Below are 64419 nucleotides of genomic sequence, written 5' to 3'. Positions count from 1 at the left end.
AACTTTATTTTCCGACCACTTTTGTTAATCTCTTTTATCGATTTTCACTAGAGGTACTTTAAGCAGCCTGTGGCCCAAGCAGGCCCCGGAGCCCGGATCTGTTTGAAACTGTTTGCAGGATACAACAAGGGGCTTGTCTAAATTCTAGATAACACATAGGTGTTTACATTTTAATGTTTAATACGCATGTGTATATATTTTTGTATTGGTGGCTGTTGTGCTGAAGATCTCCACAGGGAAGATTTAACTTACCTTGTAGGTCACCTATGTAGTTTCTGTGTACTGTATATGTTGCCTGTGATTTATAACATTAGTTTACATTATACAGCAGTTTGGTTTTGAAATATCCTGAGGTTCCTTGACAATGACTGAAGCCTTTCTGTTTTAGGGTTTCAATATAGCCACTGTTTTTCCTATGTTGGGCTATTGTCTGTGCTGTAATTTTATCTGAGTGAATTCATATTGTACTGAAGCGAAGTGTGATTGATTATGGGTCAGAAGATTGTCAACTTCTCGGGTTTGCTAATACTTTGTTTTTGACATTATGTGATTTGACCTCATCCACTTTCGTTTTCCCTTTTTTTCGCAGTTCCCCTGCTGGACAAATAGGGTAGTGCTAATGTTGTGATAACTTTGTGCACTTTTAATCCTGCTGCGTGTGTGTGGTTTTTGTTTTCAGGTGAAGAGGTGTTTTGTGGTGCCCGAGTATCGTGGTAGCCATCAGGTAACACTTACCTGTCAGGCTCAGATTAACTCTAAAGTATATCACGTGACCAACTTTGTGTCTAGCATTTGCAGAAAGCTGACTTTAAAATCCTTTTTGTTTTCAATGTGTTGCCCAAAGCTGTTTATGATAACAATTAATTTCCCATTTAAAGTCAGAAACCACTTCTCTGTATTTCATTACTAGTATTTACTCTTAATCCAAATAAATCTCAAAGGGGATCCAAACAACCCGACCTGTTGTGTTGTCCAACCTCAAGGTTAACCGTCATAATTTTTGCCTCAGTTTACATGGGTACGCTGTGATCGATACACAAACTTCACAACAAGACTGTTTTACCATTCCACACTAACACACAGTTTAAATATCCACGTTGGACAAGTTGGGCCTGGTTGGGAGCTGGTAACTCGTCTTAGTGGTCAGGAACACTCCTCATTTTAGGGAAGGTAGTGAGACACTGTAGCAGCGCTAGCAATCTTATTGCATAGGAAATAAATCAAACACTTTTCACTTCTACAAGAAATCATTCATTCCATCCACAATAACCATATCCTGAACAAAAACAGATATAGACGCAGCATGATAAACCAGTTTTTTATGTATATCTTTTATATTTGTTTAACTGTCATGTGTCAGTACTATGTGGTTTGTGTTTTTAAAAGTGAATTGTGTATGTTGAGCCCCGTCAAATAACTTCTGTCACTGATGGGACAGACAAAACCGATTTTTTTTTCTTCTATCTTTACTAAATATAAAACAAGGCATCATGACAAATTGATGGAAATGAAGGAGACTTCCTCTGGGGCTTAGACACTGGTGGTGGTGGTGATGACTTGTCAGGCTGTGATTCAATGAGAAAGAGCTGCTGGACCTAGATGCCGAGAAATGTGCATGTGAGTCAGGAGGCAAGAAGACGTCTTCCTGACTGAGCTTTGGACTTTGTGGGCTACATGCCAAGAGGAAAAATAAATGTAAGACCTCTGCTCTATATAACGAACAAGATATTGGCTAAAAGAAATTGTCTTGTTTTATTAATGGTTTACTTACTGTAGACAAATTATTGATCAATAATGGCACTTCCCAACTAGAATTTCAGTTTACATGTGCACTTCTGCTCAGTGGTGGAGCTCTGCAGGTGTGTGTGTGATCAGAAACTGACAAAGAGAAAATGCAGGCCACAGGAACAGAGGAGGCTTGTGTTGTGCGGGTCGATGACAAAGACTCAAAGATCATGGATTGCTTAATGCCCTTTTAATTATCATAGATTCCACATTAACATAGTCTTAACCAGCATTTACAGTAAATGAATGAATGCTTGTGATTTGCCTCAGTCTTTTGGTATCGGCTCTGAAATACTCCCACTCGAGTGAGAAGGTGTAACGTAAAGAAATCCTTTCATGGCTGAGCTTGCAGAGAAGCCCCTGCAGGTCTATGATACAAAACAATGTGTCTCATTGTAAGAGTGGAGGTGGTGGAAAATGGAGCTGACTAAGTGAGCATAATGACAGTCTCACAGTACGCCATCTTCTATTCAAGCCCTGGCACATACTGTACGCCAATCACTTGGAAAGCTTTGAAATCTGCTCAGGGCTGCTGAATGCCGGCGTGAATTGTCCACCCACACAGCAGCCAGAGCTCGGCTTCTGAAGACGCTCAGCAGACACCGACTGTCTACTGACTCACACACAGGTAGTAATGACAAAATACACGTGTGGGCGATCAAACTGATGGAAATAATGGAGAAATGATTCAGATAATTGCACTCAGTTAACATACATCTGCCGAGGCCTTTTAGTCCCCTTATATTAAAACACTTCCTTTCTTAGCTACACATTGCTGGTTATTAGAGGCTTCTAGTTCTATTTGTTATAATACAGCAGACGAAAAAAATTAAATTATGAAACCAGATTCTAAATCATTAAATCCAGATTTATTTATTTATTTCATTAACACCAACCCCCGAAATTCCTGGATACTTACCAAATGCAGGCAGTAGCAGAAAATACACATGAGTGAACGAATTCAACACGATAATAATTTTTCAATAGTTCTATCACGTTTCAGTAGTGTTGCATCATTTAAGAATCATTACCCTTTGTTTTAATAGAATAGTGTCTTTTTAAATGTACCTGTTTATTTCAGCCTATAATTCCCTTTATGTATCTGTTTGCTCTGCTTTAGTATGTTTTTGTGTTATGTGTCTCTACATATGTGTTCCTTATATTTAGGGCCCGAGCACCTACGGTGGGAGGCCCTATTGTATTTCGAAGGATTGTATTTCCCTTTTGGGCTTTTTCAGGTCCTAGACATGCTCAAATTCTAACCAAAGTTTGCAGGAAATTCAAAACCCTAAAAAGTCATTGTATTCTGGAGTAATTTGAAATGGGCATGGCAAAATGGCTCAACAGTGCCATCTAAGTAAAAGCACCTCAGTTAGCTTTCACCGATCTTCACAAAAATCGTAGCCCAGGTGTATCATGACTAGACAAAAAAAAAAGTTTTAGTGGCCATTTTGGCCGTTTTCTAAATTTTTTCTTTGACGTACTTGTCCCAGGGTTTTCATCAGATCAACTTCATATGGACATGAGTGTCATCACAACAAGATGGAGAGAAACTAAATGAAATAAGCCAAACCGCTTTTAAGTAAGGTCAGTTTGGGATATACAGTGTGAGTCTGAATTCAAGTCACTAATGGTTTGTATAAAACCACAAGAACCACTTTAAAACTGTTTCACAAAAACACCTTAGCTTATATTATCATTTTATTTGCATGTCAAATGTTTAGTTTTAGTCATTAGTGTTGGAGAGAAACTCATTTAGATTTTTGAAAATGTTTACAATTCTACAGTAAACCTATGTCTTCTAAAACTCATATAAAAAATGTATATATAATTTTTAAATCAAAAATGTTTTCGATTTAAACAGCAAGAAATGAAATGTAAATTAAGCTATTCAAGAAACTGATAGGATAAGAACATTTAAATGAGCTCTTCATATACAATAGGTTTTGTGGTGTTGATACATTTCTAATTGCATGAAAAGAAGCTTTTACCGCGTTGCTGTTTGGGAACTTTTCATTATTCGAGAATGAATGAGACAGCGATGATCAACAAACTTCCCATGTTGCCTCATTCCAGGCTCGGTGATCGTGTGTGGGAATTTGTGCTCCACTGGGAGAAATATAATGCATCACTTCATCTGACAACATTTGTCACATGGGTGACAATAGTTTTTTTTATCTCAAAGATAAGTGTGTTGCGAAATCACATCCGGCTTCAGCAGCGAGCTCTGAACTCTGCTGTCCCCTGTGGGACCAGAGCAGTGGCCATTAGCCACATGCCTCCTGAAACCGCTGTGGAGTTATTTAGACTTTACAATATGAATTTCAAATATGAATTTCCTATTTCTGTGTCATGCCAATGTTTTTGGCCTATCCGCTTCATGGGAATACAACACCCCTTATTTTCAAATCCCTAATTATTATTCTGGTATTACAAAATATATAGAAAAAAGGATAAGAAAGGACATACAAAGAAGAAAGAAAAATGAAAAGAAATTCTAAATGAACTTTACAGGATTATTACTTATTTATTTATAAATGGACTCGATGCAGACGTTTTTCTCTCTTGTCCCAGGCTTTCTCCAGGTAACTGCTAATGTACATTACTGCCAATTCAGACTTTTCACATCTTTTCTAGCTTACAAAATAGATCATTATGCTGTTTACAATAAAAAAATTCTCAATCATGAAGACAGCAAATTTTGCATCAACCTTCAGCCTTCTACCTCTAACATATAGTGTTTCCTCCAGTTTCCAAAGTCTAGAGTGGAAACAAAACAAACCTCAGTAATGCACCTGATGTAAAGCCTCAGTACTAATCACAAAGAAAACTGCCTCCTTCCCGCAGACTGAGATAAGGCAGGTTTGTGCGTTACTCTAAATGCCATCCAGTTAGATGTGTTCACACGTCAAAACATCAAAACAAATTAAAAAATGTCTTCTTCTTATCTGTTGGTCTGAAGCATCAAAGAACGACTGGGCTGTGAACTCTCTAGAATGTCTCCTCACATGACTCCAGAGCATAGAGGTTAGTAAAAGTATTTGTAAAAGACTATTCTGTCTTTCTGTCAATCAATCTCTCTCTCTCTCTCTCTCTCTCTCTCTCTCTCTCTCTCTCTCTCTCTCTCTCTCTCTCTCTCTCTCTCTCTCTCTCTCTCCCCCCCCCCCTCTCTCTCTCTCTTGCATTTACTTCAGTACTTCTGCGTTAGTCCAGCAGATGGAAGCACAGTCACATCTGTGTTGTGTCGCCTGTGATCAGTGTGTGTCAGTCGTGCAGCACCTGTTAAAGCTCCACTTCTCACTTGACATGAACATGACAACAGTCCTTTGGCTGAGTTCAGGACGGCAGAGAAACACTAACTCTGCAGAAGAAAAGAAAAGAAAACTCTGAGCCGACAGTGAAGAGTTCCGACGCAAATTGCATTCGGTCCTTACAGAAGGTTGCTTCGAGCAACACAAAGTAAAGAGACATCGGGCACCGAGCACAAATGAACCATTAAATGCAAGGCCTTAGACACACTTAGCGCTTTATGTCATATATAATAGGATTTTGTGAGTGTGCATGCCTGCGAGCTACTCAATGTGTCTTAATTTTAATACACAAACCCTTTCCTGCAGATATGAGAGATGAATAGAAACGAGCACGGGAATGCTGTTTTTGTTTCTTTCCGATCAATTCTTCCACCCTGCAGAAGCCCCTGGATGCTTTGTGTTGTGTTTGTCTTGCATCCCCCCCCCAAAGGACCACATTATCTTGTGTATTTCTACAGCAGACAACACAGGAAAATGTATATAACGCTTTCATGTGTTATCCACTGGGTGCAGCTGTGCATGTGTAAGCATATTTTATCATGTATGCCAGCATTTAGCTTTAAATAAATCCAATCATCCTCAACTGTGCCTGCGCCGCTTTCCTCTTCCCTCTGAATGTACTTGAACAAAAAGCCAAGGTGAACACTACAGCAGAATGGGCAATTCTCCGCTATGAATACATTTCAGTGCAGAAAGTTTAATACATCTTTACTATAAGGTTGCCTTCTTCTGGACCTATTTTGTCTTGCGGGATCACTGAGTGTGATTGAGACCTAATGGGAATGGATGATGGCCATAAGAGCACCTGTCTGAAGATGATAGCTCGTATCAGTATTCTCTCCGGCAATGAGAAGTGGAAATGGGGGCTGTAGTTAAGGCAATAGTGATGTCTGTCCCCTGGTCTGTGAAATGGCTCAATCTCCGAGGCCGATCCACTGTTTGATTGTTATAAATCTTTTGATATCGCATTATCTTGGCACACCCATTACCGATGATTGTGATTCTCGAGCTGGTGAGAAATGTAAAGAGACAGGAGGTATATTTTCCAAAACTTCGGTGGCCATACTTTAAATTTACAGGCTATATTGCAAAAAGAAGATCTTGTTAGTTATTTGTTTAGCCCTCGTGAACCTTTATACACTGATCAGCCACAATATAACAACAGGGAGCAGGTTTTAATGCTGCGGAGGATCACTGTAATTTCCGAAATGGAGACAAAAGCCATTGAAGTTTTGTATCTACCTTGCAAACGACTTGATTTGTCTTCTCAGTCAGAGGGAGCCATTTGGAAGGCGGCGCTCTTACACCATTAGCTGACATTTCTCAGCAGGCGACACTAAGACTTTCACTAATAATCGCCATTTTTATGCAGCAATAATTAATGAATTTATGCTGAGAGAGTGCAGCACTTAGACGACAGGAGCTTTATAGATCGCAGTGTTTTCTTGAAAGATATATCTGTTTGTTAAGAAATCCAACAATCCAACTAAAGAGGCTTTTAACTTTCACTGCTCTAATGAAAGAAATGCGAGCAAGCAGCCGCAGAGACGTCGGAGCAGGTACAATATTCACGACCACGCTGTTGTTCCGGGAGCTTTGTATATTTGCAGCATGCATAATGGAGCATTTTAATTAGAAACATTGAATATTCAAGAAACATGAAATACTGCTCTCAGTTTTAACATATTCTCATCCTGTCAGTCTGGAGCACTATAGGTTCAGGCCTCGGCAGAACACGTGACACCGGCGCTTTCGTAGCTGCCGTGATTTTGTCTCCGTGATGTATCTAAAATGTTTCCGAGCTCCTCACAGACAGAGGGCTGCTCAATTATTTGTCTCCTCGCACCCATTTTGCAGCAGGAGTTCTTAGAGTTTGATCATTATCAGATATTTTATCATCGTTAAGGGTCATTAACCATCTGCCATTGCGGTAATAAAACTTACATATAGTTCACCCCCTTAAGTCATTGCCAAGTCCTCAGTTGCCAAATTAGCATATGGTAACGGTCCTCGTGGAGGGCCGACCAAAAAGTGAGCCGCTTAATTGCGGCACAGCTTAAAGTGTCAGTTTTTTCTTTAAGCTGGAGTCAGATGAAAACTCTGGGAGGGCTCTAACGACCACACTGCTGATATAAATGTATGTTCCCTCAGCTCACTGGGGCGTCTCGCCCGCTAAGGACAGACCACTGAGGACGGACAAGGGCAGCGAGAATGAAGCAGAGCTTAAAGCTAATCGTAATCCCCCTCCACCCACTGCATGTTGGCTCTCAGAGAACTCATAGGCCAGGAGATATATATTAAAGCTTATGAAAACACAGTCAGCTCTTATCATGTTTAATTGGGAATAACATCTCACTAATAGAGGATAACATGTCTGAAGAGACCAGGGTTATACTGAAGGGGCCTCTCATGAAAATCACACACAGATGAGAGCTGTTACCTGATATGATGGGTAAAGGTGATACACAGGTCCATCATTGAAGCCACTCAATGTCTCGCATGCATTCGTACAATCATGTAATTCTTCTACAGCATTTAGTCCCAATAATCCATCTGTGAAGGATGTGCAGTTCCATAAAGATATAAAGAGCAAAAATGTCCCTTCGACTGTGTTTAGTCATTTTAGTAACTTTCTTTACACAGAAGGATGTTTTATAGTCACTAAATGTCCTTTTACAGATCCATATATTGAATTATGTGGTTACCATTGATATCTGCACTATATTTTCAATAAAAAAACAAAAAGCTTGGCTGACATGAAAGAGGAGGAGTTATTATTTGTCCTGATAGAAGAATTTGATATGACTTCCAGAGAGTCTCGGAGCTCTGCTGGAGGTCCAGAGGTTAATTTTTTTAACATGCTCAGACAAAAACAATTGATTTTGTTCCTCTGTTTAGGTTCAGGTGATTGTGATTAAATATATTATATTAAAGTTTGTACAAAAAAAGAACTAACTATTTGGTTGTTATTAGGGTTTAGATTAAAGGATTTTGGTTAAATCTGCTCTCATCAATATTTTAATGAAAAAAATTGATGTACAGTGCAAAGACTAGTGACAGACCAAAAGAGAATTATTTCATATTTCTCAACAAGGAGTTCTAGTTTTAGTGTCTTTCAGCTCATTGTTTTGATTGTATGACCCACAACTTAAAATTTAGTTTTAACCTAACAGCTCTCAGACCAAATGGCCAGCTGGTGAACATACTAAAGTATGAAGCTGCTAAAGCACTAGTTGGTGGAGAACAAAACAGAGCTATATTATTATTATTATATTATTAATAATATGAGAGTTACATTCATCAGCTGACCAGATCATTTCTAATTGTTCTGGGTGCATAAATGGGCTGTTGGTTTTAAGAGAAACTTCATAAATCTTGATGTATTGCTTCAGTGGACATAAATGGATGCAGCTTGAGGGTCATTGTGATGGTTGTTAGTTATGTGAAATGTAACAATCATTTTACAGTGATATCTTCTTCATATTTCCACACCTTCTGTGGCCCCCAAATCATTTTCTGTAGTTGAGATATTCTATGAGACTGGGATAGTGCCCAACAAATGAAATGGAAATCCTTTTTCATGATCAGGCCACTGTACAGCAGTCACCGCCAAGAAATGTGTGAGAAATGCTGCAAATGTGAGAGACATTTATTCTCAACATTCACTTAGTCCATCACTGGTTAAAACACACTATTCCTTTATCCCATCCAAACCTTCAAGTGAGACACCCAGGCCACAGAATTTAGGATATCGTTGCTCATTCACTCCATCATCTTCGGGAGCCTTTACGAGGATGACGTCTCCAGTCAGAACTGTCGCTGTCACCCTGCATGTCTTTGATGCTTTACGATCCATGAAATAGACCCAGTACATCTCTTCTCTTCTCTTCTCTTCTCTTCTCTTCTCTTCTCTTCTCTTCTCTTCTCTTCTCTTCTCTTCTCTTCTCTTCTCTTCTCTTCTCTTCTCTTCTCTTCTCTTCTCTTCTCTTCTCTTCTCTTCCCGCAGGAGATGAGTGGGCATCATAAGGAGGATGGCCATTGATGGATAGAGAGGAGACGAGGTTATCAACTCTGTCATTCCATCAGGATGACTAACGGAGTAACATCAGCAGGTACGACCATTAGAGACACTCTCATTCCTGAGCCTTGTTATCTTTCTTCACTGTCATTCTGTCACAATGGCAAAAACCTGTGCTACACACACAGTGAAGTGAATACTTCATGCTTTCATTTGATTCTTTTCAAAGATATTTCATCTTCTCTGCAGACTCGCCTTACTTCTTTTCAAGTCTACATTGTACATTCAATACAATTACAAAGTATAGGAGCTGTTTGCTCGGAGTCAGATTTATTCATACAGTCTCGCCCTTCATCATAAAAGTCGTCTGTGAGAAAGAAATCTACAGAGATGTGCCGACGTAGATCTGACGAGGAGTCAGTCGGGAAAATATATGATGGAAATCAATGTAAGAAAACAAAACACGAGGAGACAAAACAAAGGCTAATAGCACAACATGCAGCCTGACCCGCAAAACCTCCCCCCAATTTACCCAGCATGAGCGTCATGAAAAATAAAAACACAATGAAATGTTTGACAGTGGCTTCAAATAAACCTGCAGGTGTGAAATAAACCAAAAATGATGGCACTCAAACACATGTGACCTTCGGTTTATTAGGACGTGATAGTGTGGAAATGCATTTTGCCAAAGCATCCCCTCGTCTGTTAAATCCCTGCATGTTGAGAGTGAGATTTGCTACGAAATCGTTTAGTGCAGGACGACCCAATGCAGCAACCACTGAGAAACTCAGACGATTTGTCTCAATTTCCCCATCAAAGTCGTCTGAGCATCAATGCGATCCTATTAGTGGACGTGTCTGAGTGTAGATGACTTCATTGAGCCACGGAGAGAGGGGTCTGACATGTGAGTGGTGGTGGTGGTGGGGGTTTGTTGAGTAGCGAGCACGAGAGGGTGGATAGATGCGAGGTATGGTGGAGGAGACGAGCGTGTAAAAAAGACACCTGAATTGAGAATAATGAATCCAGAGAGCAGTGCAGACATCTCTTTCATCTTCAGGCAGATTTGAACTGCTCTTTCATCATCATGTGAGAAATGTGCATGCTCGGAGCGAAGATGCATTCACCTGCAGGGAAGAACACACACGTTTCACTTTCAAAGAACACTCACTTTTCCCCTCCTTCGTTATTGCTTTTCAGGTCCTGCAGTGTTTGGAAGCCGAGTGAGGAGTCATTAAAGACGTGGCACGCACCCGCTGCCAGGGACACGGGCAGGTGACAATTATTTACCCCGAAATTAGCCCTGTTATCGGGCCTGATGAATGTGTGCGGAAATTAAGGGTGAAAGCCCTGAATGGCAGTCTGGCAGCGCAGCATAACAAGGGCACAGGAGTGTTTGAAGAGTCGCTCGTGTGAGTGACAGAAAACAATGTGAGGAGCTGCAGTTTAGTTCAAAGCCGAATACATTTGAGGGAGAGGGAGTTTGGTATCTGTGATTTCTTTTGGTCTGTCGGCTGCTGGAGTCGAAGTCGAGACGCATCAACTCAGCTGTTTGTGTACGGGCAGTGCTAGCGGCATGACTTCAGGGATGGAATTGCTCGTCTGATGGTAGATCTGTGACTTTGGTCCCAGAATAAAACATCTCAACAACTAATGGGGGGAATGTAAAGACATTCATGGTTCCCAGAGCATGAATCCCATTGACTGTGGAAGTGAAATATCTCAACATCTACAAATATATTTGTACAGACCTTCATGGTTACCAGAGCATGAATCCTGGTGATTGCCTGTTTTTCATCCAGCGCCACCAGCAGGTCAACACATTTTTACTATTAAGGGAAATATCTCAACACCGACAAATCATTTTCTGACAAACATTCATGGCGCCCAGAGGATGAATCCCACTGACTATGGTTGGTGATACCCAGACCTTTCATCCGGCGCCACCAGCAGGTCAACATGTTTGCCTATCAAGTGAAATATCTCATCTATATACAGTATAATTTAGTACAGTTTTGAGACATTCTCCTGCGATAAAACACTGGGGTTGAAATTTCTACTTCTGATATCTCATGAAATTTGATTGATTTGAATGACTCTGCTCATCCCTTGACTTCTCCTCTAGCGCCCTCATCAAGTGAAATGTCTTATTTGTCCGTCTTTATGCTCATCAAATGAATGTAAACTGTACTTTGAGTTAGAATGTGGATACCTGACTTGAGCCTGTCCGGAACACTTTTGCTGTGTTCAGTAGGGTTGGGTACCGAGAACCGGTTCCAATATGGAACCAATATGGAACCAATACAATACAACCGGTACCTACCCGGACCGAAATGCAACGGAGATTCCGGTGCCTCATTTCGGTGCCTGAGCCAATCGAAGCCTGAGGTCTCCGCTCGTCCCGCCTCCTCACACTTCCGCTCCTTCCTTCACGGGAAGCGGCGGCTCCCGCCGGGCCCCCCCCCCCCCGCGGACCCCGCGGCCGCCGGTGGACAGACTCTTGTCTCCGCGCACCTCACCCCCCCCCGGGCGCATTTCCTCCGTGGCGGTGTGCCGCGACCGGCTCCGGGTCGGCTTGGAAAGGCTCGGGGCGGGAGGAACGAAGACCACGCCGAGAAATGTTTCATAACAGCGACCGCATTTTAGGGGGACGAAGGCGGGGGGCCGAAGCCTGCCTGCGAGCCCCAGCCGCGGAGGTACGGGGGTCTCTGAGTGACGGGAAAGCGACCCTCAGTCTTCATTTGGCTCAGGCACCGAAGTCAGAGTCACGAGTCAGAGTGTGTGTGTTTTGTCTTTATTTTTATTTATTTAAGTATAGTGTAAAAAAATTTTAACAGTTCGTATGTTATTCATAGTTTTAAGTTAAAAAGGGTTTTGTATTTATTTATATTTATAATCTGCTTTAAACAGTTAATATATTTGGCAATATAAAAAGCCTTTCTTAGTCAAGCATCGTTTTGTGCACTTTTTTGAAAAAAGTATCGGTTCAGGCACCGTTTAGGCACCGGTATCGTTTTAAAAGTATCGGTTAGGAACCGGTATCGGATAAAAACCAAACGATACCCATCCCTAGTGTTCAGACACAAAATTTGGAAATTATATTGTTGGCTGGGCTAAAAACTAGATTTTTTACAATGCATGTGCGTGTAATTTGGGAGAAAATCGGGCTCGAGGTGAGTTTTGGAAACATTAAAACGAATGCCTTTTGGATTTGGGTTGGATTCGGTAAACAACAGTGTGCAGGGACCATGCATTTGTGGTATTATGTGGACGTGCATCTGCATTCACCAGGAACTCCGTCTCCTGTTATTTTCCTTTCGTCTCTTTCCTGTCTCTCAAATCACCAGGAGAAGTAATCGTTTTTCACTCAAGCTGAAGCATCTTCAACTTGTGCAAATGCACCTTTGCACTAATTAACGCCCTGTGTCTATTCATGCCATTAACATATTCCCAGTGATTTTCTATGTAATGGTGTCACGTCTATAATTCACACTGCATTAAGTCTGAACACACGTTGAAATGGCGAACGTCCAAACTAACCAGAAGTTCATCTCGGCCGTACGTGGCTTTAGACTTGCTTTTTCTTTGTTTTTTTATTTTAGAAACAACAGAAAGATATTTATAAAAGGAAAAAAAAAGCCAATGATCTCATCTCTCTGCCCTTCAGGTGATCAGGACCTGGTTTGTCACTTTGTGTGTGCGTGCGTGTGTATTTGTGAGTCAGTGTGTGTAGCTTCACTAAAGCTCAGTGGCCTTAACCTGGTCCACAAGCAAAAGACGCGATGTGCCCCGACCATCTGACTGGATTTGCCGTGACCCAGTTAAGCTGAATCTTTGGCTGCAGCCGCTGTGCAGGCAACCTGGCTTTGCTTTGCAGAATCTGTCCTTAATTGAAGAGACAGCTCAGTGAGGGAAGACACAACAACTTTCAGAGGACATTTAGGTAGGTAGTTAATTTTCACTTGAGGTGGGGTTAGTCACCGGCTGAGTCATCAGGAACGTGACCTCCCTGTGCTCCAGGAACCCGGAGCCTGGGACTGGAATTACAACGACAGTCATTACAGCAACGGCAGGCATAAAAATCTAATAGGAACAATTGCTGGGTCTATTGATCCTCTTATTTATTCTGCAAGTGAGTGAGTATTCAGAGAGGTGGCTCTTGATTTCCAGACATATTCAGGCTACTTCATCCAGCTTAGGTTTTTTTAAGCTGTCCTTTGGATGTGCCAGGTTTACCTCAATAACAGGCTACAGAACTCCTGGCTGTGAGATTGCTGTTTGTCCGATTATGGCAGCTTCTGCTTTCCAACAGTCCCCACAGGCCAAAAGTGCTGATACCGAGTGCTGCTATCAGAGAACTTATTCTCTGTTAATCGCAAAACGGTCTCCAGATGCCTTTTTTTTTTCTTTTTTTGTGTGTGCGTCAGCCCCAGTTTGATTAATATGATCGGGGAGTGCTGGAAGTGCTGCCAGGCTCAGAGGTGTCACCCAACACTGCTGAATAAATGAACAGAACTAATTGTTTGTTTATGATTTGAAATATTAATAACGTTGAATATATGAGTCTGTCAGTTGAAATCACCATTTGGGCCAAATACGTGCCACGGCTGGTGCCGGCTTTAACAGTTACTGTGTCGACCACCTCGGCGTTAGGACACAAACGTTGAGGCTGCGTTAGTTAGAGTTTCGTGCAATAATGCGATTCCCTTAAGAAACAGAGAGTGTGTCCATTTATAATTAAAGCAGCTCGGGTAATGTTTGTGGGAAGTTTTGGGGGGGTAAACATTTGAGGGGGGAAACTGCAGCGGAGAGATGGCAAGATAGAGGCTTCTGCTAATGAGATGGTGAAATACTCTCCCACGGCTTACTGCACATTGCACATCGGCTGGCCTTTTAATGTATGCCATTCACACAGAAAACAAAAGAGCAATGGTATGGCACACTTACACGGCCGTGGGGGCTTTGGATACAATGCCGAGTGGCCCGGGCGATTATCACTAAGTATGATTGCACTTCAAAGATCCTCAAACTGCGAGCTTACAAGTATTCCCGAGCCACTGATTAATGGACTATTATACAGTATGTTCAGCTCTAGAGCCACTTTGAGAAAGCATCAGTTTCCATCCACAGTGGGATAATGAGTGCAGGGTCCACAAGGTTCCAGTCCACGAGCTCCCGTGTACCTGGAAATCTGAGGCGAGGGTATTTTGTTCAGATGTGGCAATGTGGAGCTCTGGTGGGTCTCATCAGGATTGCTTCTGTCTGCCTCTCTAATGCTGCCAGTTTAAGGAGGATGATGCAGAATAAGGAGACTAAATCCCAACTCCCTGGTGGTGTGAACCCCAGGCAAAGTTTTGTTTACGCTGTGAATTATCAGTGATCTGGGAGGCATTGTAAATCCTCAGCATCTCCTCTTTCATCTCCCTAAAACACCTTGATCCTTATACTGCGTCACTGCCGCTGCGGCAATAATGAGGGAGTGGAGAATTTGCAACCTTATGGTTGTATTGCGTTGTTTATTGCGTGTGTAGTTGTGTGTGGAGAGAGGGGGGAGGGGGCTTTGCCAGCAGTACTCATTATAGAAAGACTTTATGTAAATCCAAAAGGCTATCTTGTTGTTAATCTTGATGCGACCCTGAGCATTTTATTGTGCAGCACACAGCTCTCAAAATGAAATAGGATGATGCTGTTGATTATGGCTGATAGCGAGGAGCAATAGCCACGTCTGAATTATTCTGAATCATCTTATCAGTCACTTAATTTTGCTTTATCGCACGATGGACAATCCTCTGGAGTAGCAAAACAAACCGATCTATTTGTTTGCAGATGTATATGCTGAACACTTATATTCAATAGCAGTCACTGTTGGTTAGTTTTTTTGACTGCTTATGTGATTACGATTCCTCTCTGGCCACAACTGAAATTCTCTAAAAACTGAAATGATGTGTTATTTTCTAGCCTTTTCGTTTATTTTGGTAACGTCAGTCATGATTTCTCTCAAGTTATTCCCCGGTCAGATATTTGATATATCTCAAAGTTCCACTAAATGTCAGGGTCGTCACCCTGAGTCCCTGGCAGGATTTTGTCATTCAATCGGTTTCGGTTATTTTGTGCTATTATTAGTGTCAAAAGATGGTCTGCAGTTCATCCTGATTGAAAGGATTTTCCAGCCTGTCAAAAGTGAAAACCCGATGGAAAGACTTAATATTTGCTACTTCTGACATGAAAATAGGCACAAGTTACAGATGAATTACTGACACTCTGGCTTTCGTCTCAAAATGTCGGTATTGCATTAAAAAGCCATCAGTCAACCTCTGAGACAAAGCAGGGCAATCGTACGATTCGGGTTAGAGAGGCTGTTAAATATCTTCACATGCCGTGACAGCCAATTCAAACAGTGGTGTCGGATCTCATTTGGTTTGCAGGTGTCGTATTACATTGCTGGATTGGTATCACATCACTTGATGTCTACAACAGAACATAGCCACACTCTTGATTTTTCCAAATGAATGCTCCCCATGCTGATTGCACAGGGTTTCAAGGGCTCTCAGGAGACATCATTTAGAGTTAAAGAATTCTCCAGCTACCCACCCAGGTCTCTTTTAGGCAAGATACTTTTTATGACCGTGCCTGTGGACGTCCAGTTAGGCAACGCAGCAAACAAACAAATGCACATGTGGAAATGTAAAGCCAACAAAGTCCATGTGCTTTCATGATTCAACATTTAAATGTGAAACACAGGACTAAATTGAAACGCATTGATCGAAAACCGGTTTCCTGGTCCTTCGAGTGCTCCGTTGCTCTCCAGTTAGTATCCGAGCGGAGGCTCCCTCTTGTCTTGTAAATCAAGCTGTCTGGAATGTTATGACATATCGTCAGCTATTATTTCTGATGCCTCCCGTGGGGTCGTCCTCTCCATAAACTCTTCCCCTTCAATGAGCCCCTGCCTCCCATCACCAGCATGCTTGTTAAACAGACACACACATTAGTCTAACTCATGTTTCCTCCGAGGCTCGCAACACTTCCAAGCCAAAGCTCCCGCTTATCACTCAGCATCTGCCCTGTGTGTGTGTCTAGTACGTGTATGTGTCACTGAGTGTGTGTGGATATGAAGCTGCTTGACACACATTAACACTCCTTCCTGACCTCCAATACTACTACTAGTACTACCAATAATAATGTTTTGAGGTGTACTTCTTCTCTATCCTAGCATCCTGCCTTATCCACTCTGTGTGTTTGGCCCTGAACTTAATAAAAAAAAGAAAAATCATGATGAAGAAGGAATCTTGTAAAAACAAGTTGGATAACCACCTCTTTAAGGACTGTAGGGAGAGAGCAAGCTGTCCACTACCTGCACTCCTACTTCACCTCCTCTCACCAGATCAAGTCCCCCCCCCCTTACTAACCCAAAGCAGCTCCAAGCTCTGCCTCTTACCAGGAGATGATCCCATGCAGCTAGGTCGTAGCCGTTTTTCTCCACCTGAATGCCCCCATTGGATGAAAGTGGACGAGTGCCTATGCCGCTGGTTGGACTGGTCATTTCCATGTCACATGCTGTCTTTGTCTAAAAGAGGAGGCAGGGAGACTCCTCTTTCATTCCTCGACCCAGAATAAATTCATCAAGCCACCCTGTGTTGAACAGTCTTTGCCGAGCTTGACTTCAGTCGACTCAAGAGCAGATTAGCATATCTTGGATGAAAACCTTGCATCCCACCCCGGCATTTTTGTCAAGCCGCTTGATATCCCCCTAGATGTCAATCCATTACATGGAAGACCCCTGGCCCTCGTCACACACTGTACAGAACCTCTGCTTCTCTTACTCTCTGGTGTCCTTTGTTAGCAAATCCAAAACAACCTCATCTCATCCAATTCAGGCTCCTCCAGTTCTTGGTCGACTTTGGTTGAGATAACGTTCCCCAGATAGTGAGTACGAGTTCATTCGATCAATCTTTATGCCTGGAATCTGTCCTGCAGATGTCACTCCCTCCTCATCCTTTTCTGAATCCCTTGACTTGTCCATAGTTCCCTCTCAGTATGACGATCTGTTGGAGTTCTTCACATGATTGTGCAATAGACCTACTGTACCTCCTGGAGCTTCCTGACCTACCAGTTGGTAGAAACCTCTCCCATCCTAAGAAAGAAGCCATAGAGATGTAGATCAATTACGTTCTGGCTGCTCCAACTATAACGATTTTGAGTCTAAGTAAGTCCGCTCCTTGCGATTGTGGTTTAAACAGCAATACTATCAGAAGCAAATGTGCTTAGCCTCTGATCATCCTGTGTTTGAGCTTCGTCCTAGAACCACAGTTCTATGGCGAACTTGAGGAGCGTATATCATCTGGTCAGAATATGTTATGAAGTTGATTGGAAAACAGCCCTGTGTAACCAACACCCCTGCCATATCCCCTGGCTCTGGTCACATAAGATGTTCTCATCCATTTGGTTCCCCTTAATGACATCCTCATCCTCACTCCATTATATTTATCAAGTATGTCAAAGGCTGCTGAGGAATAACTTGTTTTTAAAAGCAGAGAAAAATTTTGCTCCGTTTCATTGGTTACACCGAGTGGGCAAGGGTGACTGATCCTGGACAGATCCAGGCGCCGACAGAGTGGCTAAAACCAGCTTCAGTGCCTTAATCTGTCAGCACCCGGGTTCTCCAGTGGGGGGGGGGGGGGGGCACACCTCTTGGGCACAGCCTGTCTCTCCTGAGGCAACATTACAAGTGGCCCTCTATGGATGCTGCCACTTGAGGATTTGTTTCCACTGGTACCATATGTGTGGCAGACCTCTGGTCCCACTTGTCACTGGTCACTCTCGGCTCCACATTGCACTCAAACCTTCAACTCATTCCTTGGGTAACAGTAATACATGCTATTGTAAGTTGAATTTCCGAAGCTGTGAACTTTGTGGCTCTGCACATTTATCCCAGACCAGGGACCTCGTTTCAAAACAATACAAGACAATTAAAAATGGATACCCTTGGTTTAATATTGAGCGACGACCCGCAGCTAGTTTGCACAAAATAAGTGGAAACATGCAGCAAATCTGCTCTGTCCAGTGGTATCAAAATCAGTCTGCAAGTGTAAAACTAAATATTTAATAAGATTTTTTATAATGTGTTAGCTGATAGCCACCAAAAAAACCTCAATAAAAATGTACACAATAGCTTAACTAAGCTTACCATCTACTGGACCATCTTTGTGTTTAGCATACACAGACAAACGTGGTATTGATGTTATTATCAAACTCTTGAAAGCAAATAAGCATATTTTAGTAATGTTCTTAAAATGTTGTTCAGTTGCTTTTGTGCAGTTTCCTTAATGTAGATGTGTTATATATTGAGTCCGTTGACCTCTGAAAGAAATGCAGCTGTGGACGATGCCCTCTGAATCAAAAATTCTATTTTATTTTATTTTAAATTGGGCTAAGGAAGAAGAAGGAGGTGAATTTACCCAATCAAAAACCTGCCAACTAACCAGAGCTGCTCACAACAGCCAACTCTTTCTTTCTGTCTCTCCACCAGACTTACCCCTGAGGTACACTGGACTGCTTCCAAAAACATGAGCTGCATTTTCACACCCGGATGCAAAATATTTGCTTGTTAAAAAGATTTTTTAAATCCCACCAGATGCTCACAGTTTAAACCACAGGAATTAACCCTTTACCGGGACACGGTCCAGATTCACTACCTTTCTCACACACAGTATTCTTCCTGCAGTCAATTAAAACACACAGCGCAAATTGGTAGATTGTGGCGTATCAAATGTTACAGCTGCAACATAAATTGCTTTAAAGTAAATTACTACTAAAACAAGACTAGATGAAAAAAAGAAAAGGATGTAAATATAATATAAAGGTTGATTGCATGATATGATTAAACGCGGCAATGCTGTGCTGCTGTGATGTCTGATAGCTCAGTAAAAGACATTTTACAGCCTGGAGACAACAGTGGTGCCTTAAAATTAGTCAGTATTATAATTCAATGTTTGATGCCAAAATTTGTATTGAAATCAATGCCTTCAGCTCAACTTCAAAATTTGCTGATTTGCCACGAAAAAACTCATTAAAGTAATTTTCACTGTAACACTTCACAGTGATGCCCCATACGGTAATTTGAGTGACAGTAGGGTAGTGGTAGTTGTACGCTCAGCACCTCATCCCACAATCAAACCCGCATCAACAAGCTCTTCACATTCGTTCTGAACGATAGCATCAGAGCAAATTGTGTCTGGCTTTAATCTCACGAGAAACATGTCTGATGAATCCTGATGAAGCTACGCCTTTGCTCCAGCCTCTTTAGATGCTAGTCTAATCAAAGCCGTGCCATGCCGCTACCCTTCGGCTCAACTGTTGACAGGCCTCGGGGGGATTAAAGCTGATTTCCCTTTTTAGTCAGAGTCACTCTTGTGAGGGTCCAACTCGCTCTGGCGTTGGGCAAGAGTACTATCCTTGTCCCCGGTACCTTGCGTACTGTTGTGTGATGCTGGGCATGTCTCTGCGGTTCCCCAGCTCATCTATCACGGTAACTGTGAATGGCGGATGGGGACGGCAAAGGAACAGAGGAAGGCTGCTCCCAACCCTCCCTTCTCTCTCACTATATACTTAGTAATCTCTGCCAAGGCTGTTCCCTCATCGGAGAATGGAGACCTTGTGTTCCGAGGCTCCAGATGGGCCAAAACAACACAGCACACACCACTGAGAATCTCCAGTGAGATCGACGGGGGAAAGTGGGAGATGAACTAGGAAGGCTATGGGGATATTTTCATGCATGTCAGACTTCTGTGTTTGGATTGTAAGATTAAAAAGTAGCATGTAGCAATATTAAAGGCCCAGACAATCCATTTTCTCAATTTTGTTCTTATTACAACCAAATTGTTTTAAACTCTTTATCAATAACAACTGAGAATGTTTTCTCCCGGACTTGATTATTGCTTGTACAGCAATGAATATTTAATGCAGCCTTAATCCATAAAACTACAATGAATTTATGAAAACATCAAATTTAATTGCACATTGTATCTGTACAACAACGCCTTGAACAACATACCACACACTTGACACATATGGATCCAGCTGACAAAGGATACAGGCCTGTCTGTGGCAAGGAAATGGTACAAAACATCAAATAGTGGCCATTAACTACACAGTTTGTTCGCCTCGTACTCGACGTAGTTTGGTTGTCTGGCACTGAAAGTTTGCAGGGCAGTGAGTATCCTGGCCACATCCGCGCTGGACAATTTGAGCCTGTGGCGGAGGAGACATGCGAACAGATCCACGTGCGGTGACCCCGGAGGCGAGAGCCGGTTAACCCTGTAGCGCAGCTCCACCAGCTGCAGCAGGGCCGAGTCCTGCGATCCCTGAGTGTATGGGTAGTCTATCTGCAGAATCAGGTCCTGGATTGCCTCCGGGTCAAAGTGCACGCTGAACCCGAACAGCTGCATGCTGTTCACCTTCATGTAGCCGATGTTGCTGGATGGCTCTGTCTCCTCCTGAGGCTCATAGTACGCCGTTGTGTTTTTGTTCCCTCCTGTCCCTCCCACAGAGTCCCTCATACGGCTCCTCAGGTAGAAATGAACCGTCTCAAAAAAGCTCTTCCATCTGTTTCCAAGAGTCAATGTCCAATTGTAGCAGTCCAAAGGGATATCCAGCTTGGTCCGCTCCCAGTCTGGGTATCCGTGCTGACCAATCGGCATCGTCCAACTCTCTGAATGGCTGCCCCCGAACGGATTCACAAACAGGGACAGGGCGGGCTCCAGAGTGCTGTTCCGAGTCAGGCAAAACTGGAGGGACACTCCGAGCAGAATATGAACACGGTTTGACTTCACGCGGTTGCTCTTGAGGGTGAGCAGCATTCTTTTCCTCCAGGACGGGTCGAACCAAGTGTTGATGCGCAGGTCGTTGCTCACAAACACAGCATGCAGAGAGAGGCGGGGGTCGCGCCGCTGCAGCAGGTAGCGCAGCTCCAGATCCTGCAGGTCACGGTCGCTCTCCATCCCGAGGTAGGGGTCCGTCGGGTCGGGCACGGCAGGCCGACAGGCTCCCTGGGTCATTGTGAAGCTGGGGTTGCAGCTGGAGCATCGCGTCCGGTTATCTGTGGAACAGGAGGCACAGCGGACGCCGTCGCCCACAGAGCAAGGGATGAGGCCCTGACATGGAGGATGGTTGTAGGGGCAGGAGCAGCTGCGGCTCTCGTCACTGTAAATGCCGACCTGGTTGTTCTCGCTGCAGTACAAAATGGAGAGGGCGTAGCGCACCCAGAAGTGCAGAGGCCTGACGGAGAGACAGAGGCTGTGTTAAACACTTTGAGTTTAGAGCAGACTGCTGTATCATTTTTCTGTGATTGTGCAGTGATGGAAATGTTTTAGCCAAAGGACATTAATTCTGTCTTTCACAAAAAAACAGTTTTGGATTGATTTGCAGCAAAAACAATCGGAGGCAAACTCTGATGCAGGTGGAATTAGAGCAGCAAAATCAGATCAAAATGAATATTGTAATCTATTGAACCCCCCCTTCTGTGGTGCAGATGGGAAGCTTTGACACACACTCACTCACTTCTACACTTCGTCTTAATGTCTTTCTCTTCCTGACAAATTCAGGATTGATTAAAAGATTTTATGGCTTGTCTTTTAAATGGGTTGGCGCTGAGGTCGACCAACCCGTTGCTTCTGGACGTCCTGAGAGCTAAAGCTTAAAAAAACAACGGTAACCGTTGCAGTGGCAAATTTTACTTGGAGCAGTGATAGAACCGCTCCGACCCTAGAAACATGAAAATCATTGCTAAAGACCAAATTCTTCTCACTGGCCTTCAATTCGAGTTGAGATTGAGACCTTGATTTCAACTCCTGTTGTGTACTATTTTAACTCTCAAATTTGTGTGATTTTTAATGTTCTATTGCTTTTGTATCTTGTGTCTAAATTCAGTTTTATATATTCTTTTCATATTCTTTTATTTTCATACAGCCTCTTCTACAGTTTCATGGTCAATATCACTCACTTCCTTTGTGGTTCTTTTTTCCTGTTGTGGCTTTTTGAATTTGTTTTTTTCCCGTTAATGTGTTTGAGTGAGTCGCTAGGGCCACGTTACATTTAAACATGCCATCTGAATAGAATTTTACAGATACAGCACGGTAAAACCTTATTAAAATGGGAATTTGGAAAATATATAATCAAATAATTCAAACATAACACAGATATTATATTTCCCACTGAAAATAATAAATCGACTTACCTAGAAACTGTAAACCACTACTCAATTTATTTTCTACAGGCAGAGAGGGTGCGATAAAGAAGTGTAATGGCGATGTAGACTGAGGAGGCAGCGTCTGCAGCCTGACTAGCTCACTGATGGATTGTGTCATTTAGTTAATTTCCCTGCCAGAAATAGCTATCAACACAGAGTGTTCATGAGAGAGGCATAAATCGGACTGGAGTTATGACCACGGCGCTCTCTGATACGCTGCAGAAATAACGCGTCCAGGTGGGAGTGCTGCTGAAACAGCGGCTATAACAGTTAAAAAAAACAAGAATAGATAGAGGCCGAGGGTATTACTGTCATGTCCACTGCAGCTGAAACTCCTGGATATGATATTTTGAGAAGCCGGATTGATTGCTGTGCAGTTTCAAGACGGTGAAACGTGTCGGTTTGGCCAAACATGATCCTGTTTGTCTTGGGAACAGAGAGGCAGGTTCGCTCCCGTCAGCACTTTTCCAACTACTTTTCCTCAAGAGCCTTCTAATAAGTACCGTCTCACACCGCTGCTTTCGCCCAGTGCCTGCCGCATAAATCATTTTCATAATTATAAGTTTTGGGCAGCACCTTGGGTTAACAGGCTGCGGTATAAATATTCCACCCGCTTGTTCTCGTCTCGTATCTTACCTCGGCCTCTGCAGGACTATTTTGGGCTGTTTTCGGCACCTCTTGCTCAGGCTGAAGAGCTTGTTAGCGGTGCGGTGAGCTTTGGTGAAAAGCTGGTTGCTCCTGGTCTCCAGCTGCCTGTAGCGCTGGAGCAGGCTGGCGTCTGTCCTCCACAAGTGTTCCACGGCAGATGTGTTTACAGCGTAATGGTTTGGCAGTTTCCCAACAAAGCTTTGGAACTCCTCTGGAAGGGAAAAAAACAAACAGAAAACGAATAAGCAAACTCTGCTAGCGGTTATGAGCCGCTGGGTAACAATATCCTAAATAAAATAAAAAGAAATGGATCGACTTTTCGTTGTTTGTCCCAGAAAAGCAAACCGCTCAAGAGAAGACAGCTGCAACCTGCCTGAAAACCTGTTGTTGTTATTTAGATTTCCTTCGCAGGGCAGATTGCTGATCTCATCATCATGTCAGAGAACAGACGTCTTTCGTTATTTTGTTTCCGAAAAAAAATGTACAGTATGTTAATCACCACCTGTTGTCAGCATACGGCACTGTAGGTCGTCAAAAAGCAACTAGTCTGTAATTACATGTGAGTGACACTGAAAGCTAAATTGCTATTCTTGCCTCCAGCAATGTGAAAGTAATATGGTTGCTATAGGAACAGTGATCACAAAAATGTTTTTCAGAAAAGTTCCAGGGCAAATTCAGATGGAGAAACTTGTGTTCATACCCGGGATACTTTGGCTTCATTTATGGAAAGTGGGTGGAAGTAGAGACTAGGGCAATTGCCAATTATGGCAACTCTGCCATGGTATATAGTATATACTATAGTATGTTTATGGTAATTACAGGCCCACCTCAAACTCACTGAAATTATTCACTGACTTACAGTGTGGTATAACACATTATTTATTTATTTTCAGATATTAGATAACTTCTTTTGCTTGAATAGAGTTCATGCAGACGTCGCCCTTTTCATCTAAGAGCTTTAAATATTCATGTAACTTTATTTTATTGACTTAATATAAAGTAATAGCTGCATTTTGACTGGTGCATCGTAAAAAAGGAAACCTTCATCTGTCGAGGGTTGTGGCTTATGTGCTGGACTATTTTTACACTTCCTCTCCAAACAAATGAGAAATCACATGTTTGACACACACAAGTGGTGCAACTCTTAGCTGGAAGGGAAATGAGCATATTTCCTCAGATGTTGAACTGTGACATTAAATACACTTTTTTATGAGTCCTTGTCTAACTTTGGTGGATGAGAACAGATGGATGTCTATAGAAGATCTGTGTACTGTCACACACGGCAGCCCTGAGCACCTTGAGAGGAACATCATTTGATTTGACACAATGACTGACGGGTCTCTTGATTCAGAGTCTGGCAGCTGCCTCTGTCTGACGGACGAGAATTAATTTAGAACGAAAACAGGTCCATGTAGTTTAGTTCCTCCAAGTTTAAGTTAATATTTGTTGTTAAATATACTAATACTACTACTACTCCTAAAACTAATATAAATAATTATAATATTCATAATAATAATGTTAATACAAATAATGTTAATCATAATAATATATAGTTGTAAACAGTCAATTAATGCAGAAATGAAAGCTTTGAATCTATGTATGTTTAAAGGAAGGCATTTAAAAGCAGTAACATATGGAATAAATATCAGGCCACTCAGAGAAAAATAATTTGAAAATGTTTGGGAGAAACTATAAAAGCAATGCTGCAGTTTTCAAGACAGATTTCTCAAATACAAAATAACATGAGAAAGATTTTTCTTATTGTTTTGCCAATCAAAACATTATGCAAGGCTCCAAAATTAGATTTAAATCATGCAATTTTAACTTTCAATGTCTTTTTCAGTATGGGTATATATAAAATAAACTACAGTTATTTATCATATATAACTAATGTAGCATGACTGATCTATAGTCACCAATCAGGCTCTGTGGGCAACTTGAAGATTATAATCTGATTTAAGATGGTGTGCATGTTTAGAAAGTTAGTTCATACAAATATCTGAATATCACCTGCATCCTGGATTTTGAGGAAGATCTAAAAAAATTTCAGACCATCACAGTAAATCAAAAAACCTTACTCACCAGATTCCTCAAACTCCCGGTTGGTCAGCCTCCAGGAGTCTCTGATGCGCAGCAGGTTGTTCTGCAGCGTGTCCAGGTCCGAGTGAGGACAGTTACACCGAGGGAAGTCCACGGTGCACTCGCACCAGCAGTCGCTGTTCTGGCAAACAAAGCGACCCTCGGATTTGCAGCCGATGTAGCTGAGAGCCGCCTGAATGAAGCGACTCTGTAAATAGCCGGGTAGGATGACCTGCAGCCCTGTGGACCGTGAAACACAGCGTCAGGTCAATGCTCGAGTAAAAATACCCAGTGGGCAACAGTTTGAGAAAATTACTTTGCTTTGTTCGATTGAAACTAAAGGTTTCTGACCCATTGCCAAAGATTTATGTTTTTCAAGAGTAAGAATTGGTCTGAAAGCCAAACGCCAGGCAAACGGGTTTTCAGAGGTGAACATATTATTGTAATATTGTTACTCTTGGTCTTTGTAAGAGAATTTGTAACAATAAGAAAAAAATTGCAGAAGATTAAAGGAATAATTATCAATCTTTATTTTCTTTGTGATGCTTAGATGAGTAAGCTTGATTCCACTCTCATAACATCTCATAGCAAATCATTGTAAATGAGCGTCTCCCTAAATAGACATGTTTCCATGGACACTAATATTCTGATATTAAGAAAATATTCTGAGTTAGACAGTGTGGAATGTCTCAAGAAATAATGCAGAAATCTTCATGAAAAAAATGTCAAGTGTGTGTATGTAGAATGCTAATATCTATGATATACAATTAATAATCTGTATTTTGTGGATCAAAATAAATATTTCAAGGGGGTGATCTGTATTCAGCTACTGTACAGTAATAAATAATCCTTTCAGCAGTATCACAGAAGTGGTATTTGGCCTGCACATGTTCTGCAGATCATTTCTGTGTACACTTTATGTATCTGATCTCCATTATGCAATATGGTGATAAAGTGGCCCATCAGCCAAGGTACGTGCTCTCCAAGTTGTTTTTGAGTTTAGAAAGTGTTTTTTAAAACAAACACATCAAACTCAGTAAGATGCCATCACTAGGATTTAATGAGCTTATTTTTCATACCTTGTAGATGAATCTTGTTTTCTGGACTGTGAACCAGCACAGAGCTGACTGTGTCCAAATTGTCATAGTTGCTGCATCCGAGCGGCCCGGTCCTGGTTTCTGTCACCTGCGAGGACGTGGAGAGAAAACAGTCGAGTGTAAAGCCATTGTCCGGTGTTTGTGCCTTTTTTTAAAAAGTATAATTTTTGTCAGGCGTAATTTTAACTTAGAAAAACTAAATGAAGGCTCAACAAAGGTGTTTTTATGCCTCAAATGATTTATGAATGCTGTGAAGTCACTGCGGAGTAATCTTGAAAAATTCCTTAATTAGAAGCTGTTTTTCCTCCGACTGAATAATTGGCTCTGATTTGACAGAACAAATCAACTTCGGTCCAACTCGGGAACTTTAGACTGATTCACGTCTGTGCTTATGTGATTTCTAAATGCAATTAATCTGCCCGTCAAAACTGGAAATATTAACTTGCTTGAGTATTTGCATAAATTTATGCTCCGGGTCCGTCCTGTTTCTCACCCAATCCCCAGCACCGTATGTGAGTTTAATGACTGACTGCGTATGGCAGGTGCTGCTTTACATCCAACATAAAATGCAGTATCCCCCCCCCCCCGACATTCCCACTCCCACCTCTGTCTCTGGCTTTGATCGTTACTCTGCCTGAACACTATGCACGCTGCAAAGTGGAAAACGTATTGAAGTCAGTGTGGACTGGAAATTAATGGAAATTCATATATTTAATCCATCAGGCTGATGCATAACCAGAGGAACACATTTTCAGTTTGGGGAGAACTTGTCTTCATCAGCGGCTACTGACTTTAGAATCCACATTTGCCCCTCGGGCTGATTAATGCTTACACTCTAAGAGCCACTTCATATGATAAAATGGATGATTGGTGCTTCAGACTATACAGGATGCAGGACTGCTGCTCTGGCCTCCCTCTTTCTCTCCTCTGCTCTTTAAAGATGAAAGTCTTTGAAACCTCCTTATGTTCTAATATTGTTTTTTCGGCTGCAGAAGCAGATAGTGGGTGGTTAGAAAGGACGTGTTTGAGCAACTTGATATAAAATAATTTATCAAACAGATTCTGATTCAAATCAAACGAGCCTGTACTTGCCAGTTTTTCTGTGATGTATGTTGAGGCGAGAGAAACAGCAGAGACACATTTGACAGTGCTGTTTCTCCCCTGCAGCTACAACAGGTGAATTTCTTGGTGTCGGGCCAATTCTGTAAACAAGCATTTGTTCCTAATCCTACCTGGTGAAATAACTTATGGAAATAAATTCCCTGAGCTCCATCTGTTCGTTCATGTTATCTTCAAGTTGAGCTACCAGAGTGCCAAGAATTAAAAGTTTGCTCGACTTGAAGTGGAAAGAAAAATTTAGATTATTTTGAACTTTAAGTATTTTCTTTTTATGCTACATGTACTTTAATTCTGCAACATCTCGGAGAGAAATGTTGGACATTTGGTTAATTGAGGACTGTAAATTGGCCGTAGGTGTGAATGTTGGCGTGAACAGTTATTTCTGCGATACGCCTGGGATCTATCTAGGATCTATCCTCTCGCCAAGTCAGCTTGGATTGGCTCTCAAAGGATAAACAATATTGATGATGGACGGATATTTGGCATTTTACAGCTACATTTTCAGGTTATGTGAAAGATTTCTAAGATTTGATATGGAATCTTAACTAGGTGAACTCTCTTTTTAATATATGATGTGTTTTTATAGGGTATAAAGTTACAATCACCACAACAAAATGAATGTACTGGGTCAATACCATAGATCCAATAACACTGATTAAGGTCACTCTGCAAAATTTTCTGATACATAAAAAATTGTGTTTTGTCCTCCATTTGTAAAACAGGGTTTAACCTTATGTTAAGTTGTTACATTTTGTTGCCCACATTTATCTAACATTTAAGTAACATTTTGAATGTAGAACTTTTACATGTAACTGAGTTTTGTTTTGCTATTAAACATATGTATTGGAATATCTCTTCCACCACTCATCTCAGTCTATAGTTAAAACTAGTTACACATTTTTTCATATTGTCAAATTTATTAAGGCTTGTTATTACAAACTTTAAATGAGTAAGTAAGGGTGGGACAAAATATCAATACAGGAATGTATCATCATGACATAAAATTATCGATTAGCTGCCGCCAAAGATTAATTAGTTATATATATTTATATATATATAACATTAGAATGATGGCACATACGCACATTGACAAGTTACAGTGTGTTTGTTCAAGACTAAAGAGCCACTTAGATACAAACTTTAAGCATATAAACATTGTGTCATGCAGTGACTAAATCCACAAATCCTGCACTTTGCCTCTTTAAGGGGATTTTGTTTTATGTTCAGTTCGACAGATATTATAATGTATCATATGATTGTCTTACAATTTATCAATTATTGCAGAATCGCAGTATGGTGATGTTATTGTTGCCCTATGGTGTGCATAGTATCGAATCACAAGTTACCCTGCAATTTCTTCTCCTAGTCATAAGCATCACTTCAATAGTGGGTTAATTTAGATATAATATAAACACTATAAAATGATAAAGAAAAGAAAAGAAACACTAAAAACATCAGCTGTGGGTAGAGTTAGTCCCGTGATGTACCGTGGTAATGTGAGTGATTTATATGTGCATCTATTTACTGATCAAGACTGAAATTATGTTCTGTCCCTGACAACTGAACAAGTCATTCATCAATGTTCAGCGACCTTAGCTAAACCCACAACCAAACCAGGCCATGTGAATGCTTAGTATCCCACCATTCCCATGTGTGAATGTCGAGGGTTAACACACCACAACACTGCAGGGGAACATCTCTAATGCTTTCAGACAGTGAGTTAATCTCCCATCAGACTGCTGCCGTATTAACTTCCACGTACCCGGATGGCGGTGGATGCGATCTGGAGGTGGTGCAGCCTTCGCAGGGTGCTCTCTCTGTCGGTGAAGTAGGAAGCAGCCAGTTGGTGAAGGGCCTCCAGGGTCACAGTCCCCGTAGTGCTGGAGCTCGTGTTGCCGCTACTACCGGCCTCGCCCGCCGAGGGCGAGGACTCCTGGCTGAGCTTCCTTTTGTCCACGAACATCGTCAAAGACTCCTCCCCTGGTGGCAGAGGGAATGAGAGTTGTATTAGGTCTGACAGAGCAGCTCTAATCACCTTGCATTAGTATCTTCTCAGATCAGATATAAAAGCACAGTAGTGATTAAGTGCTGTGGAAGAAACTGATGCTTTGCATGATTGGAGGAAAAGGCACAGACAAGGTCTCTGCGTATCAAACTCTTCAGGAGCTTGATCAAGATCATTGATCAAGTTCCCTGAATTACTTTCATCATCTGGATTACAATTGCAAAACATTAAAAGAAAGTAGACTTCTAGTTGTAGACCTTCTAACAATTACAAATATTAGATTAATAATATAAAAGCAGCCAAACAAAGCACATCAACACGGTCATCAAGTTTTTTCACATGCTTAAAATTAAGTTTTCAGTTGAAGTGAAAACCCTTGAAAACCCATTTGTGTACTTCAGGTGTTTTACGTGATTAGGGGTTTGATCTGTAGTACCATGGTTCCAGTAGATATCAATAGGCATGACTGTTAAAAGACAGCTAAATTGATTGATATTATAACTTTAGTCTTTTGGAATTACAGTAGTAGGTCTAGTTCTCATAGCTGCTAAAGGTCCAGGTTAGGTAAACCTTTCAGAACTGAAAGTCAGAACCAGGCTCCATGTCGTTGTTTACATTTGATCTGTTTTGTTTTGGTTTCACATTGTAATTCAGGGAGGGCACTTAGGACTTGTGCATGACATACGGCATGACATACGATATACAGCCCACCTCCGTGGGCTGTATATATACTTAATATCAATTTGGCTATTCATCATGTTGTATATGTGGTCATTGTATTTGCCATCATTCTGAATGAAGGGCATGAAAAAAAAAAAGGACTGTTGGAGGTAAAGACTAAGCAAGCATTTCTGTAGGCATCTTATTTTTCGTCTGCTATTGTTAAAGATTTTGTTTCAATGTTCTGAGACCGAACCATCCAGAAAAGAGAGTTCTGTGGCTTGAAATTGTCTGAGGCACCTCTGACACCTATTACTAAACAGACCGAGTCTGAAGAACAAGTCCGAACATCCACACTTAACAAGGTAGGTGTGGAAGTGCCCTTAGGGTGTTTCATACCGACCTTGTTTAGTCTGAACCAAAGGAACAGGAGTGAAAACACCACTATCCGGACAAACTTACCAATATTCAGTCCGACAAATAGAAGAGGTCTCACTCTGGATCAAACTGAATAACAGTTTGGTTCTTTCTTTTTTTTTTAAACCAATTGCAGGAAGTTAGGCACAGCATTACCCAAGGAGAAAAAGAGGTGCAAGTGACTCAGTCCTCCCCTTCAATTTATAGCTTTACTGACGAGGACGTTCATTTGGTAAATTTGAACTAGTGCTAAGTGCTTGTGCCTGAAGTTGGTGATGTCGGTAGTGATACTATGTTTATATAACAGTGGCAACAAAATTAACAAAATTAACTGATTCATTATTTTACACTATTCAAACACATGCCCCGATTACAAAACCAATCAATGTCAGGTATTTAGATGACGCCCACGTAGTTGATGACGACATGACATATGTCATATAAACGTCTTTAGTCTGTTCCCTAAATGTGACACACAAGCCTTGGTTCTGACTTTCAGGAGAGATCACGTCCTTCCAGAGAGGTTGGATATAATCAGAACAGGGACATCCACTCTATGTCCGACATCAGCTACCGCACTCAAAGTCAGAACATCTTGTACCACTTAGAGATCAAGACTTGCTCCGGCATTATTAAAACTCTCTTTCTTGCGCTGAGTTTATTTGTGTCTGCTGTCTGAGAAAATGGTAGTATTTGTTATTTTCCATGATATATCTCTGCCTGAGAGATTTTAGAAAATGGTGCAACATAAAATACATTTTTGGTCCTTAGTTCTGAGGTGCCAAGAACCAAACTCTATGTTTAATCTTTGTCCAGTGGTGGGAATGAGATAAAAAAGCATTCTACTCATCAGAATAATGCTGGATTGAACGTCGTTGATAACTGTTTGCAGTGAAAAAGCAAACCCACGCTTCTGTTCTTCTCATACAGTATACTTTGACTTAGTGGTTTACTAAAGACACAAAAGATGAGCCAATTGTGTATGAATGATAGTGTTGTACAACACCAGCAACGTTTGTAAGGAAACTTGCCTTTTTGAGATCCAAGCAAAACATTAAATCCGTCTTTTGTTGCATTTTCCAATTAATTTTTTGACCACTTAACCAGAGTGATTTTTATGAGCCAAAATCACTGATCCAGAAAAAATGATTACATGCTTTGTTGTTTAGAAAGCACCAGACGGTAAAAAGGGTTAACCACATGCTGGAAAAAAAAATCACATTCGAAGCTGTGTGAATCGGCTTCACTTTGAAGCTCGGAGTACTCCACTGTACCTCCCAGAGTGGCGGAGAGGAGGAGGTGGGTACCATACTTCTTGATTAGACTCTCTGTAATGGCCTGGAGGGTTGGCCGCCTCCCCAGCTGGCGGATGGTGTGCATGAAGTCAGGGTCGAGGGGCAGAGCCAAACCTCTGCTGCCACCAAAACTGTCCCGCCTCTCCACTGCCAGGCTGTTGACCTTCCATCGACCAAACTCCCTGGCAACACACACACACACACATACATGCACACACACAATCAAACACGAATCATACACAAAGACAAAAGCACACAAAAAGTGAGGGAGAGAAACATTTTGCTCAATTGAGGCCTGTGTATAAGGCCCCTGGCTGCTATTTAACAAGCAGTGGTGGAAACAGAGGAGTAGGTGAATGTGTTTTACTTACTGTGAGGCACACACTGACCACACTCTCTCACACACACACACACACACACACACACACACACACACACACACACACACACACACACACACACACACTCTCTCACACACACACACTCGCACACAAGTGATCATACAGTGTTAATAAATTATGACGCTGTGAAGTTGAATCCCCTGACAATCTCTAATAATATGCATCATATATATATATATACAGTATGAGATCCCTCTTTTTTTAAATACCCAGGGAGTACATGATTAGTGTGGGCTTTAAGTCAATCAGGTTGCGGTTGGTTATTTATGTATAATTATGTAGATTTGAATGTGGGCTCCTCTAACAGAGCATTAAGTATATTTTATAGGATAATTGGTGCCCAACCTTTTTTGCCTTTAAATACCCTCACAACTCTGGGTTTAACACAATTAACATAATGTATAGTTCTATAAATGTGGATATTTTGAATAACATAGCAATCATATTTTATTGTAAAGGTTACGGTTGGATCTCTCTCTCTCTCTGTGTTTGCAGTCCCGTAACCTTAACTTCAAAACTGAGGTCATGGCCCTGATATTCTCCTCTGGGAATTTGATGGTTTCATAGCAGCCTGATAGAAATTTGATTCATGCTGGATCCAGTATTTTTCGAGCGGAAAGCAATTTTCCACCATTTCTTTTGTTTCCCCTGCCAGAATAGAGAGGCTTTGTAACTGCATTACAGCGTGTTGGAAAATTAGTATCACTATTAGTGTTGTGTCGTTTTCAATCAAGTTTGTTGGAAAGATAAACAAAGAAAAGTTTCTGGATGAGTCTATAAGATATCTTTGAGCTTTTTGCATGAATTGACAGAACAGTAAGAAAGAGTAGAGAGAATGTGGGAAGACACGCAGCAAAGCAAATAGTTTATGTCGGGAGGTTTGCTATCTTGCAGAAAGTTACATGAATAGAATGACATTGCTCTTGTGTCAGTTAAATAAGAAGATAAAGTTAGAAGCCGGTGAGCCAAGCATTCACTTCATCCATCCATTCATTAGTCCATTAGTGTGTGAGCTCGAGAGGTACTCATTGTTAACATTAATTACATTTACATGAACAGTCTCAATAAGACACTGCCATGTAGAAAGCAATTTCTGATTAACTTAACCTGAATGAGGTCGTAGTCTTCATAAGAAATAATTATATGAAGACATGTGGAGTATTCTGACCTTATTGACATTAAGTAGAAATGTATACGTCTGAATCTCTATATAAATTCCTACTGGACTCTTCACTGCATTTTGCCTCATTGAGATATTGGAGTTAGCAACAGCTACATAAGACCTAGCGGCTGTAATGTTGACATTAAATCAGACTACGTTCTGGAACATGTTAACATAATTATTAATGTTTCTCTCAGTTTTAACATTAATATCTTAAGAAAGACAGCCAATTAGTGCATTTCCCAAAATTGCAAGAGCAGTTTTTCTTTCACGGGCCCATATTGTGTAAAATACATTTTCTGGGGTTTTACTATCCCTAATGACTTGAAGGGGTCAGTAGGTCCCCTCAAAGTATGAAAATGGTCATTCCTTGACTTTTTCACCCAGTCCATTCTAAGAAATATGTTATCGAAAGGTCTCGTTTCCTACTTCCTCTCCTGAGTCATACGGGATCGCACTCGTCTCTCAGCCCCGCCCATCTGGTACCAGTCCAGCCTCCGAACCCACCACACCGACCGCGACACCAAGCAAACATGTTGCTGAGCTAGCCGCTTGTTAACCACAACAAACAACACTGAAGAAACACTGCAGCGTGGAGGGATGCAAGGAAGAGAATGTGTCTGTGCACATTCCTCCTAAGAACGTTAATGTTCGAGACCAGCGGTTATGCTTTATGTCTTCTGACGTGCCGTGTCGGTGTGCTCACTACGGAGTAAAGTCTATGCTACTCCCTATTGAAACTCTATACTGTAACTCGGGACGATACTCCGACTGTCCTGCTCAAACTTGAACAAGTCTGAGGACGGTGTAACTTACCATTCAGAAACATCTTGTTGTAAACGACTGTAAATATGTGGCTGGTCTTCTATATCGGTATCAAAATAGAGAGTGACTTTCAGCTGTATTTACCAGAGAGCGTGAACGCGCCAGAATGAGAACGGTGATATGCCTGGTCGTGTGTCACTCAATGTGCAGTCAGCCAATCAGAGGAGGGGCTCAAGAGGCAGGGGAAAACAGCCATTTCTGAGGACATGGAAATACATATTGCAGCAGCTGTTTTTTGTTACTTTAAACCACTGATATATCATGTGAGGGCTACAATACATCAAATTAAATCCCAGGAAGGTGTAAAATATGGGGCATTTAAAGAAATAAGCTGTCTTTAAATTTGATTGTTATTTTATCTGTGTTAAAACTCACTTGTGGTTGAAATGGTCTCGTGCTGGAAGTAATTTAGTATTGGGATAATACTAAAGATTTGCATCATCAAGCATGGTCAGTCATGATTTCACACCTAAAGACAGATATATGTGGACTAGAAAATATGAAATTTTCAATCGAATTATAATCCTACTGTTTCAAGTTATCTTTCCATGTGACCTTTGGAAATCACAGAAGCGCCCTGAACCCATTACTGAGATTCAAACGTTATGCCCACTGTTTATACAAGTTTATTACAGCTTTAAATTCTTTAAACCAAAGCATATTGCGATGCCACGCTGTGACTACCACAGCTACAGGAAGGCACTTAGCCAAAATAGTCCCAAATCATCAGCTGCTATTATTTAATATCTGGTGCCCTTTGGACACAAGCTAGCTCAACTCGAGATACTCACAAAAGTAGCTTGCCCTGTTCTTCCCTCTCTCCATAGCATGAGCTAATATCTACCTCTCCCACAGGGCTGCCTGCTGCTCTGTGTACTTCCCTCGACTTCTGGGAGGCAATCAAATCACTGCCATGAGAAAAACGATCGACAGAGAAATAATTGGGGAACCGGAACAGTGTGGAGTGTGTCATTACAGCCAATCATCATAACGAGGGGACAGCCTGAGTGTCCGTCCCCTGGTGGACAGATGGGCACTGTCGATCCAGCCTGGGGTTTAGCTTACAGCTATTCGGCCACTGATGGCAAATGGAGGAACGTACGCGGGTATCGTAAAAACATGAAGGTTTACTGTGTGTACTGTCTGCAAGCAATCAATATTGATCCAAATAACCCTTGGAGGCGGAAGAAAAGTAAAATCAGCAGCTATGAAGAGCAAATGAACAGTTTAATCACACACTGTTGCATGACAGATAGCTGTGTGGCGTCTGTGGTGGTGTTATAGCTATATTACAGAGGTCAGAGGGGTAGAATAGCAATGTAGGCCCCTGGGCTATTTAAGAGCACAAAGAAAAATATGGAGCGTCTGACACTCTGAGGACTGTAGAATATATTTATGACATATTCCTGGGTATTAATGCCTTCAGTGTGTCTACAGCTTATTATTTTCCTGGTTATCTATACAAGACAGATGGAGTAACTAAAAACTCATCCTTAAAAACTCTTGATCAATATTTCCTGAAAACAGCCTTCAGGATAGAAATGTGAGCAGGCAGTTTACAGGTTCCAAGAGATCGACTGCTGGAGGGTAAGACGCCCTCGAGAGATGAGACGTCAGCCAATGCAGATGGCAGCTGCCTCCGACCGTCCAGGCTCTTTGTCACATCCGGGGATTTTTACTAATTACTGAGCAGGTTTTTGGAAAAGAAGAGGCTTGACTCAGAGGGGACTGTAGAGACATTGATGCAGCAGGTCCACTGAAAAAAAATTATGCAGGTGTCAGTAGGAGATAAACACTGCAGCCTAAAAGATCCCTCAGAGGAGATAATGGACCAACTGATTTATAGATGCCAAGCATGAAGTATTTTTTCACTTCTGTAAACTCTTGGCAATGTCCAGCAGAGAAAGAAACATAATCCCAGGCCTGGGGCATTGATAAACCTCACAGGACTTCAGGAGCAGCAACAAACAAACACCACACATTGACTTCTGAGAAAATCCCACGTGTAGCATGTGTTTCACATGTACGACTGCACAGAGCGCCGTGCTGTGCGCCTCCCAGTTGCAAGAAAGCAGGAAAATTGCATTTCGACCCTCACGACGGATGTTTAGACAAAGACGGCGAAAGATAAGTGCAGCTCAGGGACACTGCAGAGCATCAGTGAAAGGATGTCAACTGTCCACACACATTCATGGGATGAACTCCAGCTGCAGGGGTCACAGTGAGACACCAGCTGTAACCCTGTTATCAAATGAGGAAGGAAAAGAAAGGAAAGGAGGAAATGCAGTTCCGGTGATACAGATCAGTGAAGATAGTGGCGGACGGCCCAGTCTGGCTTTGCCACAATGGTTATTTCAGATTTGCTCATCAGCTTGTGACGGGTTCTGTGCAGGTGCTCAACCTGTGAGGGCACTTTTTTTCAACCCTGCTCATCAGTGAAATTATCCAGTGGCATGTTTGGATGAAACCTGAAACTCCAGAGAAGCATACTACGCCTACGGAATAATGATGGGGAAAAAAAAAACATCACACACGCACCTCTAACATCCGTCTCACCTGTAGATCTTGTATCTGGTGCTGAAGCCTTGCTGGTACCTCTCCGCAGCCTCCGTGAACTCCAGGGACTGGTGGAAAGGCCCTTTATCGGACAGCAGCCAGCCCAGGGAGCGTGACGCGCCGTCGCTTTGTCCGGCGGCGGCGGCGCCTCGGGCTGCGGCCCCGGCTCCAGGGGCGGCGGCGGCGCTGGCCCCGGCCCCGGGGGTCCAGCAGCAGCAGCAGCAGAGCCACAGGCTGAGAGCCGCCCCCTCCCATAGCAGAGACAGCCGCTTATGACTGATCCTCTGACAGCTCATGCTTCACCCAGCGACACCTCATTCTCTCCGGACTGGGAGGAGGACACCTGCACCAGTGAGACACGAACCAACAAAGATGTAAAAAAGTACATTTTTTGCAAGGTGCAGTGTGGATAGTTCTTTTTAAATGAATCAATTCATAAACAGATTGATTGCATGATGTGATGCTTTCTATGCTGAAGAGACACTTACCCGATTTGGCTGTGAGGACCGAGCGCTGCGCTCTCAAGGATGCGCGAACTCTTCCGCTGGTGCGCGCCCTGCGAGTAGAACCTCTCCCGTGCAGCGATCCGACTGGATTCATGAACTCGTGATGATCCCTTTCTCCGGAGCGCTGCTCCAACTTCACGTCCGCCCCTTTGCTCAACTTTGTTCCGGGAGACAATCCTTGCTCCTGCGTCCGCGCATCCATGCGCTCCCCCCCGGCCGTGGAAAAGTAAGTTGCAGCTGCCGCGGAGGAGGCGATCGGACAAAGAGCAGTTCACACTGACTGTGTCCGGGCGCGCAATGATATTTCCAGAGGTTGGAGGCACAAGGTTGATCCCCCCATCCCCATGTGTGGAATTCCCTTAGTGCGCGCTCCTTAAAGTGGCTGCCTAAAATAACAATAAGGATAAATGTTGCATGGGAGCTGTCGTGTCCCCCCCTCTCCTCTCCTCTCCTCTCTGCTGAGCTAGAGGATGAATGAGCGCCTGCTGCAACACAGAGAGCTTTTCTCCCCCCTAGTTTTTTTTTTCCAAGTGGGAAAGCAAGAGGGCGAGCAAGTGCATGATGATGAGGAGGAGTGATGTATACCCCACATGCAGCCGGGGCGCAGGATTCTAGCACTGTGCATCAGGGATGTTGATCATTAACCATTACCTACACGCGATTCATCCTCATTATCCCTGCGTCCCCCTCTCTCTGTGAAAGTGGCACATTGAAAGTGTTAAAAGGAGCTTGATAATAGTCTAATTATCTCTCCGTGTATCTCCCCAGTGTTTTTTCCTCCTCTTTTTTTTATCGTCTTGTGCAGCAGCATCTTTAAAGCTCTGCAGCTTGCACTGCTAAATGGCCTCCATCGACCCCTCCTATATGACATTCACGTAGCTGGATTTACCAGTGTGAATAATTACAGGCCATTATGTGAGAACAGGTTTCTTGGGTGATGTGATTCAAGTTCAGCAGCGCACTTAGTTTGCCACCTCAAAGCCATTTGCACATGCCAAAGAATAACAGTTGGGTTTTTTGCACTTAAAAAAGGATGCTTGCAAAAGTAATGTCGGAAGCTGTAAATGAAGGTAATGATAAACTTTGAACGCTCAACATTTTAGTGTGAACTCTGTGATGGGCGAGGAGCAGGTGTAGGAACAGATGCTGATTTGATTCCCCCCCTCCCCTCTTTTTTGAAGCAACCTCACAACCACTTGACGCACAGTCGACAAATCTTTCAGACGTATGAAAGCTGGATGATGTTATAGAGGAACGTTGGCTGCCATGAGCCTTCAAATTATGGTGGAGAAGATGGCAGGGATATAGATCAGTGTGTGTGTGTGTGTGTGTGTGTGTGTGTGTGTGTGTGTGTGTGTGTGTGTGTGTTTGGAGACGCGGGTCGACAGGCACAGCAACAAATCTGTAATTAAACTCGTTTCGGCTCTTCAGGGACAACTACAAGAATAACCTACCATAGCACAGACCTCTGCCAAGGCCCAACAGTCCCCTTTAGTTGAAATCAAGTTGTATCAAATTGCGCCCACTCATAAATATATCGTCGACATTCATAGCTATGTCCTCTAAACATGCAGGATTTTTTAACACCAAGATAAATGAATTCCTCTCAGAACTCAGTGAAAGATTTTGAAAAACACTTAACACTCTCGAAATGTTAAACAAAGTGATCCGTACCCAAACTTTATGGGTGCCTCCCTGACCCATACCGCCTCCTTCTACCAAGTTTCGTGGAAATCTGTTCTGTTCTTTTTGTTCAATTTTGCTTGTAAAGAAACAAATCATTGAAAAAGTTGATATCTGCATCCGCACCGAAATTGAATGGGTTCTTCCCTGATGCCATATCTTTCCACCAGATTTTCGTGGTAATCCATCCAGTAGTTTCTGCGAAAATCTTGCTCACAAACAATGGGCAGGGGTGGAAACATAACCTCCTCGGTGCAGGTGATAAGTTGAATTCTCAAGAAAAAACGTTGTGTGAAGTTGGAGCTATAACACTTTACATTTGCTGGGGGAATCTTTTCTCCTGCTCCTTCAAGGTATCTTTTCATTATGCTTGAAACCCTGATTGAGAAACGCCTCTCTGTGTTAAATGGTGTGTGAGGAGCGTGTCTGTTATCCATGATGGAGCTGAATCAATAGTCTGCTTCTTCGGATTCCCTTTTTTGCTTTAACGATATTTGGCAAGCGTCCCTCAGGAAGCCAGTGGATGTTTTTTTACCTCTTCAAGCACAAATTAATGGAGTCAATTCAATAAGGGGAGGTCACATCTTCAAAGCCTGAATAGCTGTAGTCACCATTAGTGCTGTGGACTGTCTCGATCCGCTTGAAAAACACTTTCACATTCAAAACAACTGAGCCAGTGTTTCTGGTATCCTTCCAACAGGAGGATTTGCTTCCCCAGGTATCTGATCATGTCATTCGGGACATCTGTAAGGATGGGAAGCCTGTGTTTGCTTGTGCAACAAAAGGAACACATTAAATATTCCAACTTGTAATTTGCGCGGAGAAAGGATAGAAGGAATGAAGGAGGCTAAATGAGCTTTTCCCTCCGGGCTGCAGACTGTTATAGTCTCTTGAAATCTGGGTCTTTGTTGTCTCTGCGCTGTAATTGAAAAGTTCCAGCCCCTCGTTTCTCTCCCTTCCTTCCACATTCCTTTGGCTTCCACTCACTCTCTCCATCCTAGTTTCTCCATCTGACATCCCCAACTTCCCTTCCACCACCCCAACCAGCAGTCTCTTTTTCTTTTTCTTTCTCTTCTTTGCAGCCTCTCTTCTCTGCCTCTCCATTTAAATTCTCTGTCACCTCTTGTTTGACTCACTCTTCCCCCCCTCCCTCTCCCCTCCTCGGCTGCCTGCTGAGCTTCAGGAGGAAACCAGACGATTTTGATAATTTTCACCCCCCACCATCTGCTGAATCAACCTGCTGGATCCTGCAGCCGAGGAGAGGGCGGAAAAACTCTCAGGATTGTCCAGGAGATGATGTGAAGGGGCTTGACGTGGCGCTGGTGTTAATGCGCCTGAACACAAATTCTTCCATCCTGGTAACATGCGATGTGCCAAAGTAATCACAAGTCAGGAATGACACTGCGATTCCCTCGCGCATTTGGAGGTGAGGCGGGGGGGAAAAGGGTCAACATCACCGAGCTTGACATGAAGGCTTTGGCATAAAGCAGGGCTGTGTGTGTGTGGGGGACTGTGAAGGTTGGCACCATTGCTGTTGAAATGACATAAAAAATAATTCATTTTGCTCAAGAGCTCTGGCATCTCCCAAGGAGTTCTGCTCTGTTCTCTCTCTTTCAGACTCAGATTTACTGAGTAATTGCTTCCTCTGCACCTTTTATTGTGAACGAGTGAATTGTGGCTGATGAGCAGAGTGTAAAGCAGATCATGGCCATGACGCGCTGCCTTCACATTGTTCTTTGTAAGTCGAATGTGGCGAATGTGAAAGAGCGAAAGAAAATGGAACAGAAAGCGATGAGGTCTCGGCTTTGCTAATTCCATTTAACCCCGGAGTGAAGACAGCAATTGGAGCGAAACCTCTCCACTGTGTGTAATTGGAAAGGCATTGCAGAAAAGATCCTTGGAAATGAAAGAGCAACCCCACTTTCGTACAAGTTTGAGCAAGCTGAGGCAAGTTAGCAATATTTTCAGCACATAACATGATCTCGGTGCAGAGATTTATTAAAATTAGTGCAGTGCCTGTTTGGAACGTTCTGTGCTCTTGGCCTGTGTTCAGAATTATTCCTTGTCATTAATTAGCGAGACCTCCTCCAACAGTTCTACAACATACTGTCACTTTTTATTGTTTGTGTGCTGGACATCGTGTGCAGAGCTTTTCATTTTATAAACATATTCATCCTACCTGGTTAATCTGCAAGTCTGAGATTTTATGTTTGTCCTGCAATGAAATCCAATTTGTTTTATAACAGTTCACATGTGTAGCTGATATATGAGTTTAAATTTATGAAAATACTGTTAGTTTTCATTGATTATTTCAGAGGTCTGTTAATAAATTGACACAAGAAACAAGCTCAAATTTTTTCAAAATAAAGGATCTGCAATTCAGCTCGATAGAAACCAATACAGCCGCAATTTCTTTCACACCTGTGAATGTGTGTGAATGTCTGTGACAGACAGATAGTGTGAAATAAAAATGAGGAAAATGTCTAGCTGATGAATGATTTAGGTTTGATTGCCCCCTCCCCCCCCCCCCCCCGTACGACCTTTTGCTCTGTTGGTGCATCAGCTCAGTTGTTCCTCTCACTGTAAGTAAGTGAAATAAAAAATGAAAAGTGTTGATGGATACGACAGAAAAATAGTGCTATTTTCGAACACGTCCTGGGGTCTACCTGTTTGAGAGCTCTGCTGCTCTTTTGATTATTCAGGTCAGGGAACACACATGTCCGAGGTTTTGTCAAAGCTTTGGCTTCTGTGGCCCAGCTGCTATTTTTGCTCTTTCCCTGTACATGCCCTTTCAGTCTTGAGTCACACTGGAGCATTGGAGAGCTGACCTAGAATATTGAAAGCCTGTCACACAACAGGACACAAACATCTGTGTGCGGGGAGAAGGTAACCAAACACCGGCAGCACCACTCAGGAAATGAAACAGCTTTTCTCTCCGTTAAAGAGCCTCGTGATAGAGATGCTGATGAATGCACTCTAAGACGATTGTAGCCGCTGAATTACATTACACATAGATGTGAATTAACGCACTGCATGGCCTTCCTGGTTAATTAGACCTTAAAAAAAAGGAGCTGCAGTTCAATCTATTTCCTACGAGGACTCTAATTAAGTGTTGGCACTTTTCATAAACCTTTAATGTTATTTCTAATTATATATTTCCTCTGTAACGTAGTTAAAACCAACCAAAGACACCGCGACCTGCATATGTAAATAAATCCACTTCAAAGACAACATGTTTATTTACATATTTCACTGAATACCATTTAGCATTGAATAAATTATGATCTTGTATACTTACCTTTTTCCCCTTTTACCACCCTTATTATTTTATTACTTAGCATGTTGTTTATTCAAAGAGCACTTCACACTAGGCAACAATTTCAAAACATGCAGATCATAATGTTATTATTGCACTGAAGCTGGCATCAGTCATTACCACCCTGCTATGAACCTGTGTGATGTGTGTCCTAATCCTCAGCATGCTCTCCCTCTCTCTTTGGTCGGGAGCCGTGTGGTTGCACCTCATCTTAAATTGAATTACTATAATCTGTACTAAGTGTAGCATTGTCCGTAGCAATTACTGTTCAAAATTACATGTACAGGTTAGAAGTACTATAGAAGAGCGAATACCTTGTATATGCTTTGTCGGTTCGGCTGTTCCAACCAAATCAAGTCTGACCGTCAGACGGAATCATTAACTTTCTTCTCTCATTCAAAGACAAGTGAATACCTCAGTGTAGCCTGTTTAATCTTCATGGACGTGATACTGACAGTGTCTTAACTCAATGATTCAAATGGTGAGGCCCAGGAAGTCCACTGGAGTGGGCTGTATATCGATTTGTATGTAAAATATATACCAGAATAAAAACACATCATAGGTTTTCTTGCACATATTTTCTGGCCTTATCACCCCATATTTCACAGGACGTGTTAATAGTGTTATACTTGATCATCAGGCTGTCCAGTGCTCTGTGAACTGGAGCTGTTGGGTATAGCTCTTTATGGAAAAGCACTTAACCTCCCGCAGCTCTTCTCTCTCTGTTGTAGGGAAGTCAACGTTTGATTCTTTTATATGCTGCCTCTATGTTAGCCAGCTAGCGAGCCAGCAAAAAAAGTGGTTCCTGTAATATGTCATTATATAATGTAAGTATAACAAAAGGCAATATCGTGTGATGTGATACAAACGTGAAAAGGTGTACATTATTCAGAAGCATGTGTGGGGTATCAGTGGGAAATCCCGTTTATTATATTGATTGTCGTAAATTATTTCCACAACTTCAAAAGAGTCACCTGAAGCCCTCACACAATGTCAACAATATCAAGTATGGATGTTACATTGTCGCACGACCAGGGTCACAGGGCTTTTCTTTCCACATGCAGGACTAACCCTTCTTTGTTACGGACTACACAGACTGTATATGTCGACACATTGATACAAAATGTAATTATTACAATATTTTCCACTATAGCTGCTCAGACACAGAAAACAATCAGGCTGTTGCTCTGGTAACTTGAGCCTGGTGCATGTCCTTGCAGATATCCTTTTCTGTTGTGAGAGTTTTAATTTACAATGTTATAAAGAAATACTTTCGCATTTTCCAGTACATATTCAATTTTCTCTCTTTTGCAAGAAGTAAGTAATAAAACTGATTCCAATCTTGTTACCACACACTTTATATAACGATGCACGACATGACAGCTCCCCAAAAGTGAAGCCAGAGGTCATAAACCCGTCTCCTCTATGTCAATGGATGGGACATGTAACAACTAAAAGGTCAAAGTATATGTCAAATTTTTATTTCTGAAAGACGTTTTCTGTCATTTCAGGTCATTCTTATCACACTGAAGTTCTTTTTACACAGATATATGTTGACGTCCTTTTTACAATAGGCCGGGTTTGAATTCCCTTTTTTTGCTATAGAAATCGTGTCTCTCTGGTTCCAAATGACGTCTTTGGCACAACATGGCAGCATTTTTTAACAGGATATTTTGGCTTCATTTCTGGATAGTGGGAGGAAGAGGAGAGACGTCATCCATCTTTATGGTCTGTACAGTAAACATGAAGCTCCGGCTAGCGGCTGTTAGCTTAGCATAGCACAGAGACTGGAAATGGGGAAAAAGCCAACCTGGCTCTCTTCAAACCTTTGGATTGAGCCATGCTTCCCGTGTGATTAAGCAAAGTAAAGATAACCTAAAGATCTACTGGCTGTAGCTTTATATTTACAATACAGACAATTATGTCTATCACTTGGTGAGAAAATTAAGTTTGTAGATATCAAATCATGTCTTTATTATCTTTCTAATGTCTCTGTTTCTGAACGTTGGTTTAACTTTTAAATAATGAATGCAGCAGTCGCCTTTTTCTAATGCCGAAGCTTGAATTGACAGAAAAACCTGAAAGTTTAAATTAACTTTTGGCCAAGTTACATTTACTGACCCCTGCAATAAAGAATTAAATACTGTAAGAGCATGAGGTTGGGGAGGAAACACAAAGTAACAATATCTCTTACATTTAATTTATGTAAATTAAGGTCTCTCAGTAAGATCTCCATTTCCATGCAGTCAGCAGAGTTCAAAAAGGATATTATGGTCACCTTTGTGTTCACAGGAGGGCTTTCACCTCTTTTTTATAAACTTCTTAATGTGATCATTGCTGGGAAGTTGATTGATAATTTCACTGTATTTAAAGATGAATCGAAAAAAAAATATGAGCCGTTTACCCTTGTCTATCCCATTTCATAACTGAAACTTACTCCAGGATTTGCATGTGATCTATGTGTAAAAACATCTGCATGTTTCCTTGCATTAGGCAATAAAATATGTTTCATGGTGAAAGAGTTTAGAAAAAGTAAAAAGAACACACAAAACACAAAATAGCCCGATCCATGTGACCCATCATGTTTTATTATATTCTTGTATGATGATGTATGTATTCTTGTGCTTTGAAAAGGCAGCAGATCGATTAAAACTCCTTACAAAAAAATAAAATGAAAACTCCTTTCCCATTAGTATTCGACGAGTAACCATGAACCTAGACTCGAATAAAGGTTCATTGTTTTATTGTTTCCTGTGTAAAAAGAAATACAACATTCTTGAACATCTTGAATCACAAAGAGAAAAAATAACCATTTATGAATTCCTCTCACGCAGAGATCCTTCCTATTGGACCAATACATTGAAAGAGAGCACTAGTTGATAATTTCACTAATTCTGCTTTCAATCTCTAATTTTTCTCTATGACAGTCGAGACAAAAGAAAAGAAAAAAATGGATAATAGAAACTATGTTTCATAATAACTCCTCTTTCATGATCAGGGACATGTCGCCATGTCATCGCTCACTGCAGACATATTCACCCTAAAGGCTTTTGATAGTTTTAGCATTGTGTGCATTATACATGAAAACCTTTCACCCAGATTTTCTTTCTTACATATTATTACTATCATGGAATATTGAACTGAACAGTTTGCTGAATGCAGTATAGTGATTTCGTAATATTTTTGTTCATACAATTATCTAATTCAATAACATTGTTTGTTTTTTTTGATTGAGAAAAACAAAATAATAAAGGTGCAAGGTGGAAAACCAAAACACAAGCTGAAAGGTGCCACAAAGCTACAATTACCTACTCAGGTCCTAGTTATTTGTGAGTTTATCACTTCACCCAACAGCTTTCTCCTACAAGTGGCCATGTGATATATATATAAAATAAATTTTACAGCTGCTTCAATTTTTGTTGCCCTTTTTTACTCACATATCACAAGGTGACTTTATGAAGTTGACTGCTGTGTGTTTTTATTATTGTGCAGTGTTTCCTGGGTAACTTTGACTGTATAGTAGTAGGAGAAATTTAATCTAAAGTTTTCTCACGTATACATGTTATTATGTGTATATAAGAATACATCTTAGTTACTCTCTACTGATTGTTTTGTCTATTATTGGATTATGTACTTCAGACAGCACATTTCTTACTGTCGATTTGGCAAATTGTCACGTGTTCTTTTTATGTAACTATATTGCAATGTGTGAAGACTTGACCTTACTTGAGATAGGTAATCTATCACAGTAAACATGATGAGAGCTTTTTATAATTCAGTGATGCGAGTGTAAGCTGGATTCAAAAATGTGTATTGCATTACGACTTAACCTTGACAAAAACAAAAAGCACACACTGTCCGCTGTTCTATGTGATGGGTTATCGATCTCGTGCAAGTTTCAAGTCTCTGCAACTTGACTTCTCCATCAAAGTGAAAAGAATCAAGTGGCTGGGCAGGAAAGAAACCCTAACACTCTGAGGAATGGGGACTTGTAATGAAGCTAAACATGCAAAAACACTGGTGCAATGCCAGCCAGCTCCATTGTGGATTTTTTTTCCTTCTTTCACTCAAATTTGTTTTGAAATTATATTGAAAGGACAACTTATTCCTCAACTGCGGCTCTGAAACAACTAATGAAGTTGCTGTGCTCGTGCTGGGCCGCTCCATTGATCGACACAGTTGGCCTCAGAAACAAGGCTTATCTCCCCGGTGGTTCAGTCAGACAGGCGGCTGCTCACATACACAAGGAGACGCCGAACTATTTGATGGGCTGTTCAAGTCACCTTGGTCATATGGGAAAAAAGCAAAGTCATCATTGTTATATGGAATGAATGGAATGAGTGTTCGATCTGACAAGACTTGTGACGCTTCCCTTGCATCTTAATTGCTCATGCTGTCGTTTTTGCGAGCCTTTGCACGGGAAACGCTTTGCAGAGCTTTTGGTGAATATGTAATTATTCCTCGGTCAGTGGCGCATAAACACGTGTAAAGAAAACATCATGAGCGTTTTGTCAGGGTGTTTCCATTTGAATCACATCACATCACATCTAATCCAAACACCTGATAACAGCCTTTATTCTTCCTCTCTGTAGGCAAAGCTGTGCACACACCCGGAAACCTGTTGCCCTGTTGCTTCCAAATAAAACAATTTGCTGGCTCTCCAGAGCACCTCGGAACTTTTTCAGACTGTAGAGGTGGCAGTTTTTCTGAAACAAAGCATGACCTTCAGCTTTCATTAGATTAGGCTGTGTTACTAATTTGCTTGAGATGGGAGATTCAGTTGCCAAAAAATCCTGTGCCGAAAAAAAACAGAGGCTCATTATACCAGTAGAATATATAACAATGTATTCTAGCTGCAAGGTCAGAGACAGAAATATCCTTTTTTTCCCCTATAGTGATCTCGTAACTCTGTTAACTATACAATGATGCTTATTTTTTATTTTTGGAGGCATGAGATTCTGAGATTATTCCCTAGTTTTCAACAGCAAAAGGGACAGACCTGTTTTTACAACTTCGAACTTCCCTGTGTCTTACTAACACTTTACTTAACATTCACTGTGTATTGATGAAGACTAAGTGACACCATTTCAAAGACAGCTTGTGGCTGCGCTTTGTCAAAACAGATGATCAAAGAGTTGATCAACTTTGCAAACTGCAACTTGCACGTCACGGCTCAAAAATCCAATATGGCATATCATCTGTGAACAGAAACTCATCTGTGTTAGGACGCTCCGTCAACTTTGAGTTTAACTCTTGAGGCTTTGAGTGTCAACACATCTCAATATTTTTTATATCATAATGATTTAATTACACTGCAACTACAAGTGAGTATGAGATGCACACACTGAGATATTTACCTCCTCCGCCAAGGAGGATTCTGCAAAAACTACCAATATGGATCACCATGAAACATGGCGGAGGGATGACGTATGGGTCAGGGAAGAAGTCATTACATTTTGGTGTAGATCTACATCGGGAGTTTTGTCGCTTTCTTCTTTAACAATTCAATAGGTAGATGCGTTTGTTTCCCAGGGAATAATTCATGGATCTTGATTAGAAAAAGACATATTTATCAAACTGATATCTATGTGATGGAAATGAATGAGACTGTTGGTCCTTGGCTGAGGCATGTGCTAAGTGTCATTCTATTTGTGTTTGTATTGATTACGTTCATTTAATTTTACAATCATTGTAGATATGACATGAGGATTTGGGCCATTCTCCTAAACTGGCTTTTTATTATAGATATCGAACAGTACTGTTAATCATTAGCATAATAATATGGTCACAATGGATGTGTTTTCACGCTGAAGTTAGCTTTTAGCTCCATGCACTGCTGCATGTATCCAATTAGTCCCTCTACTGTGGCTGTAGACCCTCTGTCATGTTTCTATTTCCCTCCAACAAAGCCTCTCTATTGTATGACGCACAGCTCGTCTCAGAACAAAAAGTAAGACACATTTTCACAAGGATCAATACGTCATGTAACATTTAATATTTGGCAGTGAGCTACGCCACAGTGAACCTCAATACTGATGTGTGGAATTGTGGGGTTTTGTGCTCACAGACTGACATGACATTCACTCTGACCCTCTTGATGTCAGGATAATCTGCCCTGTCAGCTTTCATAAAGAACCAAAGGACACTAAAAAGAGTCTTTGGACTAACACTAAGCCTCTTACTTGAATTCTAAGTGTTTGCCCTTTTCATGTGCTCCTCTTCTCCCATTCCCCAACTCTGTGTATATCTAGCTGTCTACTTATCAGTTAATCTGTGCCCCAGCCTCTCACAACCTGTCGGAAACTTGTTAAAGGAGGAAGCAATTCTGCTGCAAACACTCCTGCTTCCCTTTTCAGGGCTTAGTTAAAAATCTGCAGGCATCTATTCACAGATGCAATGTTGTCATTTCACTCAATGCTCCACTTGTCTGCAGCACACTACTCATTATATGGAAATGTTCCCCTCACTGTCACTGGCGCCCGGTCTTCCTCATTAACCTCTTCCACCACCACTGATTGTTTGTCGTGCTCCACACACACAGCACACACAGCACCCGCGTCTTCATGTACTGAGGTTTTTAGGAGGTTGGTGACAGCGGGTGTGAGATTATGTCCAGTGGATGAAGTGTGTCCAATCTGGGAGAGAGAGAGAGAGAGAGAGAGAGAGAGAGAGAGAGAGAGAGAGAGAGAGAGAGAGAGAGAGAGAGAGAGAGAGAGAGAGAGAGAAAGAGAGAGAGAGAACATACTATGTCATTTTGAGCCTCTGATTTGGATTTTTAGGAAGTTGGGTCATTCCGGCCGCTTGAACCGGCTCACATGATAGTTGAGGATTAGGATTTTGGATTAGGGGTTTAATTTTAAAATTAGGTTTTTCTTTGGATGGGAGTTCAGGCCAAGAGTCGACCCAAAGAGAAGTCGCTCTTAACTTCACCTACTGATACAAGGTTCACATACATCTGTAGTTATTCCCAGCTCCACTTCTACTTTGTCAAATTATACAATTTTACATGGTGTAATGACTCTTATATAAAATAGACGATTTATTTTTGCAAATCCCGGGGATTACTCCACATTTGATATGCAGCTCTGAGAGAGAAAAATCAATGTCTTCCGTTGTAGGTTGGTGTAAATATGAATTACTCCAACTACAGTACCAAACCATATATTTAAACGAACTGAAACTCTGAGAAACAAATGAAGTTTGGACACTGACTTCACATCCTGAGTAACAGTATCCCTACCCAGTAAAATAGGATCTATTCAAACAGATTTGGTACAGACATTCATTTTTCATTTTGGTCCTGAAATTTTCATCTAGCAGCATGCAGGTCAAACTTGTCCAATGTAATCAAACTCACATTGACCGCTGCTGTACTTTGTGTGTATTAAAAGATCACATGATGGTGAACCAGGTCACAACACCTGCCGCAAAAGCTTTTAAGCATTGTCATTGTGAACATGTTAGCCTATGGGGGTCAACGTTTTACTGCTTTAAACATGAAAAATGTTTGTTGGTTTATTCCTGTTTTTGATAGGAATAAATGGGGAACAGAAAAGTTGGGGAATGACATTTACACCTCTATGGTACGTGCAATACTATTTGATCATTGGTGTCAACCTTAGAACTATGGACTCAGCTGTTTATTTTGGTTTTTGTTAAGTTTTGGGCAATAACCCATAACAACATGATCCCAGCAGCAGATCATGCTCCCCCCCACCCTAAATTGTTTGTGTGAAATTAAATGAGTATTTAGTGTATTTTGCCGTTGACAGAGTGGCTTTGTGTGAGACCCAGGCTGATGTGGCCCAGAGGCATCTGAGCTGCACGCTCTGTCTGGGTTAATGAGTCATTAGAATATAAGCACCCGAGTCTACATGAGCTGAGCTGTTTCCTCATAGCAGTGGACAGGTTCACCGAAGGACAAGGTCGATCCACATCAACACACAAAAATAATCAAGAGTTCAGATACCTGTGTGAAGTGTGTTGCATGGTGATGAGTGAGTTTCAGCATCAAATGCTGTACAGTGGCTATTCAGGCTATTTGTCACTTGTTATCAGGAAGAAGAAAGATATTTTTCTGCCTCCATATTGTTGATAACTGACCTGAGAACACAAATTTCCCACGGGCAAATGCCACAACATCTTTATGCTTCTTAAAGGGTGAAATTTATTTACGCCTTGATATTAAAGCATCAAAGCGTGATGTCGGCCTCTGCAAAGGTCTCTCTGACTGCAAGTTGACAGTTATTACTGCTAATGCGTGAATAAGAATGACCAGCATACAGATCAGAGGTGCGGAGGCAGTGATGCGGCAGGTGTGAGACTGCCGATGTGGCACTTGTGGAAATGGAATGAGAAGCCGTGGGTGCATTAGAGATACGTCTCTAGTTACGTTAAACACTGGAGTCTCAATGAAATTGCCACAAAGCACTTAATGTTTTTAGAGCAGCTTTCACATAAAAGCAGACTGAACATTAGAATTACACACAATAGCCTGTTTACAGTAGCTCCCTGATCAAAAGGATTCTCATTTCTTATAGCTTTAATCATTCTCATGACAAAACTTTAAGGACATGAATAGAAAAGAAATCAAAGTCTTTTTTTTTCTGCTTCTTTTTGTTGTTTTAAAGTGGAATGCTTTTACGAGTCTCTGGGGTTTTAAATATCACCTGCGCAATTTCCATTTTTTTCTCCCCTTGTGTTTTTCTACCAAAGTTTTCTAAGTGTGCTTTTCTTCAAGATGTACTCCTGTGCAATGCATTTTTGTTTTTTGCCTCTCGGCTTGTCGGAGGCTGGAGGAGAGGTGGCAGATGCTCGTTGCGAAGGTCAAGAGGTGAGGACGCCATCATCGATCCCTCTCAACAGGATCCCCAGGAGCTCTGGAGAAAGGACACCTGAGAGAAGTGTGCACGTGTGGGTGTATGTGTACTGTAAGTGTGTGTGAGTATCACGAGGAATGGATGGATGCCGTTTCACTTACAGAGCCTTAAGTCAGAGTGAAATTCCTGCTGGAGCTAAGAACAGATATAAGTTCAGAGGAATGTAACCCTCTGCAGCTCAGCTCAGCACAGAGTTTTACATACGAGTTCTACGAGGCAGCAGTTTAAAGTCAGAACAACTGTGACATGGGTCCACTTACTGCACGACTTTTCAGGTTATCACAACTAATGACAAGGTTTTTATCTACATATCTACATTGGGAAATCTCCAGTCTGAGCTCATTATAGTTATCTTCCCTGTCTCTCTGTGTCTTGCCTCTAAGCGCCAGATCTGGTATAATAGAAACCCATTTTACTGATACCTCATTAGGACATAGCCAAACAGCCAGTTCTAAAATACCAGCAGCGAAGCTCATCTGCATTCCAAACATTCAATACAAATGGGAGGCTGAAATGAGCACCGGTGCAAGGCGTGAGTCCCCATGCTTCACTAAGCTAAATTAAAGAAATGTTTTGTGTATACCCACACACACACACAATTACAATCTCTGCACACACACACACACATATATAAGCTCAAACTCACATTTTGTCTGCAGATTAAAAGGAAAAACATCAGAAACATTTCCTATCGGCATGGAAGACTCACAGTATCAGTATCAAATGGGGTGTAAAGCAATGAGAAAGTAAAAAGAGTGGATACAGCAGAGGAGTGGGATCATTTGAGCTTCATATCTTGTGAGATCTCATCTCATTAATTATTTAGACCACTGACCGAAACATATGTGGAAACAGCAGCTTATGACAGCTGTGACAGCCTGGGAGGTGTTAAGAACGTAAATCTCCGAGACAGTTGCTCCAGCTATTTTCCAGAACTTTTGTTCCCCAGTGAAGTGTATGAGTGAGTCCATGTTAGAATTCATCAGGAACATGTCCTGAAAATTCAGGGGGCGTACTGATGCCTTGAAAGAATAAAAACAACACAAACATCTCAGGAGGAAAAAGAGGAGCCACACATGTTAAAGATGCTGACAAAAATGTCAACTTGGAAAGACAACGTTATGTCATGGTCATGTCCTTCCTTCTGCATTCTCTATTCAGACAGCACCCATTGTACGAGGAGTAGAAAATATCCTGTATTCCTCTGGAAAATACCTAGACCCATGTTGTAGTGCTTTACCTGTCTTGTAAAAATGTGAACCAATATCTAACCATAATAATCTCTGAGTGTGTGATGATATTGTATTTATTATACTGTCGATGTAGATGTGATCTCCCCCTCCCTCCCTTTAGAAGATGAATGACAAGCTCCAGGCAGCCGTGACTCAGCCTCTGACCTTCTCAGCTGCTGGAGGTGTCACAGTGACTGACCTGAATCTGCATGCAAAACAGGCTTTGTTTCCTATGGTCTCTTAAAGTCATGTTCGAATCACAGTGTCACACACTTTAGGTTTGACATTTACATTGTGTGCAGCCAGCATCAGTGTTCCAGTGTCACAAGAGCGGCAGGCAGACAAACCCCTCCATCAGTCCCCATCACTTGAAGCAAATGCTGCTGCACTCAGGTCAGTTCCTTGACATTCACTGATTATCACAAAGAGTTGAATCAGAAGACCTTGTCACTGGTCCTGTTAGGTGCTGATCCGTTTGCCATCCCGTATACAAACAAATTCCATTTATAAGAATTCTGATACACAAATAAAGCCTTGAGGACAACAGCTTTGCAATTTTAAATGCCATACAAATAGCTTCCATCGTCTCAAAACCTCTTTAACCCTTTCAAAGGAATATATTTGAGCCTCAGCCGCATTTTTACAAATTAAACAGAAAGAAATGTTACTCACACATTAATTACGACTTTTGAAAGGTGAATACAGTGGTTTACATGAAAACCCATTGTACAAATTGTGTTCATGGCTCGGTAGCCTGAAGGCCAAAGAGCCCGTTTTACTTTTCAAAACGACTTGTTTCTGTTTTGCGCCTCCTACTAATGTTTATTTGTTGAGCGAGTGGACACCTAGACTGTCCTTTGCAATTCATTATGAAACAATCGCCTGCAGGGATAAGGCACAAATAGCTGCAAATAATTCATTTAAACCAAAAAGAAAACCCCATCTCTGCTCTGGCTCACTGCTGGCAACAAAGGCTGGGATGCAACAACAGAAAAGCCTGATGGCGGTGATTATAAACCATGTGCAGTGAGAGACGAGACAAAGGAGCTCAACCACAACAAAGCACAATCCTTGGCTAAGATCAATGTCAGAAATATTCTCCGTGTCATTCGAAGAGATGAAACTAACTTTACCGCATTTCTGTTGAGCACGCACTTCCATCCAGCGCCGAGGTTACAAAGTGCATTTTGTCCAGAAGTGACTATTAAGATAAAGAATGTTAAAGCACACAATTACGCCTGAGTTTTGCAATTTGCATTAATGTACAAACAGATCATAAATGCAGCTACCGTACAATTATAATGACTGCAGGAGTCAGCGCTTCATGTGACTTGTGTTCTGTGGGAAGGGAGAGGCTCAGTTTTAATGTGATCGATGTCAAAGTTTCACCATTAATTAATGTGTCGTGATTTTATAGCTTCAGCTCCTTGGCAGCGCTATAGGTTATTGCACCATATGTTCAACACTGAGATCTCATGATGACGTTATTGCCCAGATGCGCAATAATGCACATATCCATATTCTGGAATAAACACATCTCAGATAACAGACACTACTGCTCTCATATAATAGCGTTTAATGGTTTTACATGCACAACCTATGTAAATCATCTCCATATATGCATTCCCACATACAACTGTACATATACTTACTCATGCATTTGTATGCATATGCATAATTAATACATACACAAACCCAGCATACATGTAATGATATTCACATTGTGCATCAATAGTGGAGCTTGTGTTCTTTTAACCAGGGCAGGTAATGTAGTTAATTTGCTCGTTATCTGATTCCATGTTTGTAAGAAGGAGTATATATGGGATTTAACATTTCTACAAAACCTTTCTTCTAAATGCTTCGACGTTTTAAAGCTATAATGATCTTTCACCCCTGTCCGATTGTTTGTTATTTTGTTTGTTTGTGGATAAGATTCCACCAGAGCTACTGGTGGAAAGATGCCTTATGGGTCCGATTTCTTTTCACTTTCTTTAACATTGTGAGATAGGGCATCTTTCAACCTTTGCATTTCTCAGAAAGTAATTCATTGGGTCTTAAGGAAACAAAGTCATGTTTCGTAGACTGATATTTATGAGTGTGGTCAATTTGGAGCGGATCCCAAAATAATCTTGATTAATGAATTTAAATGTGGTTTCTTAACAGGACTGTTGGGCCTTGGCGGAGATATCCACTCTACTTTGTGCCATTCTAGTTCTTTATTTATATTGCTTACAACCTTCCACTTTGTAGCTGTAACTCTAAATGCATTGTTTCTTTTAAGTGTGACCAATTGTAACCATTCATAATTCATAATAACTTTTTATAATAAAATGGGTATAAGTCTAAGTGAAGATCAGAGATGTGAGTAGCTGGTCTTACAAAGCACTAGATCAAAATAAACAAACTGAGCGTAATCTGACTCCTCGTTCACTTTCACTGTTATATTTATTTTTAGCAGCAGGAGTAAAAGAGCCTAAGAACAATATGAGCCTTCAAATCACTGAAGCAGTCACATGTCCGATTGTTGATGTTTACAATGCTTTGTTCAATTCTGAATGTTGACCAACCCTGAGCTCGTAGCCTCTGCTTCTGCTGTGACTCTGTTTGAATTGTGACAAATCTGAACGATGACAAACGGTGTCTCCTCGCTCTGACACCCTTCTTCCCCTCTTCAGTAGCTCCCTCGCTCTTTTGGTGTTACACTCCTGATCTCTCCTATCCTTCTCTGAACTCACCTATCCTGCTAGAAAAAAAGGAAAGTCACGTGGAGGATGCACCAAACAAAATCCAACTCATCTATCTTTCATTTTAGATGCTGATGAGTTGATCATAACATCTTAGTTATAAAGATATTTCTATGGTCTTTATTTATAGGACCTAATTCATGTCTTAAAGGGGGTGTGATGGGAATTTTGTATTTAGACATGTTCAAATGTAACAGATTACATTTATATAGAAAGAAGTTTACTGAAAGATGTATTTCTGTGTTTAAGACTCATAGTCAGAGTTTAGGTCAAGTTAACACTATGCATAATACTCTTGAAGGGCCTTATAGACGTGGCCTTCTCAGTCTAGTGTGAACAAAAGGTTTCTCAACAGGGGCCAATTAAGTCTTCTGCAGCAGGGAGCTTCAAAGGCTAATAGGTGTGACCTGCAGAGACAGGAGATCTCTGAGAAACTCACAGGGTCTGGAACAAGATGCGTTTAGCATCTTGTTCAAACTTCAAAGAGACCGCCAGAGACCAATGTCTGGTCTTCCTGTAAACGACATGGAGAGAAGCTGATTGGACAAATGTATTTTACTGTGGAGAGGAGGGATCTGATTGTATAAATGGAGTGTACTTTTGAGAGCTCATCGCCATTGCCCTCATATCTGTCACCGTGATGTTTGAGCTCTGTGCCATTGAGGTCAAGTCTGTTGTCGTGACTTGACCTTTGTAAACCGTCCGCAGACGGTTTGAATTAAACATCCAGAATTGATAATTGCTTGTTGTGTCATGATATGTAATAATTTTTCCATTACATTTGGCTGTTGTTGGCAGTGACATCCACGTGAGCGACTCTGGCTCTCGGTGCTGAGGGTAGGTAATTGCGCCGGGGCAGTACGTTTGGAACTAAACCTTTATTATTTCAGTGGGCCTGATGTTCTGAGAATCCGGAGTGCTCACTGAGGTGGGCTAAAGAACCGACTGGGACAGGCAAGCAGTTTCATTCTGGTAAAGTATAATTCTTGTTTTTAGATCTTTTAAGGAAAAAGGTCCAAAGAAATTCACTCATTCAGGGAAGTGAGTTACTGACGAGTATACATTAAGGAGGTCTTAGAGACCGGTGTAGGATTCACAATAAGCTTAATAGGTTAAGATTCTTTTCAAAAAAAGATCAAAATGTTAAACAGGGTTTAGCGAAAGAGTTTAATGCTAAATTACTTTAATATTGGGCGCTGCGGCATGCTCATAGTTATTGTAAACAAGCAGAAGAGTAGAATATAAATATATAATAGTATTATTATTTTGAAATGGAGGAAAAGCTGTGACAGAGAGACCTAGGCCAGGTCTGTATCGTCTCAGCATAGCTATCTGTTGAAAAATCTGATAAATTCCCATACATTTTATACCTGCATGTGTCTTGTTTAAGAGAAATGTGAAATTAAGTTTTCTCTAAGGCGATTTGATTCATGCAGAGTTTTAGAATTGTATTAGAGGAATTAAAATTAAAACTTAGTAATTACAAGAGGTGATTACAGTGGCAATATTATAACTGAAGGGGTTTTTCTCATTGTCTCTTAAAAAGTGTTTTGAAGGTGAAAGGTTACTATCAACGTTACACAAATGTTGATGATTTGATACAAGTAACATGCATGATTTGATGAGACTAATCTGAGAATTACAGCTGAAAAAGAAAAAGTGAGGAGTGAGTGAGAGAGGATTTCTTGGAATTCTCAACACTGGAATAAGGTGAGTATAATTTCAATCATATTTGGGATATATGTGTAAGTTTTAAAGGCTTATATCAAAAGAAAAAGAAAAAGATTCAGATCAATCTTAAAACGAATTTGAAAATAGACGTTTTTTAAGAAATAGGAAAATATTGGCTTTAGAAATTAATTCTGAAACATTAGGGTCTTTTCCATATCAGTAGAACTTAAATTCCCAAAAGATTCGTATTCTACTGAATAAATCAGAGTTTAAATTGATAAACAACCATTACAGAGATGAATTTACCACAGATTTCTTCTCCTACAGTTCAAGATATGGTTCTGAAGTATGGTCATTATAGTGTTACACAGTTTGGCTTGTGGGTAAAAAACTATGATTTTCCAAACACAGGGAACATAACTTTAAATCAGTTGAAGCAACTTAAGATCAAATTGCTCATTGAACAAGAACGAAGCAAAGAAGCAACAAGAGGGAGAGATGTGGAGCTATTTGTGCCAGACTGGAGAGCATTTGAGTGTTGGTTGACTGAAGTCAACATAAGAGACAGTATACAGAAGGAAGTAACCGAAATAATCTCCAGGTATCAGTCTCTCCAAATAGGTTCTGATCTGGATACATTTCCACTGAGAGGGAGATCATGGAGACAGAGCAGCCATCAAGAGCAGACCATGATGGAGAGAGAGAAGTTCAACAAAACTTCATATAAGTAAGAACACAGCTGCAGACACCATGTGAATTAATGTTACACATAAAGCATATGGTTAACATTATTATAGTTAAATTAGAAATCAATAAAACTAATTGCTAAAAACACACAAATTAAATCTATTTTTAGGTTCAGGAACTAAAAGCACCAGTAAATATGTGTGAATAGTGTGATATTACTTTTAGAATGAATGTTATATAGCTCATAATGATAGAAAAACATATGCAAAAGTTGTAGATAGATCCATTTTTATCATTGGGGTTTAATAATGTGGTTAGAGGCTAAATGCAAGACAAACATTTATCTCTGTTGTCACTTTACTGCTGGGTAAAATTTAGGGGGAAGATAGAATAGTATGCTAAATTTTAAAACAGCAGGGCAGTAGTGGAAGACAGAGTTGAATAACATCTGCATTTATTTAAACGAGAAAGGGGGATCTGACACAAGCGTATCAATGGATGATCCGAGACAAATTTCTCACCTCTAAATTAACATCCTCTTGCAAAGAGCAAGGGGAGAGATCAAATTAGAGCACAAATGGTATTTACTTAGATTTATCTAAACACTTGGTAAGACAAATTTAGTTTTAAAGGTTATATAGTAAGTAAATTAAGGATAAAATAAGTTTGGTTGCATTTACAATAGTAAATACGGTGTTGTCTCAGTAGTTTTTGATAGATACATTGGCTATAAGAAAAGAAAATACATTTAATCAAATTAAAAGATTTTAAAAGGAAGGTTTAAAGTTAATCGCAAACGATTTTCTTTCATGCTAAATCACATTGTGATTGTAATTGTGATTGTAATTGATGTAATTGATTGACATTTTTAGTTTGTTGTAAACATTATTGATTTTTCTGAGTTGATAACAGGTACTATCATGTTTGTGAAACGGACACATATATGATTTTGGTCTGATCAGAAGAGCAGACGCAATAGAAAAGAATATCTGAAATCTTCTTGTGGAATATGAGTAATCTTTTGTTTAAACAGAAAAACTTTTTCCTTTAGGGGAAAAGCAACAGATGCAAAGTTTCAAGCAAGTCTCAGAGCAATGGCAGCTTCTGAGAGAACAGAATAATGTGATATGTGTGATACTTTGAAATAAGACTCTACTAGTGTCATATGCTGTAACAATGATATTTGCTTGAGAAAATAACATTCACTTTTCAACAGCTAGGAGGTTCAGCTATGATACAGTATTGTTTTGGATGATAGACATTACTATTTACAAATAGAAAGTTTTTAACTAGGAAACTCTTAACTTTATCAGTAGAGCAGATTTAAATGGTTAACAGCTGATTACTGTGAAACTGAAGTGTTTGATGACAGGTTTTCAGCATCACAGTGTGATAACGAATGACAGAGGGGTTTTACGACTCTGTTTGAAACAAAGGAAAACCGTCCCCATCATTACATGCATGGACCAAAGAGATGCAAATATGCTAGTGGCGAGAGTGTCAAGATTTACACTGATAGCTTGTTTGCATGGGGGTTCTGCATGTGATTTGGGCTGAAGAAGAAATTCATGAGATTGACTTCACACCATTGTCTTGCCTTGACTGTGTTACTGGTTGCAAACAGTATGCAGTCTGCAGAGGACATGGAAGGCAGTTGAATGATTCTTGACACTGACATTTAATGTGGGTTACAGGAGCGGTTAGCAAGACTACATCGAACTAAATTTTTTTTAGAATGCAGATTTGGGTTTATTAGTTTAGGAATTAAGTAGTCTTGATAGACTGTGTTTTGTTTGGTGGTCGATGGACTTTTTGATGTGGGATATGGATGATTTTGTTCAACCTGTGTATGTTTTCTCATTAGGTTGGATTGACACATGACTGGAGTCAGTGTGTCAAGAGAGAGGAGTAACATATGCTGGATATAGATGAATTGGGTTATTGGGTGTACACAAGAAACACTCTAAATAATATTCAATAAAACTTTTTTAACGGAGTTATGTAATTTGAGTTACAAATAAAATAGAGACATCCAGATTCTACAAGATTGACATCCACCTCAAAACAAACGGTTTAATCATTTATAGAGAGGTTTAATAAAGATTAAGTTAAATAAAGTAGGTTAGGGAAATAAATAAATACTGTTTTGTTTTATGACATGATTTCTATGCAAGCAGAAGTGTTTCCCAAACATCTAAACAGGATTCTCCAGCGGTGAAACAGATACTGTTCGGAGAACTCATTCCATGATGGAAGATTTCAAAAGGATGTCCGCTGACAAGGGTAACATATTCATAAGTATAGCATTATGGATACTGGTGAGTATGAGTATCAACACAAGGCAACATCATGCCACATCCCGCCAGGGATGGGACAGTGGAGAGAGAAGGAAGTAAAAAACAAACATAACAAACACATTGAAAAACACATTGAAAAACAAACTGGTAGATATTGTTTTAAACTGTTTCCTGTACTCTTTAAAATCCACAGGCAGACGAGGAGATTCTATCTAAATCCATGGAGAGAGGACTGCGTGACCTGAAACCAGGAGACTGGATTGTGCTTAAGGACGTGCGGATGGAATAAGAGGACGACGTCGATGGAACGAGTGCAAGCCAAATGCCTCTCAACACAGATGACAGGAAGGTCGCAGAGGTCAACCTGGAGATGAGGGCCAACGCAGGAGGATTTCCAGAGCCAGGGGTGGATCTACAGGACGGGAAGTGCTTTGTGCCAGTGTGTGAGCTTCAGTCTGAAATTTTTAGGTGTTGCAAGGAGAGTCAACACATTTGAAGAGCTACACGCTGAACACAACCGCACCAACAGGAGATCAGCAACACATGATTATACGACTGAGAAGCATTCAAGGGAAAAGAGATGGTTTCCCTGCTCACGAATGCTTGGCAGGAACAACATCAAATTTCTGATCATCAAAGTCAGAGCATACAAGATGTCTCTGAAACAAGATGTTCTTCAACAAGGAGGTGTTCGACACACGATCAGGACGAAGTGTGGCACCAATACAGTGAACAGTTTGATAATATGATGATCATCATGTTAATAATTGTAAAATACGTTATTGAAGTTTGTAGAAACTGATCATTTTCAATTGTGTAACTCTGTTGTATTGTTTTTGCACTAAGACTAGTGTTACTTCTTTAATTCACATATCCTGGAAAATTCCCAATCTAAATGATGAGATGTTATAAAGATGTTGATCCCAGATTGATAAAAAGGGAGGAATTGTGATGGGAATTTTGTATTTAGACATGTTCAAATGTAACAGATTACATTTATATAGAAAGAAGTTTACTGAAAGATGTATTTCTGTGTTTAAGACTCATAGTCAGAGTTTAGGTCAAGTTAACACTATGCATAATACTCTTGAAGGGCCTTATAGACGTGGCCTTCTCAGTCTAGTGTGAACAAAAGGTTTCTCAACAGGGGCCAATTAAGTCTTCTGCAGCAGGGAGCTTCAAAGGCTAATAGGTGTGACCTGCAGAGACAGGAGATCTCTGAGAAACTCACAGGGTCTGGAACAAGATGCGTTTAGCATCTTGTTCAAACTTCAAAGAGACCGCCAGAGACCAATGTCTGGTCTTCCTGTAAACGACATGGAGAGAAGCTGATTGGACAAATGTATTTTACTGTGGAGAGGAGGGATCTGATTGTATAAATGGAGTGTACTTTTGAGAGCTCATCGCCATTGCCCTCATATCTGTCACCGTGATGTTTGAGCTCTGTGCCATTGAGGTCAAGTCTGTTGTCGTGACTTGACCTTTGTAAACCGTCCGCAGACGGTTTGAATTAAACATCCAGAATTGATAATTGCTTGTTGTGTCATGATATGTAATAAATGTCCCATTACAGGGGAAATAGAGCGATTTATTCAAGCATCCAAGCTTTCTTTTAATCACCGTTTTATACATAGATTTAATTATTTCAATACTATCAACTTATACAACAGCAAATAGGGTTTAAGCAGATATCAGTGTTCATTATTCCATACGCGCTGCCAAACAACACAGCACCACTATTAAATGACGGCTACAGGCTAAAACTTCAATGCAGGAACAGATGGGCCCTTCTTGATATTCATGACTTACTGCAACGTGATCTGTCAGGATTGTGAACTGTTTGTCTTTTTTTCTCATGGTGGTTGTTAGTAAGATTGTGTGTGTTTTCCCAGGTTGACCCCTGGTTCCTGCTTCTCCATGCACCTGCTCCTCATTCAAACACACTCACCTGCTCTATATAAGGACCAGTCCTTCCACCACTTCTCTGCAAAAAGTCCACTTCCCTTTGTGATATTTTCATTGTGGCCAACTCCTGCCAGTTGAATCGTCTGCTCTTGGAGATTTTGTATTCTCTGCCTCCCCACTTGTGACTCCCCCTCGCTCAAGGATCAGCTGCTCACCATGTGCTGTCGGTTCTTTTACATCTTATTTGTTTTCACTGTGTTCTGCAAATAGACTTGTTGTGTTCTGTATATCCTAAATATAATAAGCCTGTTCTGCGGTGGTCTAGACAGCTGCCAAAGCCTCACAATGGAAACACCGCCATTGATTCAAGTCCAATTCTAATACTCACTGACAGACTGATCAATCGAAAACACAGTGGGATATTTATTGAATTGTTTGCTTTGTTAATTAATGTCATGTGAAAGAGGTGCAGATAATATAAGAATATATTCTTCTTTCTGCTCCTTTTAATTCGAGATTTGAGATTTTGTGTTTGCATTTAAAGTGTTTTGTTGGTCGATGAATTAAAGAAACTTGTGTAGAAAATAATGCCTTTCCATAAATCAACCTTAATATCGCTATGTCTCATTCATCAGTACAACGTACATGTCATTCAATTGACTAAAGTTATATGTAACCACCCAGCGTTAATTCTAAGATCACTGCACAGCTTCATGTTATCATTTTGTTGGATAACTGGGTGTTTTATTGTCATCGGTTGTCGCTCACTCCCGTTGTGATTGTGTGATTATCTTGTGGCTTTTGTTATTGTGTTTTCTGCAAATACAGTAGTGTGAGACATCTCAGCCACTGTAGTATTCTGTGCTCCAATAACACCTTTCTCATCATCGAGCCTCATCCTCTCCTCTGCTGTGCTCTTGTTGCTCTCTCTCTTGTATCCATCAACATGGTTCGACCTTCTCTCCCATTGCTCCCACTTGTGTTTCTTGGTATTGCTCTTATCTATGCTGATTTGCAAAGGTATAATCACAAATAAAGGTGTGGTTTGGTTGCACTGCTTTTCCCAAACTGTTGTTTCATGTGATAACATCTCTTGAGAGCCACTGAGCTACACTGACCAGCTGAGATCCATCTTCTTCACCGACCTGAGCTTGTTGATGAGGCAGTGACTCTCTAATGTCCTGCTTCATCGGCTGCTTCAGCAACAAGAGACATCTCCTCCACCTCCCGTAGCCTCGTCCATGCCTCGTTGCCTTCATCTCTTTTCTTTTTGAAATAGCTTCTTAAATTCATAGCCTTTGGGTAAAAGGGGATATTCTCTTTAATAATTGAGAATAGACTTAATGTAACATCCTTTTATAATATTTGCAGTTTTGGGTATTTCCATATCATATTAAAAAAAATTATTTCCCCCTTGTTACAGCTGCAAAGAGATGTCTTTATATGCAATTTATTTGAGTTTTCTTGGTTTAACATGTCTGGTTAACAAATTATACATTTATTCTGGAATGATTAGGTCACTGATATGCTCAGAGGGTTTGTCGCAGTTTGAGCGTCACCAAAACATTTATTTTTCTCTTCTGACACAGGCTCTTGTAGTGATTACCTGTAGGTCACAAAGTCACTGACACCCCAGTAACAAAGTTAGAGGCTTCAATGGCTTCAAAGCTGTCAAGGTGCAAGGTCACTGTTCACCTCAGAATGAAAATAGACTGCTGCTACACAACAACAACACAGTGTCAGTGCCCCTTTTATTCCACTGATATCTTTGTGCTGCTCTGCGTATTAGCTTGGATCTAGAGCTCTCACTTTAAAGCTGCAGCACTTAACAGTCACCTGTTCATCCAGCCGGTGTGAAGCCACATTAGCATTCATGTGGAGTATAGTGTTTTCCTCTACCTGATGTTAGCCTAAAATTCATTCTCAATTGTTGACTCCACCAGCTCTGGAGTAAAATAATATAGATGTTGGATGATACGCTATAAGTTCCTCAGGTAGTCAAGTACCTAATGGGATAGTTCACATACAAAATGAAAATCCACACATTATCTACTTACCCCAAGCCGATGGAGGGGAGGGTGAAGTGTTTGAGTCCACAAAACACTTTTGGAGTCTCAAGGGTAAATAGTGTTGTAGCCAAATCCAATACAATTAAAGTGAACGCTACCCCTTCTTCAGACATAAAAAACAACAAAAAAAAGAAACACAACAGGCCTCAATACTGCTCCTGTGGTGTACGCAAGCCGCGACATTAATATTCGATTATTAATGGCTTCATTTACACCATGTTTTTAGCCTAAATGTCCTCTGATAGTCTCCTCGGAGGTGTGTTACCTCCCCACAGGCACACGGAATACTCAACACACTTAACCCAGGGGCATGTGCGGGGTGCAAGCACGTGCGGCCACGTCCAATAGCATCGCAACTTCGGGTAGTGGACTTTTGGACTTAAAACGTGGTGTAGATGACGGTGTATCAAGTCGAATATGATTGTCCAGGCTTGCAGACTCTTGAATGACACCCCACGAACAGTATAGAGGCATGCTATGTATATTTTCTGTTGTTTTATTACGTCTGGAGAATCCACTTTGGCTGAGGCTCCTAAAGTGTGTCGTGGACTCAAACACTCCTCCATCAGCATTGTGGTGATAATGGGTGAATTATAATATTTCTGTGAACTATCCGTTTTATTCATTCTGTCCTGGACTTTTAGGGCTGTTTTCGTCTCGCTTCCGCCTGCTGTGGCAGAAAACAACTCTATGAAAACACTGGATGTGAAGCAAAAAAGCTAGATTGAACTGAAATGATGTTACATGTTAAGGAAAGTGAAAAATAGAATCTGAACCCACCCATTCATCTGGGTCTGCTCCAACATCTATTG

General features: G+C 41.0%; 1 protein-coding gene across 1 annotated transcript; it reads right to left on the bottom strand.

The window, feature by feature from the left end:
* Positions 1 to 20151: 20151 nt before the first annotated feature.
* Positions 20152 to 37195, bottom strand: LOC133018416 (BMP/retinoic acid-inducible neural-specific protein 3-like). Its single transcript, XM_061084778.1, has 8 exons — positions 37107 to 37195; positions 36619 to 36961; positions 31654 to 31856; positions 29060 to 29277; positions 26161 to 26266; positions 25085 to 25321; positions 22991 to 23213; positions 20152 to 21384 (listed from the first exon to the last, which is right to left on the bottom strand). The coding sequence occupies exons 2-8, from the start codon at positions 36912 to 36914 to the stop codon at positions 20250 to 20252; spliced, it is 2418 nt and encodes an 805-aa protein (XP_060940761.1). The 5' UTR covers positions 36915 to 36961; positions 37107 to 37195; the 3' UTR covers positions 20152 to 20249.
* Between the last annotated feature and the right edge of the window lie 27224 nt (positions 37196 to 64419).

Source organism: Limanda limanda, chromosome 13 (assembly GCF_963576545.1).
Source record: "Limanda limanda chromosome 13, fLimLim1.1, whole genome shotgun sequence".
In the NCBI taxonomy this organism is placed as follows: domain Eukaryota; kingdom Metazoa; phylum Chordata; class Actinopteri; order Pleuronectiformes; family Pleuronectidae; genus Limanda; species Limanda limanda.
This window is presented reverse-complemented; position numbering and strand designations above follow the sequence as displayed.

Excerpts from the sequence above, each read along its gene's own strand:
- LOC133018416 (XM_061084778.1), bottom strand. The coding sequence starts at position 36,914 with ATGAGCTGTCAGAGGATCAGTCATAAGCGGCTGTCTCTGCTATGGGAG. Across the intron at positions 29,278-31,653 it reads CCTCTCCGCCACTCTGGGAG|GGGAGGAGTCTTTGACGATG; the intron begins GTACAGTGGAGT and ends CTCTGCCACCAG. Across the intron at positions 26,267-29,059 it reads TCGCATCCACCGCCATCCGG|GTGACAGAAACCAGGACCGG; the intron begins GTACGTGGAAGT and ends ACGTCCTCGCAG.